This window comes from Panicum virgatum, chromosome 2N (genome assembly GCF_016808335.1).
Source record: "Panicum virgatum strain AP13 chromosome 2N, P.virgatum_v5, whole genome shotgun sequence".
Taxonomy (NCBI): domain Eukaryota; kingdom Viridiplantae; phylum Streptophyta; class Magnoliopsida; order Poales; family Poaceae; genus Panicum; species Panicum virgatum.
In genome coordinates, this window is record NC_053146.1 from 38,261,047 (window position 1) to 38,332,226 (window position 71,180).

The window sequence follows — 71,180 nt, forward strand, 5'->3', positions numbered from 1 at the left end:
TGGTCGATGGTGAGGTGAAGGCCAAGGAGGATGTGCCGTGCTGATGGACCTGGAGCGGTGAAGGGCGGACGTGAGGCTTGGACTGAGGGACCGGAGCACCGGGTGGCCAGCCATGGTGGCTGACACTTGGGACATCGACAAGTGCAAGGACACGTGGAGTGACCGTGTTGATCGAGTCAAGACGGCGAACGTGCAAGTCGAGCGGGCGGCTCAGAAGACTTGGCGCCCGGGCGGTCGAGGACGGCACTGACACGTGTCGAAGTGCGGGGGATGCGTATGGGTTATTCTACTCGCGGCCCGGTTTGGTGGTTTGGGTCTCAAAACCAACGGCGGTGGGTTTCGCCGGTTTGGGCCTCAAAACCCGGGTGGACATTCCGTGGCGGAAGGACGTTATTCTACTCGCGGCCCGGTTTGGTGGTTTGGGTCTCAAAACCAACGGCGGCGGGTTTCGCCGGTTTGGGCCTCAAAACCCGGGTGGACATTCCGTGGCGGAAGGACGGCACATGGTGGCATCGGGGAGTTCGCGTCGAGGCGAAGCTACTGGTGAGAAGGCGCGGTGGTCGTCGGATCAATTTATTCAGAGTCGGACCATATTACCCTTGGTTATGTGGTTTGGCTCACTTAGTAGCTAGGGGTAGTTTGGGGATGTAAAATAGGGACTATATATGGAGATGGCAGCCCCCTCCCTCTCTTCATCTCCTCATTTGCAGTTCTTCATTTTAGGGTTTCCCATTCTCTAGCTGCTTTGCTCTGTGAGAGAGGTCCACAACTGAGCATCTGTAGTTGTGCACTGTGTTTGTGGGAAGAGCAGGCCCTACTCTGCTCGTGCCCTCGGGGCTTTTGGCCGGAAGAATCGATTTGTGCTTTGTTCTTGTGTTCATCGCGTTCTTCTTTTCCCCTCCCCGTTCTTGATCCGATTTCTTCGTTTTGAGATCGATTCTATCCATTTTTCTTGCGTTGATTCGGGCAATGATGTGAGATAAAGCTTTCCACTGAAGGAATCGACCAATTTCTCACGAGCTCATAGATCGGGTCGATTTCGTGCCTAGGGTTCTTGAACTCGCGATTTTCATTCTCTTTTTGATTTCCAAAGTTGTGAGGCATGAAAGGCTATGATTTTCATGGAGTAGCAACCTAGCTACCTTAGGAGCCTGCCCACAAAATTTGGGAGCAATCTGAGTTGATTTGATCGAGTTTTGGTTGAAATCGATCTTTTCCGAGAGCAGCTCGCCAATACCGCACGTGTCCAGTATCAATACCGGACGTGTCCGGTATTTCCAACTTTCGAGTTTGGAGCTGAAATTTGGTGGAGACCTTTCCCTTGGTGTCTAGAAGTTAGGGTTAAAATTTCACGATTTTTTTATTTTTCTCCTATAGTCACACTGTGCTGTTTTTAATACCGGACGTGTCCGGTATTCGTGTTCGGTATTCGTGTCTGGTATCCTATCGGACGTGTCTGGTATTTGCAGTAGCAGTGCTGATTTTTTTGTAGTTTGGTCGTTTGGTCTCCGTTTTGGTTTCCGTCTGTTACGTTGGACTTCTACCATTCCGTAGACCTCATCTAGGTGCTCTTGTCACATGTTGGCTTGAGTATCCAAGATTCGGGACCTTGCTTCTTTTCAATAGAAGTGGAGAGTCTCATTTTCTCGTCTATTGGTTCGGTGCTCTCTTGATCCTTGTTCAGCTTGCCTTGAGGTGACCCGCTGTGTTCCGAGGAAACATCCACCCTTCCCTAGGGTCGTGGTCATCACGGTGTTTGAGTGTGCTTCTTGGGGTTGAATTTGTGACAGCGGCCAAATATTTCGAAAGAAATTTAAGGCTCCCATTCACCTCCATCTGGTCGTCATTTTCGGTCCTTCAATGTGTAATAATAAACTCAAGAAAAAGATTGTCTAAAGAACAAATGATGGATTAATTATTCAAATGAACAACATCTCAACACCTTGGTACAACATGATGATCTCACAATTTTGTGAAAGTAGACATATTACAAACTTAAGGACATCACACTGAAAACCCTTGCTAGATAGTGTGCAGCACCTCTTATTAGTTTATCCTTCTGCAGTTCTTCCTGATCTGCCCATTGGAGCCGGTTAATGGTGTGATGTCACCCATCTTTATCATGCCCGTCACAAAATCCGAGAAGAATGTGCTCTGGCTGTTAATGTATGATTGAACTTGTGCATCAGTGGCTCCGCCATTGAAGATCTCCTGGTCGGAGTGTAGAAGGCCCTTGTTGCAGACAAGGTTCTTGTAGTAGTTGTTCTCAAAGACTGTTGGGGTTTGAAGGTCCAGAGGCGCCAAATTGTTGTCCCCTGAACCTGAGCTTCTAGGGCAGCCTGATTGCCTTGTTCTCGCGAAGGTGCCATCGATGTTAGTGTCATTGTATACATGAGCTCTGAAGTTCGTGCAACGTGCTTGGCCAATGGTGTGAGCTCCTGGCAAAAGAGGCATTACACAAACGAAAATTGCTTAATGACTTAGATTACTGTATAGAGAGAAACATGCATGATCGGAATTAAGTTACAAATGGGGTGGTGGAGAAAATGAATTATTTACCGCTTAAATTAGCACATAAACTTTTGGAAGCATCTTGTTTTTTTAAAAAAACATACAGCCTGTTCTTGATTGTCTAAATTTGTAAAAAAAAAAAGGTATCTGGTTCTAGGAATGAAGCAAAACAAAAGGAACCACATGGTTTGTACCTAACTTGTACCACTCTTGGTATATATGTGTATAATATGCAAGTACTTTAATGCACATCCTTTAGTATTTCGTCAAATTAAGATATTAGGTGGAAGACTGATCTTTCAGCCATCCGAAGTTCACTAAAGTTGCTATCTGGTTAGAGGCAGGATTTTTTTTTAAGTTAAAGCTTTGGACAAAGAATTTTCTTCAAGAAACCCCTTGCCGACAATATGTGTGGCATGTCACCCATTTTTTTTCTTTTGTAATTGCACGGATATAACTGCTTGGCCCAACTTTCATATAATAAAATTTTAAAACATATTTGTCTAGTAGTAGTATGAACACACATGGGCCAACAATTATATATTTGGCTAGTCATACATGTCACAGCTTGATAAGTGACGACGAGGCAACGTATCTAGTGCAAACCAAGGACTTCGTGCAAACCCGTGCAAACCTACTAAACAAAGTTTCAAAAAATTCTGAAAAAAATCATGAATGTGCTTCTCAGCTTACCTCATCTATATATAAAATTTCATGGTAAAATTCGTCTTACTCTAGAAGTTACAAAAAAGACAAATTTTCTGACAACAATAATGGTTCAAATGCATCTCAAATTTGTCTTTTTTGTAACTTCTAGAGTAAGACGAATTTGACCATGAAATTTTATATATAGATGATGTAATCTGAGAAGCACATTTATGATTTTTTTCAGAATTTTTTGAAACTTTGTTTAGTAGGTTTGCACGGGTTTGCACGAGGTCCTTGGTTTGCACTAGATATGTTCCCTAAATTAAAGCTTCCAAGTCAAAACGGAACTATCAAATTCCGGTGGTGATAACATTATATATACCAACTGCATCTTCCACCTAACAAAGCCACATTATTTAGTAAATAGAGTGTACGTGGAAAGCGTGTTGCTATATATTTCTTATATATAACAACTTTCTTATATATATGCCAACTTGGAATATAATTCAATATTGAGGAAGGATATTTTTGAAAAACACGAGAATATATCACAAAACGCACCAGAAAGCGCGACCATGTCCTTTTGGGAGAGGCCTTGCGCGGCGAACAGCGACGTGAGGTTGGCGAGGCCCGACGTCGGCGGCGGGATGTTGTTGTTGGCGCCGCTGAAGCTCGCCGTCGTGGAGTCCCGCCGCCCGACCTTCACGTCCCAGTTTGGCCCACCCAGCTGCATATCACCATCAGCATCCATCAGACACTTCACACAGTATCGATCACAGTTGAGACTTGAAGGATGCAAGCACTACTCACGATGACGACGCTGTCCCTGGCTGCGATGGCGAGGATGTCGGCGCAGGAGACGACGCCGGGGCAGACCTTCTCGACGGCAGTCTTGATGGTGTCGATGACCTCGAAGCCTCTCACGGAGCCGTTGTTTGGTGTCGCCATCTTCTCACCCTGGAAGCTGGCCGTGTCATCCAGCAGCAGCGACGCGTCGCAGCCCTGCAATGCACGGTGACCAAATTAGGTTAGTCATGCATGCATGCATGATATGAACAGATGCATGGCGGTGGTATCGTACTTGGACGAAGCAGTCGTGGAAGAAGAGGCGGACGGTGGAGGCGCCCATGCGCTGCTCAGTGGCGATGGCGGATTTCATCACCGACTTGACGGCGTCGTACACACCGGGGCACGAGGAGGAGTAGAAGCTGGTGGACAACTGCGCCCACGAAGTGCCGGCCGCCATTAGCGCTAGGAGCAAGAGCAGAGCGATGCCGCTGCTGCATTTTGCTGCAGCTGATGCTGGAGCCATGATCGACGATGTCAATCAATGGGTAGTATTCCTATCCCAAGTGCTGCTACTGCTGCAGTGTGTATCCTTGGCTGTAGAATGAGATGGCTAGCTGGGGAGCATGCATGGGTATTTATAGCCCAAGCCGCCCTGGGCAACTGGGTTTTCTGGTTTTTTAGCATCAGCAACTTGTGTGTATAATATTGAAGCTAGCAGCAATCTATGCATAAAAAACTAACATATGATTAGCTAGCTAGGATACATCATGTATGGAGTATGGACTTATGGTACGACGACTTCACCTGCTTTGTTGGACTTCGAGTTGAAAAGCAACTGATGACCCTCCGGCAATCAAGCTGGTTCATTATGCTATCTGCCTGCCGAACAGGAATTCAGGAATCAGGCAGGTGTGTGTAGGTGTGTACATACCTTACCTTGGTGTATGCACGCATTGTGTAACAACGCAAAAACTTAGGATGACGAGGAACGGACGACGCATGCAGAGTTGTTGAAGCCTGCATTGCCAAGCATCTCTGCAAGCTGCATGTAGTTTAGGACAGCATGCATGCACGGAATATGCATGCGTGGGGACATTCTGGGCATGTTGTAATACACGTACACACCTAGCAAAGCGAAAAAGAGCAACACGGTTTGGTAAAGGACTGAAGGTACCCTACCGATGCAGAAGGCATGCTGCCTGCATGTGTATATGTGCCCGGCCCTTTTTTCTAATCTTGTTGTATATAAACTGTTAGTGACGGCTCAGCGAAGCTACCCTTTCTTCAGCCTCTGAGAAGGCTAGTAGTTGGCTGTGTGCAGTGTGGTACCTAGTGACGTTGTGTTGCCCCATAATCCTCCAGGTAAATGTTTTTGCTTAAGATTTTTATCAACAGCTGCAGATATTTGCGTTGCGTGTGATGGGCACAAGGATTCTCTATTCTACCTGCAGCCTGCAGGGAAGAATGACCCGGAAGCATTCAGAGTTGATGCCGGCCGGCAAGGAATGGTCAAACTTGCATATATACATGCTTCTTGCCTACCACTGGACACTATAGCAGTGACGATCACATATAATAGTATTATCATTTTGTTTTAAAGTATCTGGTTCGGAAAATGTTAGAGCAGGAGTGTAGTCAACAGTCTCAGCGACATGCATGACTGACATTTTTGCTTCAAAGTTTTTTTCTCTGTTTGTAATTTTAAGTACTTTGTCTTGCTTTCGATAAATTTCCAGTAGGGGCGTACCCCTTGTTTAACGTAAAAAAAACTCATATATAAGAAGAGGAAATCAGCATCTTACTTGTTACAGTGTGGTGTGGTGTTACATATAAGAAAGGGGCACAGACAGTTTGCTTCAAAAGGTTTAGTTGTTGTGAACAGGACAAAATCTACGCCCTGACGCTCACGGTCAGAGTAGTTGCCTTGACAATGCAAGCAAGCTTGTCATGAATTGTGTACCTACTAGGCTACTACTATTCTAGTACATAGTAGCATATGCATGCATGTTGCCTGGACGAGGACTTCGTTCGAGCGTGGTTTTACCATGGTAATTTCTCTCTAGAATCAATTCCGTGAATTTTGCATTATATATAAGGGAGGCATGCAGTTCATACTTCTAACAACCCACCACTTCACTTGCAATAGCAATTGCTTCATTTCATTTTGCGTTGCATGCAGACAACTATTAAAAAAATTACTATACATTACTTCGCATGTGTTTAGTTTGAATGTATTAAAACTAAATGATAGAACATTTTCTTAATAGTGTAATAGTTTACACTTTATAAATTAATACTCTAGAACAAAAATTAGTAGTCATTTGAGTACCGTGACTGTTGGAAGCAACGATATATATACTTAGAACGGGTGGTAACTTTTTTCTTACAGTCTTTGACAATTCCAAAGCTGTTACATTTGTGCCGGAAGGAGGCAGCTCAGTTTCACGCTAAGATGTTTTTGGGGATCCGAATGGGAGCTGCATGCTTTTGCGTGCACATGCTACTAGAATTGTTGAAACTTGAAAGGGATGTGACATTTTTTTCAAAGTGTGTGTTGGATGATACCAACCTAGCTAGACCAAAAAAAAAAGGTTTGGATGCACATTCGCTCTTAATTAGTTCGTGGGTAGCCATCAGGCCGCAACATGTACACATGTCATTGCAGCAGGTGGCATTATCACAATGCATTACACGGGAAGGAAGAGACTGCAAGCTAATAAGCGTGTTGATGAACTTGCCACTGTCGGCTGCTATCTGCGTCAAGAGAAATAAAGGAAAATTGTGCAAGGAAAAGAACTTGGGAGGGATGGAGTGAGCTACTCCATCCGTAGGCAGATATCTCAATCTAGGCTGAGTGGGTTTGGTTTGGCTAATTACTTGTGTTTGCTTTGTCAAATGCAAAGCAGTTTGCCAGCTAAAAAGCAATGGACAGTCGAACTATATGCTCGGGATGGCCGAGCAAGTTCAAAGTGATGTGAATTTTGACCAAGTTTCTAGGAAACTATATTAGCATCTACATACAAGTTCAAATAATTGAATTATCAATACACGTTTATTAAAATTTTGACAAAACTAATCCAATTATAGACATTGTCGTGTTAATTTTTATATAAACCTGGGTAAAGTTATATTACAGAGGTTTGAGTTAGGACAAATCTAAAATGTACTGCAATTTGGACCGGGAAAGTAGCTAACATGGCGTATTGCTTGCCCTATGTAAACTAAACATAATTTACAGTAGAAGTTCAATTTAGGTACTTCTCAGAGCATTAAGCAAAGTAGGTGGATCGCCACCGAACAACAATACATGAGAAAACACAAGCCTACGAAGGAGCTGTTTCTTTGACAAGCTAGAGATAGCAGGAGCACCTTCATTAAGATGGACAGGAGAAAACACCAAACTCTAGCATTTCAGAGAATTGTATCAGATTGGAGAGATACCGAACCCAAGGACGACAAGGAGATGACCTTTTCACACCCAATTAATCATGACTCCATTGTTGGCTTGTAGCAGCAGAGAAGAATCAACAAACAATAAGTCAACAACAACACAGGGCAGAGGAAAAACAAACATCCCATCTCACATGCCTAGCACTAGACTAACTAGCTGAAGCTAACCTCTGACTGAACCATTCATCCTACTTCTATCTGACTGAAGGAACTAAACGAGCAGCAAGTTAATTATCCAACACTATATATCATAAATAGTCAATAAATTGATTACAAGAAGGGCTATGTGAATTTATTTATTTGTGTAGCCGTCGAACTGGAATGAGAAAGATGCATACTATATAGCTAAGGGCCGGGGCTAACGCTAGCTAGTAGACGAGAGAGTCAACTGATCTAGGTCCTATTAAGGAGCGTGTGGTATTATATATACACAAGCGATCGATGACAGAAGAGAAGACGGATTTATGTTTGACCCTAGCTCAATAGGGTAAAGAGAGCCGTCATCTATCCACCTCTACATTATGATTCCAGGTTCTAGATAGTGTTCACATGTGTGGAAAATTCAAGTAATCTGTGACTACATCTGAAAAATCTTTTTGACTAGTTTGTCTTCGGTCCAAACTTTGGGTAAAAAGTACTCCAGCAGTTTGTCCAAGAGAGGAGAGGCAGACGGGACATACTTTTCGCTGAAGACCTCATTGCATATATGCAAATGATATGTTACCTTACCACACACTGCTGGAAAATTGGACTGGCCGGCGACGGCGGTCGTCGTGTGTGGTTTGCGCCCATACAGACACAGCTGCCTGAATTTAACACACTTCAAATTTCTTTTTAGTTTTCAGCATGAATGTACTCAAACTTGGTTCCTTAAATTTCTCTGACTTCACCTGCCCCATTTTTATCTTCTGAACGAACACATCTCTATAACAACAAACTATTTTTTTTGTAACAGAGAAAAGATAGAGATGATGATAAGAAAACTTGTAGGAGGCGCGTTTTTCCAGATACTATTGACACAAATTTGCGCCAAACACACATGAATGCACTAGAACGTGCGTGATTGTCAAAACGATCGTCACAAATGAACTCCCTGCGCTCGACCGGTCAGACCGGTGTAGCAGACCGGTCAGACCGGTTCTTCTAGAAAGCAAGCAAAGACCTAAAACCTCAAGCTCGGGAGGGACCCTATTGGAGCTCGAAGATCTAGGGTTGCTCTGAGGTCGGCAAGCCACTCAGAACGCCCTTAAACGCCGTGGAGACGAACAAATGCCCCCCTGCTTTTTATTGAGTTTACAAGCTAAAAAGCAAACAACAGAATCCTACTATACAATACATGGGCCTAAAAATACTGCTAAGGGCAATCTCAAAAAACCGGCGGCCATCTTCATCTTCATGCATCTTGCCACACGCTGGGGTAATATTTCTTCAAGTATCTTTCATTGATGGCTCTAGGTAGACGATCTCCTTGCAATGTCTCCAACATATATGAATTCCCGAAGATAACTTTAATAATTTTGTACGGACCTTCCCAACTTGGCGACCACTTACCAAATTTATTGTTTTTCATTCCAAGAGGTAATATTGTCTTCCAAACCAGCTCACCAACCTGAAAAGATTTACCTTTTAACTTTTTGTTGTAAACTCTAGCAACCCGAAACTTTTTTTTATTTCCTTCAAAGCTCTCAAACACTTGTCTGTCACTTCATCAATATTATCCATCATCAAATCATGGTAATCAACAACAGAAAGGTCATTTTGTTTAGCCAATCTATGAATAATATGCTCTGTAATAAACTCAATCACCTCTCTATGTGTCATATTCTTCAAAGGAACCGCTTCACTCCACTTAGTAAAATAATCCGTAGCAACCAACACGAAGCGATGACCCTTTGAAGATGGAGGATTAATTTGTCCAATGAAATCCAACCCCCAACCCCGGAACGGCCATGGTTTAATAATAGGGTGCATCAACGCAGCAGGTACCAATTGCAAATCACTAAACCGCTAACATTCTTCACACCCTTTATAATACTTGAAACAATCAGACATCATGGAAGACCAATAAAAACCGACTCTCCTAAGCGACCACCTCATTTTAGGAGCTGATTGATGAGTACCACAAATGCCTTTATGAACCTCGCCCATAGCAACTCTATCCTGATCCGAGTCTAAACAATTGAGAAGTAAATCTTCGGCAGTTCGACGATAAAGCTCATCGTCAATTAAAACATATTTAAATGCCATATGCCGAATATTTTTTTCTGCACCACGACCAGGATCCTTTAAATAGGATATTAGAGGAACTCCCCAATCCTGACCTTCGGCTTTAACAATTGAATTACGAATCAGAATTTTCAGAAACCTGGGTGGTCAGACCGGTCGGACCGGTTGATCCAGAAACTGCAGCTCGGTTTTTATTTGCATTGGCTTTCGAATACGAAAATATTTTTTTGTAATAGAATAGCCAGATGCTTGCTGAGCCAGAGCATTTTCCTTTCCATTCTCTTCTCTCGGTATATGTTTTATAACGAATTGATCAAAGGAAAAAATAATGTCTAGGCATTTATCAAGATATGTATTTAAATAACCATTATAACATTGGCATACCTTGGACACTTGCTGCATCACTAGAAGTGAATCCCCAAAAGCTTCAACATGTTTTATGCCCATGGATTGCAAAAACTACAAGCCAAATAGAAGTGCTTCATACTCAACTTGATTGTTTGTGCAACATTCTTCCAGTTGGTTTGAGAACTCAAAAATAGCATCATTTGAAGAAATAAGAACGGTACCAATTCCTACTCCATCATTACAAACCGATCCATCAAAATACATCTTTCATGGTGTGCAAGTAATATAGCCGACTTCCAAATCATGCTCATCATTAATCCGATGTTCAACAATGAAATCTGCTATGATTTGGCCTCTCATTGATTTCAAAGGTTCACAAGCCAAATCATATTCTACCAAAGCATACGCCCACTTACCAATTCTTCCACTCAAAATCGGCATTTGCAACATATGTTTGATTACATCGGTTTGATATACTACTATGCAAGTACTAGATAGTAGATAATGCCTCAACTTGGTACAAGCATAATAGAGAGACAAACATAATTTTTTAATAAATGTATACCTTGTTTCCGCATCAATGAGCCGTCGGCTTATATAAGTGACAATATACTCCTTGCCTTCGGTTTCTTGAGTCAAAACAGTCCCAATAACTTTGTCCTCCGCTGCCACATAAAGCCTAAAAGGAACACCCCTCCTAGGTGCTTTGAGTACCGGTGGTGAAGACAAGTATTGCTTGATCTTCTCAAATGCTTCTTGCTGTTTTGCCCCCCAAGTAAATTCGGCTTCATTTCTCAACCGAAGAATAGGAGTAAAAGCATCAATCTTTCCAGACAAGTTACAAATAAACGTCCACAAATAATTTATCTTGCCTAGAAACTTTTGCAAGTCTTTCTTGCAAGTAGAAGCCTCAACTTTTTTCATGGCTTCAATTCTTTTAGAATCAATCTCTATGCCTTTCTCATGAATAATGAAACCAAGAAACTTTCCAGCCGATACACAAAAGCGCATTTGAGTGGATTCATTTTCAAACCATACCGACGCATCCTCTCAAGAGCAAGTCTTAAATAGGCTAAATGATCATATAACCCGGCCGATTTAATCACAATATCATCAATATAAACTTCTAAGATGTCACCAAGCAAATCATGGAAGATCAAATTCATAGCTCTTTGATAAGTTGCACCAACATTTTTCAAACCAAAAGTCATAACAACCCACTCAAATAAACCAACAAAACTTGGACATATAAATGCCATTTTAGATATATCTTCTTCAGCCATGAATATTTGATTATAACTAGCGTTACCATCAAGAAAGCTAATAACACGATGTCCACAAGCTTCATTAGTCAACATATCAGCTATAGGCATAGGATATTCATCTTTGGGAGTAGCTTTATTAAGATCTCTAAAATCAATACAAACTCTAATCTTGCCCGAGTCATTTTTCTCAATAGGCACAATGTTAGAGATCCAATCAGCATAACTCTAATCTTGTTCCTTTGTAATCTTTGTTTGCAAAGAGCAATGAAGTCTCCTTCTCCTTCGCGGAGGGGATGATCGAGGGTGTAAGGGTGGGCACCACCTCTGCAGAGGATTTTGGTCCTCGAATGTATGAAGTTTCCTCCGCAGGGGCGCGTCAGCGCACCCGCGGGTGTAGCCCCCGAGGCCTTGGAGGAGTGTTTGCACTCGTCCAAGGGCTATAAACGTCGCCCTGCTTGGTCGCTTCACTGAGGTGGCCGTCCAGCGTCTTTTTTAGCCGGCCTCGGCGTTTTTTGTGTTGGCACAGCGACCCAGTGTCCAGCTGAACCATCTGGCAGGCGCGCGTCAAGAGTGGGAGTTTTGGTTAAACACGTGGAACTTCATAATCGACGGTCGTCGATCCATTCGAGGGTGCGGCCTGAGCCACAGTGTGCGAGGAGCCCCCGAGCCCTGGCCTGCGTAAAGGCGTTCGGGGAACCCTCGACTTTTATTACGGCCCTCGTCGCACTTCCACAGGGAGGAGGGGTGAAGCGCACCATGCTACCCATGCCCGGGCCGCAAGCTATGGCTGCTTTAGTGAGCTGTTATCGGGTAGTTCAAGTGGACGTCCGTGCCCCGTTCGATAAGGGTTGGCTTGTGGTCCGTGGACACGTCACATAAAGCGCTCGCAAAGGTTCGCTAGGCGGAGCTCGGACCCATTCGATAGGGTCCGAGGGCTCGATGCTCTCCCTCGATGGGATCCCCCTGCTAGGCACCCTCGACTGGCCTTGAACACTGCGTAGGATGTCTCGAACTCCGTGTTTGAGGGTAGCTTGTACGGCACATCCATGCAGTCCTTGACTCTGGTGACCTGGGGCGCCTGTCGAACCCTCGACGGGCTTGGCTTCGAACCCCTGATCAGTAAGGCCTCGGAATGAGGTTCATTCGAGGGTGAAGAGCCCCCTAAAGGAACATTCCGTCATGGTTCGAAAACGGCGCGGGGTCGCAGGTCGTGCGCACAGGTCTTTCGCTGGTCGTGGGCGACGTGGCCCAATACGTGTGGTGCAGTGTGGCTGCGCCTTTTCAGGCGGCTGCTTTAGGTAGGCGAATAGGCGTGGGCGGCGGCTGACGGATAGTACCGTGGTCGTGGGGCTCAGCTGTCAGCGACGGCAAAATCTACCGCATCGAATGCGGCAGATTCGGGCCACGGCGGCGTATCCGCCCGTTTTGATGAATAAAAACAGGGAAGGGGCGATTTGTTTGGGCTCACCTGGCCATTTTGCCTTCGTTTCCCTTGCCTTTTCCGCCTCCCCTGCATCCTGAGCCCAGAGCCGAGAGTGAGAGGAGGAAGAAGGAGAGAGCGAAAGCGCACCTTAGCCGCCGTAAAGCTTGCCTTCCCGCACCCCCAGTGGTTCGAAGCGATGTCAGATGTCCAGAAGCCGTTGTTGTGGGGGAAGTCCACCACCACTGAGGCGGTTTTGGAGCAGCTGGTCGACGACAGGCTGCTGCCGGTGAACATCAACTCAGAGCTACCGGCGTGGATCCCCCCGCGGCCGGAGGAGACCGAACCGAGTCCCCCCGAGGGCTACGTCGTGAGCCTCGTGCGACTCCACGAGCGGGGATTCAGCGTCCCCGTCAGCAGATTCATGCGGGCATTGTGCGAGTACTATGGGGTGGAGCTGCACAACTTCGGCCCCAACTCCATCTCGCAGGCGGCGGTCTTCATCGTTGTCTGCGAGGGGTATCTTGGGATCGAAGTGCACTGGGATCTGTGGATCCATTTGTTCCGCAGAGAGCTCTTCATCGAGAATGTGCGGGCCCAGCCGAAGAGGTTCGCCCGTGCCGGCGGTTTGATGCTCCACTTGCGCCCAACCCGGAGGAGTTTGTACATCCCCAACAGGATGACGACGAACAATGCCGGGTGGACTCGAGGGTGGTTTTACCAGCGCAACTTTGGCAACCGGCTGCCGGCATTCACCAATAAGGTGCTCCGGGAGAGGCCGGAGAAGTGGGACTGGGGGTATCGCCCCCAGCGCATCAGGCCAGGCTCGAAGTGCTCACCGAGGCGTTGCGGCACCTGGCGAGGAAGGGGTTGACGGAGGCAGCCGTCATCGCGAACTTTCACCGGCAGAGGGTGATTCCTCTCACGGAGAGGAGCCTGCCGATTTTCGATCTCACCCCCGAGGCCCGTGCCTCGGGCTCGAGGACGTTGCCCGTGCTGCTCCCCTGGGACATCGCTACCCGGAGGGCGAGGAACGCAGTGGCGGAGTTTCCCGACAACCGCGAGGATCTTTGGAAGATCAAGATGCGCCCCGAGGCGGGGTACCTTTCTGTGGTGAGTTCCAGTTTCAATTCATTGCCGATTTGTGCTCCTCCTCTCCCCACTTCCTGATTCTGGCTTGGTTGCGTTTCGCAGGGGTTGAGCCGCAGGGGCTACACCTCGAGGCCTCCGGTCCCGGAGGAACGTGAAGTCAACCGCCTGCAAGTAGAGGCGGTGAAGAAGCAGAAGGACACGGCAGAGGTGGCCGCCGCCAGGAAGAGGAAGAGGAAGGAAAAGCACGATAAGGCGTGCAGAATTGCGCACGCGGAGGGGAAGCCACGGCCCACTACGCCCGAGTCCACCGAGGAGGAGGAGGGCTCCTCGGATGCCGAGATCAACTTCTCGGACGACGATGAAGCGGCGACAAGCGCGGGTTCCCCGCCGGTCTATTGAGGGGCTGGAGACGAGGATGTGCCCGTGACGCTGGGTGAGGCTAGGCTCACACCAGGGTCGTTGGTGAATCCACCCCTCGTAGGGGCAGACCGGAGATCACCCACGCAAGCGGCGGGACGAAGGTCGCCCACGCCGGCAGCGGGGCAGGAGGTCGTCTACACCCGCGACAGGACAGAGGTCGTCTCTACCGGCGAGGGGTAGGGGGACTCCCACGCCCGCGATGTCGACGAGTGGCGGCGGGTCCGCAGCGAATGCGGAGACGCTCGCGCAGACGGCTTCGAGGCTCCAGGCCGATCCAAGGACGACGCCCTAGGGTCAGTCATCGAGAAGTGTCAGTGTGCTGCGGGCCCGATGGAGCGGCTCGGGCAAGCGCAGCATGAGTGCCCGATCAGGGTGAGTGATTTTGATTTTATCCTTCGCATTCGTTTAATTGCCCCCCCCAATCCTGCTGACTTCAGCGCTTCTTCCCCGATTACCAGCTCCGGGGCCATCGCCAGGGATGCAGCCCCGCTTGCGCCGACCAAGGCCCTCAAGACCGGGGCGCGTGCCACACCGCACACGGCACCGCAGCCCCTGCCCGTCGTGGACATTGTGGCGGAGGCCGCGAAGCTCCAGGATGATGCCGACGCCGCCGCCGAGGAGTTCGCCACCGTCCTTGCCGCGAAGCTAGAAACCGACATCCCCCCATAGCCGAATTCGATGCCGCTGAAGACCCGCAAAGGGGGGATGATAACCTATATGTAGTCTGGGCCTCGGAGCCCATGTAATGAGTTAGTACTTTATTGTAATAGTACTTTTGGATTAAGTAATTCGTACTTATGAATCGATAGTGTGGCCCATCGAGGCCTTGTGCGTTTGAGCCCTTGTTTTCTCTACTCTATTTCCATGTTCTCGCATGCGACTTTGGTAAACTTCTGCGAGGAATTTCACATTCATAACCGACTTATGTGTGAGGTGGTGAGGGGGGTGCCGTATCCCGGAGGCGTAGGCGGCCCCACGACTCGGCCGGCCTCGTACCGTAGTTGCTTATGCCTTGTGTCCGTTTTTCCCAAGTATACGAGAAACTTAGATATGGAAATTTTTCGAAAAAACATTGGAAATTTTTTGGGGACGTTCGGGGGTTCCCCCCGTAGTAGCCCCTGAGGAAGGCTTGGCTTTGCCGAGGGTAAAGCCAGGCGTACCTCAGTGTTCGTGCGCTTCCGAGCCCTCGAGGGTCCGGAAAGTTCCCAAAAAATAAACAAGTAAAGCATACTCCCTTATTGTTTCGGGAAATCATAAATGCGAGTACAAATGATGTATAAATAGCTCGGAACTCTAAGGATAGAAGTGACGTAGCTGCTGTATGTTCCAAGCATTGGTGAGGACTTTGCCGTTTTCGTTCGCCAGCTTGTACGTGCCGGGCTTGATCACCTCGGCGATGATGTATGGGCCTTCCCACGGTGGTGAGAGCTTGTGGCGGCCCTTGTTGTCCTGTCGAAGCCTCAGCACCAAGTCCCCTTTGTTGAGGTCTCAGCGCGGACCTCTCTGCGCTTGATATCTTCGCAAGGACTGCTGATAGCACGCAGAGTGTAGGAGAGCCACATCTCGAGCCTCATCCACTTGATCCAGCGAGTCCTCGCGGGCTTGCTGGTCCTGCTGCTCTTGATAGGCCTTGAGCCTCAGTGACCCGTACTCCAGGTCCGTGGGGAGCATGGCCTCGGCGCCATAGACGAGGAAGAACGGGGTAAAGCCCGTGGCTCTGCTTGGGGTCGCCCTCAGGCTCCAAATAACCAAGGGTAGCTCTGTGAGCCACCTCCGGCCAAATTTGTTCAGCTTGTTGAAGATCCTTGGCTTCAGTCCTTGGAGGATCATGCCATTGGCATGCTTCACTTGCCCGTTCGTCTGTGGGTGCGCCATAGCCGACCAGTCCACGCGTATGTGGTAGCTGTCGCAGAATGCCAAGAATTTCTTGCCTGTGAACTGGGTGCCGTTGTCGGTGATGATCGAGTTCGGGACCCCGAACCTGAAGACAATGTCAGTAAAAAACAGAACGGCTTGCTCGGATGTAATCTTGCCGATGGGTCGAACCTCAATCCACTTGGAGAATTTGTCGATTGCCACCCCCAGGCGCCTTCTGCAGCGGGCCAACGAGGTCCAGCCCCCACACGGCAAACGGCCACGAGATGGGGATGGTCTGCAGAGCGTGGGCCGGGAGGTGCGTCTTTCGAGCATAGAACTGGCAACCCTCGCAGGTCCACATGACGTCGGTGGCGTCAACGACCGCAGTGGGCCAGTAAAAGCCTTGTCGAAACGCGTTACCCACGAGGGTGCGCGGCACGGCGTGATGACCGCAGGTGCCAGCGTGGATGACACGGATCAGCTCCTTGCCCTCGGGGCTGGGGATGCATTGCTGCAAGATGCCCGAGGGACTGCGCTTGTACAGCTCATCGTCGATTAGGACAAAGACCTTGGCCCGCCTAGCGAGGCGCCGCACCTGAGCGCGGTACGAGGGTAGGATCCCTCGAATCATCCAGTCGAGGTACTGAGTGCGCCAATCTTGCGAAGTTGGGGCCTCGTCGATCTCCATTTGCTTCGGCCTCGTCTAGGGAGGAGGTCTCGAAGTCAATGTCCATGGGCTCGACCTCGTCTGCCGTGGGGTTCCCGCCGGAGGGCCCGGCGTTCGAGGGGCTTGGTGATGTCGTGAGCGAAGATGTTCGGGGGGGACGGTGGTCCACCCTGACGCGATCTTGGCTAGTTCGTCGGCATCCTCGTTGTACTTGCGCGGGACATGATTGAGCTCTAGGCCGTCGAACTTGTCTTCGAGGCGGTGTACTGCATTGCAGTATGCCTCCATCTTCGGGTCGTGGCAACTAGACTCCTTCATCACTTGGTCGATGACGAGTTGAGAGTCACTGCGTACGTCGAGGCGTTTGACGCCAAGCTCGATGGCGATGCAGAGGCCAATGAGGAGGCCCTCGTACTCCGCCATATTGTTAGACACAGGGAAGTGCAAGCGTATTACGTATCACATGTGATCTCCGAGGGGTGAGATGAAGAGGAGGCCAGCGCCGGTGCCGGTTTTCATCACCGACCCGTTGAACTACATGGTCCAGCATTCAGCTTGGGTTTGTGGTGGTGGTAGCTGAGTGTCCGTCCACTCAGCGACGAAGTCGGCTAAGACTTGGGACTTGATCGCTTTGCGGGGGACGTAGGTGAGAGTCTCTCCCATCAGCTCCATGGACCACTTGGCAATTCTACCCTCGGCTTCCCTGTTGCGAACTATCTCTCCCAGAGGGAAAGACGTGACCACGGTGACAGGATGGGCCTCGAAGTAGTGGCGCAGCTTGCACCGAGCCAAAACCACTGCATATAGCAGCTTCTGAATCTGCGGATAGTGTGTCTTGGATTCAGACAACACCTCGCTTATGTAGTACACCGGCCATTGGATAGGCAGAGCATGGCCCTCTTCTTGTCTTTCGACAACGACCACCGCGCTGACCACTTGGGTCGTCGCAGCTACGTACAGATAGAGGGGCTCGCCATCTACAGGTAGTGTGAGAATAGGGGCGTGAGTGAGCGATGCCTTCAACCTGTCGAGGGCTTCTTGAGCTTCGGGGGTCCACGCAAAGCGCTCGGTTTTCCTCAGGAGTCGATACAGGGGCAAGCCTTTCTCGCCGAGACGCGAGATGAATCGGCTGAGGGACGCTAGGCATCCCATGACCCTCTGTACCCCCTTTAGGTCTCGGATTGGTCCCATCCGAGTGATGGCCGAGACTTTCTCAGTGTTGGGTTCGATGCCCCGCTGGGATACAATGAAGCCCAAGAGCATGCCTCGAGGGAATCTGAACACACACTTCTCGGGGTTGAGTTTTACCCCTTTGGCCCTTAGGCAATCGAATGCGATCCTGAGATCGGCTACCAGGTCGTCTGCCTTCCTGGATTTTACAACAATGTCGTCGACATATGCTTCTACGTTCCGCCCAAGATGGTCCCCGAATACGTGGAACATACACCGCTGATATGTAGCTCCGGCGTTTCTGAGGCCAAAGGGCATCGTGACGTCGCAGTACATGCCGAAAGGTGTGATAAAAGAAGTCACGAGCTGGTTGGACTCTTTCATCTTGATTTGGTGGTAACCGGAATAAGCATCAAGAAAGGATAAAAGTTCACATCCCGCAGTCGAATCTACGATTTGATCAATACGTGGCAAAGGAAAGGGAACCTTCGGACATGCTTTATTTAAACTAGTGTAGTCTACGCACATCCTCCAACTCCCATTCTTTTTCTTCACTAATACAGGATTAGCTAGCCACTCGGGATGGAATACTTCCTTGATGAATCCGGCAGCCAGAAGTTTCTGCAGCTCCTCGCCGATCGCCCGGCGCTTGAGCTCGTCGAAGCGTCGCAGGCGCTGCTTCACCGGCTTGGAGTTGGGTCGGATATCAAGGGAGTGCTCGGCGACCTCCCTTGGTATGCCAGGCATGTCCGAGGGGCTCCACGCAAAGATGTCTGCGTTGGCACGGAGAAAGTCGACGAGCACCACTTCCTATTTGCTGTCGAGGGTGGCGCTGACCTGCAACGCCTTATCGTCGGGGCGATTCAGGTCGAGGGGCACCTTCTTGATACCTTCGGTGGGTTCGAAGCTGCCAGCGTGTCGGTGCGTGGAGTCCAAGTCCTTGCTTGCCATCTTGTCGAGAGTGGCTGCGAAGGCCTCGTCCTCCGCATGAGCCTCTGCGTGAGCCTCCGCGTGCTCAACACACTCGACGTCGCACTCGTAGGCGTGCTCGAACGAGGAGCCGACGGTGATGACGCCCCTTGGACCCGGCATTTTCAGCTTGAGTTAGGTGTAGTTGGGGACGGCCATGAACTTGGCGTAGAAGGGACGGCCAAGGATGGCGTGGTAGGCTCCCCGAAACCCCACCACCTCGAAGGTGAGCACTTCCTTGCGGAAGTTGGCTGCCTTGCCGAAACAGGAAGGTTGATCTGGCCGAGGGGTTGGACTCACCTCCCCGGCACAACGCCATGGAATGGCGACTTGCTGGGGCGGAGCTGGTTCAATCCGATCCCCATGAGCTCCAAGGTGTGGGCGTACATGATGTTGAGGCTGCTGCCTCCATCCATGAGCACCTTGGAGAAGCGGGTGTTGCCGATGATGGGGTCGACAGCGAACGGGTACCGTCCCGGGTGTGGGACATAGTCGGGGTGGTCCTCACGGCCAAAGGAAATGGTGTCCTCCGACCAGTCGAGGTAGGATGGTGTGGCCTTGGTGACGGAGAAGACTTCCCGGTGCTCACGCTTGCGCTGCCGAGAGGTCATGTTCGTCGTTGGCCCTCCAAAGATGAAGAAGGCGTTCTCCACCGGGGGGAACTCGTCATCTCCACCTTTGTTGCCAGCATCCTTCTTCTTGTCCTCGTCGCGATGCGCGATGCGGTTGTAGTACTTCCTGAGCATTTCGCACTACTCGAGGGTGTGGTTGACCGAGCCCTTGTGGTAAGGGCACGGCTTCTTGAGCATGTCGTCGAATAGGCCGCCACCACCTCTAGGGGGGGCTCGAGGTCCTTTGCGGTCCGGGGCGGCGACGAAGGCCTCGTCGGAGTCTTCCACCTGCCCCGGTCCACGCTGGTTTTGTGGGGCTCGCTTCTTCCCTTTCTTTCCCTGCTTTTGTTTCTTGGCGAGGGCGTTGATCTTGGCGTTGCCGCCCTCTGCGGGCGCATCTTCCTTGTGCTTGTTCGGCTTGTCATCGAAAATGGCACCAAAAGCCTCCTCGCCGGCGGCGTAGTTGGTGGCAACGTCGAACAACTCGTTGGTGTTGGCGGGACGGCTTCGCGCAAGCTCGTGCACCAGGTTCCTGCACGTCGTGCCCTCGATGAAGTAATTGATGACCTCGACATGGGTGATGCTGGGGAGCTCGGTGCACTGCTTGGAGAAGCGCCGCACGTAGTCGCGCAGGGACTCATTGGGCTTCTGCCGACACCCTTTGAGGTCCTAGGAGTTCCCAGAGCGCACGTACGTGCCCTGGAAGTTGCCCACGAAGATTTGGACTAAGTCGGCCCAGTTGTGGATCTGGTCCGCGGGCAAGTGCTCGAGCCACGTTCGTGTGCGTCAGCAAAGTGAAGGGGAAGGTTGCGGATGATGACCGCGTCTTCCGTCGCACCGCCCAGCTGGCATGCTAGGCGGTAGTCGTTGAGCCAAACTACGGGATCGGTCTCGCCCGAGTACTTGACGAGGGTGGTGGGCTGTCGAAAGCGTGGGGGAAAAGGAGCGGTATGAATCTCCCGGCTAAACACACGGGTGCCCGGAGGCTCCGGTGATTCGCCCCTGTCGTGCTCGGGGTCGAAGCATCCACCCCATCGAGGGGTGTACTTCCTGCCATTGATGATGTAGCGGGCGTCGCCGTCGCCGGCATGTCCGCGCGTGTCATGGAGTCGCTCCCTTGTGGGAGTCTTTGCGATGCGGTCGTGCACCGAGGGTGCCTTCGCATCAAGCGCTGCGGCTGCCTTTCCGTTCCCTCCTGGTGGAGTGTGCACCGAAACCTCATGGTCCTGCCGTGCAGTCCCACCGAGCTGCTTCGAGACTATCGAGCGCATGCGAGACGCAGAGCTCTCGGCCTGCTGCACAGCAGCTTGCTCGATGAGCATTTGTGCCTCATGGTGCAAGTTGCGACCCGAAGTCGTCGACGACTCGGGCATTGGTTGGAGTAGGTAGGCCGCAGCGACGAGTTTTTTGCCGGTCGTTTTCAGTTTCGGAAGTTTGTCGATGTTGTCGTCGACTAGGATCCGCTCCCGGACAACGCGTGCCGCCGCCTGGGCATGCGCGCCACGCGCGGTGCGCTGCTGCTCGAGTGCGGTGCGCAGCTCCTGAGTCTGCCGATGCTACTCGTCGAGCTTGTCTTGAAGCTCCTTGAGCTGCGCAAGCTGTGCCTGCCGCGCCGCCGAGCTTGACGAAGAAGAAGGGGCCGCAGCCGGCACCACCAGTTTGACCATGAAGCACTCCCGGGTGGGATCGTAATCCCCCTCGCTGGAGTCCTCGGAGCAGGTGAGGCAGTAAGCCGCTGCGAGCTGGAACAAGCAGAAAGCGTCAGGGTCGCGGACCCCGGAGTAGTCCTCGGCCTCCTCGGCCGTGAAGTTGTCCATGAAGAAGCTGATGTCGTCGGCGATCGAGCTCGCCGTCTCGGGGTAGGAGTCGTTAGGAGACAATGCGATGAGGTTGCGGATCGACAGGAGGTGATGACCCAGCAGATCCTCGTACTCGGCGAAGTTGGCACTGGATGAAGAGGCGTAGGTGGCAGTGTTGCGCATCCCGAAGGGAAAGGGCGACGGCGCAGTCGCGCCCCCTGGGAGGCACTGGGGCTGCAGTCGATGATGGTGCCGGCGTAGGTGACGCTGAGGCGCGTGATGACGATGCGGTGGCCCCGTCGGCTGCGACGCTGAGCTGCGACATGGCAACCTCAACCCACGTGGGGGAGCTGAGGCGTGCCGCCTGGTGCCGCTCCACGCACGCTTGTCGCGGGTGCTGGCCCGAGCGCCTGTTGCGCCGGGCTGGTGAAGTCAGAGTGTCAGGGTTGCGTCTGGGCGAGAAGAGCTCCATGAGGTAACCATTGCCGGTTGCTCTGAACTCAAGACTCCCGAACTAGATCACGTATCCTGCTGGGAGCAGATCCAAGACGCCCATGGGGAATGGGTTGGATCTGCTCGCCATCCCTGGAGATCAAATGGGAACAAAAGAGAAATGTCACGCAACGCTGCCCCTACCTGGCGCGCCAACTGTCGGTGCCCTGACTCGGCGGTCCGGACCCAACCAGTGATGATGCTGCGTGTTCCTCGTCCCAGATGTTGAAGCAAGAGGCAATACAGTAATGCACGGGTTTATCCTAGTTCCGGCCATGGGGTCGTACGTCCAGCAAAGGGGTGTGCAAGAGCACTGTACTATCTTGCCCCGGGGGTGCCTGTAGTAGGGGGTACAGGCGAGGCGAGAGAGGGAGGGAAGCTCCCAAGTCTCTGCTAGAGAAGGAGTTGATTGAGGCGAGTGCCAATATCGGGCTTTAGAGGAGCGTGTGTGCTCTACTAGTAGTGCGAAGCGTTGTGTCCTACCGAATGGGTCGACCCCCCTAAGGGAACTCCCGCCTCCTCCCTTTATAGACACAAGGAGGGACAGTGTACATGCACATGGGGTCATGAAAGTTGTCGTCTTTTCCCCGAATCGTGGGGGTGCAGTGGTCGAGCACTGTGGAAAGTACAATGTGGGGTATGGCGCCGGACGTGGCTGTCATCCTGGGATCGTCCTTGGTCTTGCGGAGATCACGCCGGCGTCCTGGTAGCTCCTGCGGGTGGCGTGGCGGCGTTCCGAAGGTCCTGCAGGCCAGGGTCTTGTCCTGGTCAAGGCCGGAGTCACTTCCGAGAGTCATGCCCATGCTGTTTGGGGGCTCCACGGAAGAGAAAGCACGAAGGAGGCATGGGGAGTTGGCAGCATAGTAGCTGGAGCAGTGCTAAACACGTCTTGCACTGCGTCGCAGGTTCCCACAGCGCCGCCACAGTGCCGGGGAGCAGTGACCGGAGTTGGCGGACAGGACTCCGGTCACTACCACTGTGGGGAGTGGCGGCCTGACGTCGTCTGACCCGGGCGCTGTGGAGGAGTGGTTGGCATTTAATGCCTTCGTATGGCGGGCGGGTGAGCGGAAGGGCCATTTGTCCTTTCTGCCGAGGGGTGCCTTTGCCCGGCGTCAGAAGAGCACACCTCAACCACTTGCACTTAATACGGGTGGGTGAGGGAGCTTCCAGTGGAAGGCTTGTGCCTGCGCCCGTGTCCGCGTGACACATGGCCACTCCGGACCCCTCCCGGGCAGCTAGCTGAGCCGAGAGCTCATGGGGGTCTGGATAGGTACGTGGGGGTCCCGGACCCATCTGTGGGGGTCCGGGTCCTCGGCCACAGGTGCTGGGAATTTCCATCTCTGGGACACATGGTGACACCGGACCCGTCCCCGAGCGGGAAGCGGGTTCGGGACCGTTGGTCCGGTGAGATGGAGTCGGACCCCAGGGGTCCAGCTGCTCAGCTCCTTAGGGCGTAGATGATCCGCTTTCTCGAGGGCAGGCTCACTACCCTCGAGTGAGGCGGAGGCACGGGGTGCGGTCGAGGGCTTCGGCGGGGAGCCCTCGAGCGAGGCGGAGATCACCCCACGGGTTCAAGGGGGGTGCGGACGGGCCGCACTAAGTATGTGGGCCGTGTGTTGGGCTTCTTTGAGTCCTTTCCTTTCTTCCAGATTAGAAGGAGGCTGCAGGCCTTCCTGGGCCCGGTTGCCCAGCATGCGTTTGTTTTTAGGGCGATTTTAGTCCCCTGATTAGGGTGCCCCTAATCATGGTACCCGACAAGACTTGTAGCAGTTTTGCTTCCTTTTCATCTTGTGCTGACTTGAGTCTATTTCTTGAGATTTCAAGATGTGCCTCTGTGGTCTTCTCACGTGCCTGCTTGCGCTCTTGCGTTACTGCAACTATCTTGTCTATATTGCCTCCTAAGATTGCAAAACCTTCAATAATCTCTTCAGTCTTCCGCTTGCCATTACGTCTTGCGCTTTCCTTGGCTGCATCCCTCCCAATTGGACGCTCAGTCCCTAAGTCATCATCAACATGTATGGGAATCTGCGATTGATTCTTTTCTCTCCATTTGGGCAACATATGCACACCATTTAGGTTGATTCCTGAGAGTCCTCCACCAATGGAACAAAGTGAAAGGCTTCTTATAACATTCTGTATACAGTGCAAGTGCCTCATCCATCAACTGATCATCAGATGCCCCACTTTTATTCACTCTAGTCACCTTAGTCCAACATCCATTGAAGTCAGCCGATGGTGGTGGTGGTGGTGACGGAGAGATTTGTGCAAAGTGGAAAATGGTGGTTGTTGGAAGAAATTAACATAACCTCCCCTAAAATATACATAAATGATATGGTCAGAACAGAAACATTGCAGGTTGCACAAGACAGTTTCGAGTCTGAAAACTGATAAAAGTCATACTGTTTTCATATGCAAACAAAGCTTCCTAGACAAGATGTACCAGAGTTACTTTGATGGAGTAATTCATTTACATCGTGATGGATGGCTTAGTGTTAGTCTGCAATCAAAAATATATTTAAAGAAACGACAAGAGCTTGAAAGAACCAGTACTTAATGCAAGAAAATGTCTAATTGCAGATGCATATGAACACTGACTAAAATTATGAAATGCTTGTACTTGTACTAGATCATGCAAACTGTATGGGTGTCCACATCCAGTAAATTCCATGTATTCAGCATCATTATGTAACCTATGTGTCAGTTCATTAGGTTAGTTCCTTCCAAATTGTTTAATCAGAAACTCTCGACAGTACCAAGGATTTGGCATTCGTACTCATCAATTATTAACCTGAATACAAGCATTCATGCTGCTAAAATCAAACATTAGAGGGAGCGTACCAGGGATTTGAGCATTGGTTTGCTTGAGGGGAATGAATCACACCACTCCCACCAGGTACGGCTTGAAATCCTGCAGCAAGAGGTGCCGGCGGCGGTTGCCCAGCAGGACCCGAAGTGAACGGCGGCGGCGGTGCTCCCGCAGGAACCGAAGGAAACGGCGGCGGCGGCGGCGCTCCCGCTGGAACTGGCTGTGGTAGTGGTGCTGGTCGCACACCAAGACACGGTGGTGCTGGTGATGGCGGCGGCGGCACCTTCCGCTTGCTCGCTCCGCTTCTCTTCTCCCTGGTCGGCATCTGGTTCCGTCCGAGAAGCACCGGCGAGAGGAGCCACGATGGGAGCAGGGGTGGTGCGGATTGGGCCTGGATGGAAAAGCCAGGGTGGGAGATATACAAGAGAATGGTGGGAGCGAGGGTCTGGGCGCGGGCGGGAAGAGATCGCCCGGAGGAAATTTTCCCGCCGCCGCACCGGATCTGCGGAAGAAACGCGATGAGCCCCAGTGCAGTTTCGTCCGCGTACCAAGTCCTGGATAACAGTGCCGGCCTCGTTTCATCTGGACAAAACTTGTATCCTCTCTCTCCTCTTCAATTTCTTGCCGCATCACCACAAAATCTGATATGTCATCTAATTAATGTGCATGAAACCCTGATGAAATCCTGCACTGGGAATAGCGTTAGGAAACTTTATTGAATGAGTAGAAAGCCAAACAAATATCTCATTAATCATGTTATGACATCATTTAGAACAAAAAGATGACATGAACAAACTCTGGAGACATCTTCTAACTGTTCATATTTACTTGTTGCATACATACTTCGCACGCTAGTACTTATTGTCTTTTTTCATGCAAAATATATTGGACAAAAAGATGACATGAACAACAACTGATACATATTCATCCTTTAAAAAAACGACATGCGAACACATCAACACAACACAATGATTTCACAATTGTTAAAAAATATAAAGCTACAGAAAGTCACGCTGAGCATGCATAACTGAAGAACAAGCCTCAAAGATAGTTTATTCATTCACAGTACATCATCTTAATGAACTAATTAACTCTTCTGCAGTTCTTCCTGATCTGACCGTTGGAGCCCGTCAATGGTGTAATGTCACCCATCTTAATCATACCCGTCACAAAATTTGTGAAGAACGAGCTTTGGCTACCAACATAGGATTGGATCAGCGCGTCGGTGGCTCCACCATTTAAGAGCTCTTGGTCGGAGTGTAGAAGCCCCTTCTTGCTAAGAAGGTTCTTGTAATAGTTGTTCTCGAAGACGGTAGGGGTTTGAAGGTACAATGGTGCCAGGTTGTTGTCACCTGAACCTGAGGTGCGTGGGCAACCTGATTGCCTTGTTTTTGCAAAGTCAAGGTCGATGTCGGTGTCATTGTATATGTGGGCTCTGAAGTTGGTGCAGCGTGCTAGCCAAATGGTGTGAGCACCTGGCAAAATTAAATTAGTTAAGTAGTATTCAAAAGTATAGAGAAATGGCTGATTGACCTGCACTACCGGATTTCCCCCATTTGCCGTATGCCGAAGACACACGGCGAATGCCAAAATGCACACGCCAAAATGCACACAACGAACGCCGTGTGTCGATGACTGTTTATTTATTTGTTTTTGTGTGTGTGTGTTTTTCACAAGAAGATTGGTCATTCTACTCAAATAAATTAGAGCATAAAACATTTTCTTTTTTAATTAAAAAATAAACAGGTTGTTGTTGATTCTTTGTAAATAAATATATATATAATGACAAAAGAAAAGAGCATTCGATTCTAGTTAGGAAGCGACACAAAAGGAACAATATGTGTGGTTGTAGTTGTAGTTAATTGCAATCTAGCTGGGATAGATGTCGACCGTTCGACTTTATATCGATGTATATGTATGCTTACTGCTTTTCGTATTCCATCGAATTAAAAGATACCGATTTGATCTGGCAAACTGATCTTTCAACTTAGACTAAGAGAGTTGGTTGAAGTTGGCATTATCGTCAGGTCTATAACATGCAAAAACAAAAAGTAAAGCATTTACACGCACAACTTCTCTTTTAGTTTCTTCTGGAAACTCATACCGACAACCTTCAGGTGTCACAGTCACCGTTACCAACTTTTTGTCATTCAATTCAATCTCGATGCCTCATTTTTACCAACTAACATGCCATGTATATATGCATGTCATATGTATGTGACGTGGATTAAAGTAAGTGTCTACCAGCTGTATTTATTTATCAAGTCAAGGAACTAAAACTAAATACCTCAAAAAAAAAGCACTAAAACTAAAGGTCTAAAGCCTGTGTGGAGTGTCGCTTTATTCTCCTTCCTTCTACAGTTGTTCATTTTGGGACATGTCTAAGTAGTTTTCAACGTCTTAGTTACTACAAGTTTGTTATTTAGAGAAGATGGTAAAAAGTAACAATAAGAGAGTTAACTGTTTTAGAAATTTTATTACTCGAAGTTGGTAGGTAATTAAATAATAGTGCAACGTATTTACTACCGAGCGCGACCATGTCCTTCTGGGAGAGTCCCTGGGCGGCGAAGAGCGAGGTGAGGTTGACGAGGCCAGACGTCGGCGGCGGGATGTTGTTATTGGCACCGCTGAAGCTCGCCGTCGTGGAGTCCCTCCTCCCGACCTTGACGTCCCAGCTCGGCCCACCCAGGATGACGACGTTGTCTCTAGTGGCGATGGCAAGGATGTCAGCGCAGGAGACGACGCCGGGGCACACCTTCTCGACGGCCGACTTGACGGCGTCGATGACCTCGAAGCCTCTAACGGAGCCGTTGTTGGGGTTGGCCATCTTCTAGCCCTGGAAACTGGACGTGTCGTCTAGCAGCAGAGACGCGTCGCAGCCCTATACATGCACTACTAGAAAACAGGTCAAAGATCCTGGCCAAAGGTACCAGCTGCTTTTGCAACCGGTATCTTTAGCCAGCGGCGATCAAAGGTAAGGGGTTTGGTACCGGGTTAAAGCATTAACCGGTACCAAAACCCCAGTATAGGCACCGGTTAGTGCCACCAACCGTACCAAAAGAACAAGGAGGAATAGGTACCGGTTGGTGGAACCAACCGGTGCCTAAAGGGCGGACAATAGCACCGGGTTTTGCCTGACCCGGTGCCGCCATGTGCCCACAACAAAGGCACCGGTTGGTAAATTCAACCGGTGCCTATGGCTAATGTTTGGCACCGGTTGTTGAGCACCAACCGGTGTCTTTGAGCCACGCCTATAAATAACCCAACCCCTCCCCCCTCCAAGCTGCTGTGAACTCACTGTTCATGGCAGCTGAGCGAGGGGAGGGGAGGTGAATTTTTGTTTTTTTTTTCAAAAAAGGTTTGTTATTTTTCTCCATAACTTAGCAATTGGTTTTTAGAAGTAGTTATTACTTAATTTAGTTTATACATGTGATAATTATTTTTAGTTGTAGTATTTTATTGTAGTTATATGCGTTATCAATTTATTTGATATGTGAATACTATCAAATTATTGTATTTATATGTTTTATCAATTTATATGCGCCAATTCGAGACCCGCAGCTCAGCTAAGTCAGAAGGCCACATGCGTCGTTTCTTGTACAAAAATATAAAGTTCCATATAGAGAAATAAAGTTCTTACACAGTCATGCAGTCAGAAGGCCATATGCATCGTTATAATTTTGTAGTTCAGTTTTATTAATAGTGTATTCAATATTAGTTATAAATTGGTAGTATGAATGAACAATTTGTACACTACAATGATGTATATAAATATATTCTGGACCCAGATGGGTCGGCAATGGATGTACATGGCCGACCGGCGTTCAAAGGAGTTCATTGATGGCGTGCATGAATTCATAGAAGCGGCCGAGAAACACAAATATGTCGGTTTCGTTCATTGTCCATGCAAAATCTATAAGAATGAGAAGGATTACTCATCATCAAGAACCATCCACAGTCACTTGTTCAATAGTGGTTTCATACCGAACTACTATGTTTGGACCAAGCATGGCGAAAGAGGAATTATGCTAGATAATAATATAGAAGAAGAGGACAGGATTCCTGACTTTGCAGCCAATTATAATGTCTTTTTCAATGACACTGCAATGGGTGAGCCTGAAGAAGATACTGAAGGATACGTTGTAGAAGATGATTTTGGTCAGATGCTGCGTGAAACTGAGGAAGGTTGCGAACAAAAAAGGAATCGAGATATCTGAAGTGTATGTTGGAGGACTACAGAACATTGTTATACCGTGATTGCAAACAAGACCAAAAGAAGTTGGGTACGACATTGGAATTGTTGCAATGGAAGTCATCAAATGGTTTGTCTGACAAGGGATTCGAGAAGTTGCTGAAACTTATAAAAAACTTACTCCCTGAGGGTAATACATTGCCGGCGACAACATAGGAGGCAAAAAATGTTGTTTGCCCTTTAGGATTATAGGCACAGAAGATGCATGCTTGTCCTAATGACTGCATCCTATATTGAGGTGTGTATGAAAATTTGGATTCATGCCATGTATGCAATGCATGCCGGTATAAGATCCCTCGAGATGATCCAGGCAACGTTGAGGGGATGCGTGTCAAGAAGAGGGTGCCTACCAAGGTGATGTGGTATTTCCCTCTAATACCACGTCTGAAACGTTTGTTCATGAACAAAACAAATGCTAAATTGATGTGATGGCACAAAGAAGAATGTAAGCAAGACAATAGAAGAATGTAAGCAAGACAATATGTTGAGACACCCCGCTGATGGGTCGCAGTGGAGAAAAGTGGACAGAACATTCCCAACATTTACAAATGATGCGAGGAATATAAGGTTCGGCTTAAGTACGGATGGCATGAATCCTTTCGGTGAGCAGAGCAGTGGCCATAGTACCTGGCCTGTGACACTCTGTATATACAACCTTCCTCCCTGGTTGTGTATGAAGCGGAAATTCATTATGATGTCGGTGCTTATCCCCGGCCCGAAGCAACCCGGTAACGATATAGATGAGTATCTGAAACCACTGATTGAGGATCTTCTATTGTTGTGGAAAGAGGAGGGTGTTCGTATGTGGGATGCTCACACAGAGGATCATTTTAACCTTCGTGCATTGTTTTTCGTAACCACCAACTATTGGCCAGCACTAAGTAACCTCTCCAGACAATCCAATAAGGGTTATAGGGCATGCACCCATTGTTTAGAAGAAACCGACAGCACGTACCTCAAGCACTGTAGGAAGATCGTGTGTATGGGTCATCGTCAATTTCTTCCGATCAAGCACCCATTAAGGAGGAGGCATGCTCACTACGATGGAAAGGCAGATCATCGTACCAAGCCTAAGCACCGTTGTGGGAAAATGGTGTTTGAAATGGTCAAAAATATAAAAGTAGTATTTGGAAAAGGACTCGGCAGCAGATCAGTGCAGAGTGATGACGGACGTGCACCTATGTGGAAGAAGAAGAGTATTTTTTGGGAGTTACCTTATTGGGAAGTCTTAGATGTCCGCCACGCAATTGATGTGATGCACCTAACAAAAAATCTTTGTGTGAACCTTCGAGGCTTCCTTGGTGTCTACAGTAAGCCAAAGGATACATTGGAAGTGCGGCAAGATCTTCAACGTATGAAACAACGGGCCGCCCTACATCCAGAAAAAAGGGATAAAGGACGTCATTATCTAGGTCCTGCGTGCTACACTCTTAGTAAGGAAGAGAAGCAAAGGATGTTCGACTGTTTGAACAGTATCAAGGTCCCATCAGGCTACTCTTCGAATATAAAGAGGCTACTCTTCGAATATAAAGAGGCTACTGAACTTGAAAGAGAAGAAATTCGCACACGTAAAGTCCCATGACTGTCACGTGTTGATGACGCAATTGATTCCAGTTGCACTTAGAGGTATTCTACAAGCTAATGTTCGAGCAACAATTATAAAGCTATGCACCTTTCTCAACATAATTTCTCAGAAGGCAATCGATCCATCGAGTTTAAGCAGGCTACAAGAGGATGTTGTCCAAAGTTTAGTCAGTCTTGAAATGATATTTCCTCCATCATTCTTCAATATTATGACGCATCTTCTAGTTCACCTGGTCAAAGAGATTAGTATTCTCGGTCCTGTTTTCCTTCATAATATGTTCCCTTTTGAACGATACTTTGCAGACCTAAAGAAATACGTTCGTAATCGGGCTCGTCCAGAAGGAAGCATTGTGAAGGGTTACGTTATAGAGGAGGTCATTGATTTTTGTGTTGACTATGTGGAAGAACTCTGTACAATTGGGATTCCAGTATCACATCATGAGGGGCGGCTGATTGGAAAGGGCACACTTGGAAGAAAATCAGTAAATGCCACAGATCATGCCACGTTGAGCAAAGCACATCTCACAGTTCTGCAACAATCAGCCTTGGTGGCTCCATACATGGAGGAGCACATGCATATTGTGCGAAGCATGTACTCTTTGAAGTCTGAGACATGGATTACAAAACATCATAATGATACATTCGCCACCTGGTTGCAGAAGGAAGTCATGGCCAACGATCAAATTCATGAGCAACTAGCTTGGCCGGCCAGGGGTCCGGCAAATTCAATCCTGATGTACCAAGGATATGAAATTAATGGTTATACATTTTATACAAGAGCAAAAGATAACAAGAGCACCAATCAAAATAGTGGTGTCCGTATAGATGCCACTGACTTTAGTGGCCAAACGAACTCATATTTTGGTTACATTGAAGAGATCTGGGAACTCGACTATGAGCCATTGAAGATCCCTCTATTTCGTTGCCAATGGGTTAAACTCACAGGAAAAGGTGTCGATATCGACGAGTACGGAATGACAACGGTAGACCTCAAAGAGCTTGGCTATCGAGACGAACCATTCGTCCTAACTAAAGATGTCACTCAAGTTTTCTATGTGCAGGACATGTCTAGCAAACCAAAAAAGGACAAGTCCAGAAATAAATCAAGTTTTCTAGGTGCAGGAGATGAGCCAAAGCACCACATAGTTTTGGCAGGCAAAAGGAAAATTGTGGGAGTCAACGATGTCACAGATGAAGAAGAATACAACAAGGTTGAAGATATGACTCCGTTCGTAGTGGAGGTTGACACAAGTATTCTTTTAGCCGAAAAGGAGGCTCCCTACGCACGCCATGATCACAATGAAGGGATGATTGTAAAGTGAACCATTGTTAATATTCGGTTAGTTGAATGATTATGTCTTGTAATATTTTCCGTGAACATGCTCTTAATGATTATCTCTGATTGTTATGGCAATTATCTGATTCTTAAAGGCTTATTATGCAATTAAATGATTTATTATGGACTCTGGTTGCTAACAAGCGGCCATGTACCAATAGAAAGCAAAAGACAAAAAAGTATCTCCGTTCACAGTAGAGGTTGACAATTATCTCTGATTGTTATGTCAATTATCTGATTTGCTAGGTAATTAATAGAATTATTAGGCATTTAACAAATTTATTAGGTAATTATCAGATTTATTATGCGATTAAATAATTTATGAGGCAATTAATAGAATTATTAGGGATTTAACAAATTTATAAAACAATTACTAGATTTTTTATGCAATTATTTAATTTATTAGACAATTAATAGAATTATTGGGCATTTAACAAAATTATTAGGCAATTATCAGACTTTTTATGCAATTATCTTATTTATTTGGCAATTAATGAAATTATTGGGCATTTAACAAATTTATTAGGCAATTATCAGACTTTTGATGCAATTATCTTATTTATTTGGCAATTAATGAAATTATTGGGCATTTAACAAATTTATTAGGCAATTATCAGACTTTTGATGCAATTATCTTATTTATTTGGCAATTAATCAAATTATTGGGCATTTAACAAATTTATTAGGCAATTATCAGACTTTTGATGCAATTATCTTATTTATTTGGCAATTAATGAAATTATTGGGCATTTAACAAATTTATTAGGCAATTATCAGACTTTTGATGCAATTATCTTATTTATTTGGCAATTAATCAAATTATTGGGCATTTAACAAATTTATTAGGCAATTATCAGTTTTTTATGCAATTATCTTATTTATTTGTCAATTAATGAAATTATTGGGCATTTAATAAATCCAATGAACAACCTATTGGTACCGGTTGAAATATTCAACCGGAACCAAAGACCCCTTCAAAAAAAGGGTGGGCGTGGGTGTCAAACCCGGGCTGTGGCGCACAGAATATTTCGGGTTACCACTGGGATACTCGGTGAATTCAATCCTATTGGCGGCAAAATACCTAAAATACAGAGGGTTCAGAAGCCTTAGGTACCGGTTTTTGCTTTTCAACTGGTGCCTTATGCCCTTTTCATTTCCCGCCCGTTGGAGTCTTAAGGTACCGGGTGCGTTTATAACCGGTACCAGTTGAAACTTCAACCGGTGCCTTAGGCCCTCTTAGGCACCGGTTGATTTTATCACCCGGTATTGAAGCCTTGTGTTATATATATTGGCGTAGTCCTTCTCTTCTTCCTCCACACTCTGCCGATCGTCCTCCGCCGCCCCTTCCCGCCCGACCCGCGTCTTCGGTGCGCCGCCGCCGCCCCGTCCCCTTCCCGCCGCCACCTCGGTCCGGCTCTTCCCCGGCCGCCTCGACGCCGGCCCCATCCACCGCGCCGCCGACGTCGACGGCGCCACCTCCTCGTCGACGCCTCCTCGTCGTTGATGCCGCCACCCCGCCCCCTGCACACGGCCTCCTCGTCGACGCCTCCTCCCCTACGCGCCTCCTCGTCGACACCGCCGCCTCGTGCCCTGCACACGATCGCCGCCGCGTCCCCTGCACCCCGCCGCCGAGTCCCTTGCACGCCGGCGCCACCGCCTCGACGCCACGGCCCCCTCCCCTGCGCCTCCGACTCGACCGCCGCCGACCCGTCGCTGCCGTCGACGTAAGTGACATGGTCGCCGACGCCGCGCCCCTTTTTCATTTTTTTATAATTTTATACTATTACAATGTATAATGTATAATGATTTTCATGTATAATTTTATAAACAGTAAATTAATGTTTTTCTTTTATGCAAAATTAGAGAGAATTTAGAGACATACGAGAGAATTTATAGAGAATTTAGAGAATTTAGTGAATTTAGTGAGAATTTAGAGAATTTAGAGAGAATTTAGTGACTTAATATTTTTTTATTACAATGTATAATTTAAGATAATTTTAGAGAATTTTCATGTATAACTTTAGAGAATTTATAGAATTTTCATTTATAATTTAAGAGAATTTAGAGAATTTTAGAGAATTTTCATGTATAATGTATAATGACTACAATGTATAATGTATAATGACAGATAGTCCTTTTATTACTTTTTCTTTACATGTGTAATTTAGATCATCCTCCGCCGCCCCTCCGGTAATGACAACGCATGTCAATTTTATTACTTTTTCTTTACATGTGTAATTTAGATGTACTTATATTCAAAGACTTCAATTTACCAAGTATTTATTATTTTATTTTGTAATTTAGATATAGTGTATTATTTTTTCTTTACATGTGTAATTTACCAAGAATTTAGAGAGAGAATTGTGTCATTCAAAGATTTTATTTAATCTTGTATTTAATGGTTAGACGACGACGATATGTATTTCACTATATAATGTAATGAGACGACGACGAGTAATGACGAGTAACGACGACGAGTAATAATTTTATGTACAATTCTTGATTACATGTTGTAGCGAAAATGGCCTCTCATGCCATATTTTAATATAATATTTTGGCGATTGATGACACACACAACACTTGGACTAATATATGTGTTAAGATGATCATTATCAGGCTTATAGGTCCAAGGGATGAAAAGATACAAAACCCCGAAGAAATTAGGTCGAAAGGACCAAGACAGAGGTAATTTGCACTCACCGGTTAAACCGGCGTGAGGCAAATTACACTCACCGGTGCAATGGGCTCAGAGAAGACTCAGTTAGCAGAGTGCACCGGATGAACCGACGAGGAGCAGAGTGAAGGCGTCGGTGCAATAAACCCAGAAGCTGAGGCTAGGGTTTTGCGTCTGAACCGATGATGCCTGAAGACAAGCGTCGGTGCAGTTGTCTAGAGACTCCGTTTTTGGGGGTTTCTGAGTTTACATACACCGGTTAAACCGACGATGAATTCAAGAGCGTCAGTGCAATTGATCAAGTAGCCGTTGGAGCAGTAACGGCTAGTCGGCTGGGAAAATGCACTCACCGGTTAAACCGGCGATGACGATTTTCCTGAGCCTCGGATTAACCGGTGCTAAGGAAATCTGTCAGCTTTTCTTAACGGCTAGTTTTGGAGGGTTGGGCTATATATATATCCCACCCCACGCCTCATTTGGTGTGTGCTGGAGTTGCTGAAGAGATAGAGAAGTCTACTACACTTGAAGAACACCTCCAACCACCATAAAGCTTCATTGTACATCATATAAGCTCAAGCACACTTGTAAGAGTGCTTAGTGCTTGATTAGGCTTAGCTCTTGAGAGAGCAAGCTTGAGAGAAGACTTGCTGTGGCAAACAATCATTGTAATCGTCGTGTGACCCTCCGACTTGGTGTGGAGCGGCAACGACACTTTGTGCGGGGAAGGAGACCCCTCTTGGTGAGAAGCTCTGATAGTGAAGACGGTGCCGTTGGTGACGCTTTGAGAGAGACGATGGCGGTGACCTTGTCTTTGTGACTTGGCGTCACTTAGCCTTTGCTTGTCGAAAGCCTTGGTTGCGAACACAGGACGTGGTCAAGCGAAGAGACTCGGCATCACACTTGTTCTTGTTGGACAAGTGACCGTGGACGTAGGGAGGGACTTGGTGTCCTAACCGAACCACGTTAAATCGTGTGTCTTGGTGTCTTCACGGGAGTTTGCATATTCTCTCCCTTACCTCTTTACTTACCGTATTACGTTTCCGCATTTACTCTATCTTGCGTGCCTTCACTTTCCTAGTTAATTTGATTAGGATTGGCTATAGGTTGCAAGTCTTTTGGGGTAAGTAGAGAGTAGTATAGATAAACCTTAGTCATAACTAGCATGTATAGGACATGTTAGGTTCATCTTATGCAAGTAGTTTGAGCCCTAGGTTAGAAAGCAAATTAGCGACCCTATTCACCCCCTCCCCCTCTAGGGTCGGACACCCCGGTGATCCTTACACATGTATTGCATTTGTAATTTAGATTGATTTAAATTAATTCTCGAGCTCGAACCCATTCGTATTCGCTCTCTATCTCACTCACGCATTCGCCGTCCCTCGACTCTCGACCTCGACCCTCAACCCTAGACCTCGACCTCAACCCTCAACCCCGTTCCTCGACCCGGTTCCTCGACCCCGTTCCACAACACACACACACACACACTCCGACTAACACACACAGACACACACACCCACACACACTGACTCACACACACACACACACACACACACTCACTAACTCTCTCTCTTTCTCTGTCCCTCTAACATACACACACACACACTCTCTCTCAAACACGCAAATTCGTTCAAAGAATTGAATTCTCCTACTTCATTTAAGAATGGACACATACTCTAACACATTTTTACGGTTTCAGTTAAGGATGGACCCCATCGGTGATGACAAGGTCGCCAAGCAATACATGTTGGACGCAATAAACGAAGATACGAGGGCCAACACCACCCAGCCAATCACTGAAGAAGAAGCTCGGACAGCTGATTCATTCCTGAATATGTCTGGAGATGCCGATGAAGAAGATGATGACTTTGCGCTGCCGCCCAATCAACTGCAGCATGTTCCACCGAGCCACCCAGCCACCCCACGCGCGGCACGTGCCTGCCCCGCCCGCGCGCCCCACCGAGCATCCCTGGGCCGTGTGTACGCTCGCGCGCACGCACGCGCTCACCGCGCGCGGCACACCGCGCCACACCACGGCCGCCTGCCATGCGCTGTACGTGTTCCACGCGGTCCCAAAGCCCGCCGCGCCGCCTACTGTCAGCACCATCACCGCCTTCCTGTGCCCGCCCTCGCCGCCGGCCATGCACACGCGCGCACTGCTCGCACAGCGCCGCTGCCTCGCCGCTCGAGCCGCGCAACGCGACGCCAAGCCAAGCAACCGGTCCATCCACGTGCTCGTCCTCCCCAGCGCGTTAACCAAACCTGAGCCGTCGTGTCGCCACCGCGAATCGCGCGCCGCTCCGCTCCGCGACGCCGAGCACCATTAAAGCCACCCCGCACCGCTCGCCGGCCTCCCCACTGGCCACCACCGCTCCACCGCCTCTCGCGGCCTATAAATAGGCCCCTACGCCGCTTCCTCGCCACCATGACGCCAACCGCCACCTATAGCCTCCTCCTAGAGCTATCCAGCGCTGCCACCACCTCCATAACCGCTGAACTCCGCCTGCCGCCGTGGGGAGCTGTCCACGGGCCGCCATCGCCCAAGGTGAGCGGGGGAATCTAGTCCCCAGGACTCCCTCGTGCTTTTCCCCTAGCTCCGGGCCGCCGCTAAGCTCCCCAATGGCGCCACCACCATCGCTGCCGCCTGCCACCGTGGCCAAGCTCCCACGGGCCACCTCCGCTCTAGACGCGGCTGGGAATCAACTCCCCGTGCCGCCCCCTCCCTTTTTCCCCGCTCCCCGAGCACCGACGAGCCCCCAGGTCGCCGGCCCAGGGCCGTCGCCGGCGCGCCAGCCTCCTCCCCTGTTCTGCGGGGAGAGAGAGAGAAGAAGAAAGGGAAATTTTCCCATAACCCCCTCCCCTTTCTTTTATTTGTTTAAGAACCCTTCGACCCTTTGGCCCTTTTGCAAATTAAGCCCTTCCTTTTATTATATTCCTAAATAAACCCTCCACCATATAAACATATTTATAAACAAAACCCTACCCTTTCCTAGAATAACCCAAACATTCCCCAGATTTCTAATCAGGTCCTTTCACTATTTACAAACAAGTCCCTGGACCCTTGTTTAGACCCTAAACACGCCGTTAACTTATCATTTCATGCGCAAAACAATCTCCAATCGACCTGAAACTTTACCACGCAATTACTAACATAGTTTTGGCCATGCCATTAGGAAACCGCCCAAAAATATTACTTCTATCTCCATATCTTAATTGTTTCTGAATTGAGCTCAGCGATAAAACTTTTATTTCTTTTTCTTGATTGTGTGTTTGTTTGTATGCGTCGTAGATCACAATGTGAACGAGGGAGAACCCGTCGACGAGTAGTACTGCGAGCAAGCGAACGATGACCAGTTCTGCGACCCCGAGCCTGAAGGACAGTACTTCGACCAGGACCTCCCGGAAGGCTTTGAAGACGGCAAGTTCAATCCCGCCCTTTGATGCATGTTTTGTCCTAGTTTTTATAAACACAACATATTGGCCTGTTTTATAAAACTGCATATGTTTTGCCTGCTAAAAATATGGTTGGATAGCCTCCCCTTGATTTGTTATAACCATTCCTTGACCACCTAGATTAATATCTGAATGTGTTTGGACGTTAATCGCCGCTAGAACGCTTAGGATCTTAAACACAATACAACTTATTTTATAAAAGGAAAATGTGTGAGTGTGTGGGAAGGGAAAAATGTGGGATTTCGAAAGATGAGATTAGACGAGATGGGTGGCACTTCTATGTGAATTGCCGAATGGTGTGCTCGTGCCTGTGTGGCAGAGCAAGGAAGGGAGATATCCATCTTGTTACAACTAAGGACCGAGTTGGTGTGTCATCTCACCTAACTCCACTATCGTGCAAACCACTCGACCGTTGAATGAGCAACGGCTTAGCATAAACCCCACTAGTTAGTTTGATAGCATTAGGAGAGCTGAGAGCAACGTGTGATCAAGGAGAAGGGATTAGCTCTGTGTGACTTATACCCCAGTTAAAACCTCTGTGATAGGTCAATGACCCCTTGGTGGATCCCGTGATGGCTAGTCAGGTCTAGCTAAGATGGGTAATGGCTTTGTTGGAATCTGCACCGACACTACGGTGATGGAGCTATGGTACCCCGCTTGTGGGTAAAGTTACACACATCTGTAGAGTAAAAATCTATTCGAATAGCCGTGCCCACGGTACTGGGTGAGTTACGGTGTGGTCACATAACTAGTGTTTCTTCTGGGAATGGACGGGTTGGCGTGAGTTGTTTTGGGAAAAGTGTCCGGCAGTTGTGCCGTGTGCTACGGCGGATGAGGAGTCCGATAGCAACTTAAAACTTGGATTCTGTGTGGATCAACACTACGTGTTACTTGGTACAAGAAAACTTGCTTTGAAAATCCTTTCTTTTAAATGAACCCCTGCATCAAAATTTGCTTTCCGCAAATAAAACCCTAGCCTCATCCTTGATTTACCCTGTGCATTATATTCTGTTTATACCCCCTCCGTGGGTGTGGTTGGACTTGCTGAGTACGTTTGTACTCACCCCATTCTTAATTTTTATAGAGGAAGATCCAGACTTCATTCCCAAAGACGTTGAGTAGAGGTTCCGTCCTGCACCCAACCTTGCATGTGGATAGGGTCACCCGCAAGAAGTTCCGTATGGCGCAAGACTCTGATGACCCCCCTCTTCGTAGTTAATATCATTGTGTGGGTGTTAGTTGTTATTCTCGCGATAGTGGCGCTTCACTGCCCACTTCCGCGTAGAGTTGTACGGTGATGTACCATCTGATGTAATAAAAGTGTTATCAGCCTTCTAGGAATGATATTGTATCACTTTTAAGTCTTCTATCATGAGGGGACGCTTCACATAGATGGTACCTGCGAATGTCGAATGACGAAGGGAAAATGTTTGGAGTCAAGTATCGTGACCATGATTTCTTCCGCGGGTGGACGACTTCTGGGTGTACTTCGAAAATTTATATCGCATTTACCATCGACAAGCCCTCGACGCCTCTATCATCACCATTTGGGTTTTGTAAGTATCACTTACCTCTATATTAATATTTTTTGTTAACAAGAATATAATTATATTTGTGCATTATAAAATTTCTATTGTATCGTTTAGACAGGAGACCCAAAGAAGCCGAAAACATGGATGGCACCATCAGATCGGCTTCGTGTCTCCTTTGCTAGTCAACCAGAAAGTGCTCAACGAAAATTACAAGGAAACGTGCCAAAACATGTATGATTCGTTGACTAGGCAAAATTACAAATCATATATATTCATACCATATAATTTTGGATAAGCCTTGGTCGACTCAATCCTCTATTATATTACTAAATAAATACTAAGTTGTCTAATGCATGTATGTATATATCCTATCTATATCTGCAGTTATCATTGGATTTTACTCATACTTTTCGTAGAGACCGGCAATCTTATAGTCTTTGACTCAATGAGAAATCCAAAGTCCGCAATCTAACATATCCTAGACTCCTTGAACAGGTAAGTTCAGTTTGCACAATCAAATCTTTTTTCTGTTAATAACAATTCCTGAATATCAAACTTAACTTTGAGCGCAGGGTTTGGAAAAAATTTGTGAAAAATAACAAAGGACGTGGTCAATGGAGGCCCGAACTGAACGTTAACATGGATTATCTGGTATGTTGATTCATAAAGATTTGTCTAGTTAAGTATATAATCCCAAATTGTTCTAAATTGAGTAATTTATTTGTTTCTCCTTAAGTGTGCGAGACAACAACAAGGAACTGATTGGTGCGGGTACTACGTATGCGACTACTTGCACATCATGACTCTATGCGGGAAGGCTACTGATGAAGACACGAGAGTACGTCCAAACCGTTCACTAGTATATTTTCATAATTGTACTAGCGCACATGATGTTAATCCTTTTTTCCTAAATGATAGATGTCTCAAATGGGGGATGAATGTTACTCTACTGATCGGATCAACGCCGTGTGCGAGTAGCTCGCCGGATTCATTTTGAACGAGATCTTGGATCCTAGAGGCGAGTTCTACCACGACGGTCACATCCATAGAGGACTTCCATTGACCTCCTGAGGGGACTAGTAGTTGGACTACAAACATGACTTGTACATTTGTAAATATTTTTAAACGTTATGCATTGATGTTTGTAAATTTGTAAATATATTAGTTCATCTAATTAGCTTAATTATATGCTCGCATTTCACTTTTAGTTAGTTTCAAATATTCTCTGAAAACGAACACGAACGACCAATGAACGTATAGTACTGTAGAGCTTGAGTGCGTTTAGCAATTATAAATGAATAAATGTAATAAATATAACAAACAAAACTGGATTTGGAAAAAAATGGAAAAAGTCATTGGTACCGGTTGGAAAGACCAACCGGTACCAAAGGGGCTGCCACCTTGCGTCGGCTTGGCAGCCTCTTTGGTACCAGTTGGTCTTTCCAACCGGTACCATGGAAGCCTAAGGCACCGGTTGAAAAACCCGGTGTCCAAAGACGAGGTCATTGGTCTCGGTTTGCGGGAACCGGTTGGAAAACCGGTGCCTAATAGTGTTTCCAACGAGTTCCCATGGCGTGTTTTCTAGTAGTGATGCATGCACGTGTGATCGATCCATGCATCGATTTCATCTGCTAGGTAGCTGTAGTGATTTCGAGTAAGTACTTGGACGAAGCAGTCGTGGAACAAGAGGCGGAGGATGGAGGCGCCCATGCACTTCTCCTTGGCGATGGCGGCCTGCATCACCGACTTGACGGCGCCGTAGACGCCGGGGCACGAGTAGGAGTAGAAGCCCGTGGACAGCTGTGCCGACGAGGTGCCGGCGAGCGCGAGGAGCAAGAGGAGAGCCACGACGCAGCTGCACCTCTTATTTCCCACACTACTGATGCACGAGTGGTGGCCATGGTCGTCCTCCGGCGGTAAGCACACAAGACAAGTGCAGAGCGTGCTTTGCTTGTTGCCTTATTGTTGCCTGGAGCTAGGTAGCAGGACGGTATTTATAGCAGAAACACCTTGGCCTGGTTTGTGTGTACGAGGACTACAGTGTGTATCATATCCTGCACCACACGTATGCATCAAACATGATTGCATGCATTACATCACGATTATATATATATATATATATATATATATATATATATATATATATATATATATATATATATATATATATATAGTATTGCTATATGGTACCCAAGGTCCAAATAACTATTCGGTCCCCAGCTTCCTTTTACCGAGGAGCCGAACGAGCCGAACAAGCTGGTTCCGAGCCGATGGCTTCCCCTCCGCTCCCACCTCGCTCCCACAGCCGGCGCCCGGCGGTTTTACGCTCGCCGTTCTTTCCACTCCCCACCCCCACTACCTCCCCCACCTCCCAGCGGTTCCCAGCTCCCCGGGTGTCATGCCGCTCCGAAGCTCCCCCACCGACACACGCAGCGCCATTTGCTTTCTGAGGCCGGGAGCAGAAGGTCGAGTCGCCGCTCCCGTGTTCAGCGCCAGCGTCGCTGCAGGCTCTTCCGCCGGCGTCGCCCCAAGCTCTTCACCCGGCGCCGCACTAGATTCTGGACCCGCCGGCACCGCCCCTTTCGGAGTTCTCCGTCGGCGTGCCTTATCTCCCCTCCCGCACTCAGGTACGGAGGCGTGGGTGCGGCGTACGTAGGCGCTGCCGCTTCCTTCACCTGCACCAGCGGCGGATCCGGCCTCGCCTGAGCCAGACGCCGCGCCGCCGAGGGCCGTCCCCACCACCGACGCTAGCGGCATCCATCCACTAGCGGTGTCTCGCAGGGTAGGAGGAGGCTCCCCAACCGGTGTCTCGCGGAGGCTCCTCCTTCCCCGACCGACGGCGGCGCTATCTCCTTCCCCGAGCAGCGGCAGCTCGTCTTCGGTTTGATCCAGCGGCAGCTCGTCTTCAGTTTACTGGTATGGCCTCAACATTCGTGGTGCTTTTTTGTATGTACTATGATACAAATTATCTTCCTTGTCCTTTCCTGTATTGTCAATTTCTTTTTTGAACTGTGAATCTGTATGCCGAGAAGGTTGGTTTCGGTCTGAACTACGGAAACATAAAAACATATTCATATATAATTCGGTGCCCTCATCTGGCTTGATAAATGTTGCATGATGTTCATATAAACATGAAATTAATCTGTAGTATCATATACAGGATTAATCTGTAGTATCATATACATGATGCCCATTTTTCTCTCAATATACTTTGATCCCACTCATAATCTGGCATGTTTAAATTCAACAATAGGAGTTGTTTTTGTTGGCAATTTCTCTGCTTCACATCAGATCAGATCACATTACATGGTGCGAGGCACAGCTCTTCCCCAACCTCCACGTCATCCAGCTGACGAGATGGACTAATGCTCCAATGATACCAAATTTATGCATTGTGTTAAAAAAAAGTATTCAGAGAGTTACCTAATTCTCTCCTCTAGAGGATTGCAAGATGTGTGTGGTTGTTGAAACAAAAATCATCCATGCATCTAGACTTAATCCTCAATATGTTCAGGTTAAAAAACTAGCAATTCAAAATCAGCTTAAAAAAGCCAAAAGGCATGCTCCGTCGGTAATTACCCAGCCTTCGGCAAGGTATTTCAACGAAGAAGCACCCTGCAAATTCTGAGATTACGTATGAAATTACTACTACCTAATTTGCTTCTAAGATTACGTATGAAATCTAGGCAGTAGGATCGGCATCTGGTTATATTTGTTCTTTTGTTGTGATCTTGATTTTTACATTAGTGTTTCTTAACGTGCCTACATAATGACAGCTGTCAGTATGATACTTTTGAAATTTGTGAAGCAAGATGTGCATTATTTTTGGGATGGAGGGATTACTATTTTTACTAGCTAGGTCACCCACTTGATATGTAATGCACCTCATCTCTGAAAGAAGAATTACATTTTCGTGCCACTTGTATATTTGTATACTTGCTGCTGTTGTGTGTATGGACTTACCATATATTTTTGCAGGAAGTGCTTCTATGGATTATTAAATCTGTAATTGAAGAAACTGGGAGTGATGTTAGAACAGATCAACTCAGACTGTCTGGAAGACACTAAAGAGTGGAAAGGTATATCAGTTCACTGAGGTCTAGTGTTTGTGATCATGCTTGAACACAGTTCTGTTTCCCTAAGTATCACCGATACGCGATACGCCGATACGGGTACGGGTACGGCGATACGGCGATACGGCGATTTTCAAAAAACAAGGATACGCCGATACGGCAAGTATATATATTTTAAAAAACATAAATTGCCAAATAATTTTTGAGAACGAAATAGATAATAAATATTACATTTTCAAAGGGCCAACACACATAGCAAATGTTCAAGTTCAACCAGAAATAGCTAAATGATTAGTTCAACCTGGATTGGCCTACGTTGATGGGCTCCCGATGCTCTTTCAAATGAGGTGTTATTGGTCCAAAAGTATCGGATGGAGTATCGGGAAGTATCGGACGGAGTATCGAGAATTAAATCTTTTATTTTTAAATCATAATTTCTCGATACTTCCCGATACGCGTATCGGGCCGTATCGGGGCGTATCGGCGTATCGGGCCGTATCGGATACGGGTACGGCACCCATTTTGAAGTATCGGTGATTCCTAGCTGTTTCCCATAGGAAAGGCTATATCAATTCACTGAGTTTTGAATTATGTGCAGTAGGTCTGATAGAGTTGACTGTTTATGAAAGTGACATCTCTCTCATGGTCTGTGCACTGTTGCTGGGCAAGGCAATGTTGTACCAGATTGTGCTCCCACTCCTTTAGTTTCAGCTTACTGGTTATGAACACCATTCTTTGCCCATGTTTTCTCAGGTCAAGAACCCCTGGCCGAATGCTGATGTTCACAGGACTTTTGCTGAACCACTTTGGACTATTTGAAGCACGGTATGTTTATGTTTGTCATTTAGATACCAGTTTAGTCTCTCTTTTCGTTTACTCAGCAAACCTAGTTCTGAGTGAGCTCTCATGTCTGGAACACTATCTATGCATGTATCACACTGTCTTGTATGGTGTTTCGAGAAGCATGGGCATAGGATTCTCAGGTCTGCCTTGTACCTTCTCTTTATTGGTTTTCTTCTAGTAATTCTGCCGGCTAATTTTCTTTGATTATCAATGATGCAGCTCATCTGGGACCCTGCCCTTGGCCTGCCACTTGAGAGGCCGAAGAGTGTTACCATGGAGTGGCTGGAGAACTACTGCAAGAACAAGGCTACTTGAAGCTTGTCACAAATGCTGGCTTTTCCCAACCTTATGGTGTTAATAATTAAACATGGGTTATAGAAGTAGTCATTTCCGGATTTCCCCCTTGGCTGTTGAATAACGCAAGAGCACGATGCCCTCAGGCGGTAGAATTTTCTAATCTTCCTTCACTCGTGGACATCGAGATAGTTGATTTGCGGCAACACTGGCATAAGAGATTAGGACATGCTAATTAATCTTTACATGTCAGCATTGCAGAAGTGATTGGGTTGACTAGCATGAGGACGAGAGGTACGACTTGACAAAATCTATATAAGGGAGGAGATTTATTTACATAGCTAGCAATACCGCTACTGCCGTACACTGTACCCTCCAGATGCACAGGAGCTTAATTGCATCTTTAGCAGATCTGTAGGGAAAATATTTTCACAATAAACTTTGTAAAGGAAGCGTATCGAGATTCAAGAGGAATGAATCAGAAGGTGTTTTCCTAGCTAGCAGGATACCCTACAGATTGCCGTTTGGTAGAGGTGTCCCTGAAATCCACTAGCTCTACCAAGCTACTTAACTCCCTTCACACTTCAACTCTGGAAAGCAACGCAATTATATGAACCAAACAACATGCAACTCATACATCTGATCACTAAACAAGCCTACCATGCCATGGAGCCATTGATTTTCAGTTTTCCCAGGTCTACCATGCACCCATTCATTTTTCAGTTTGGCCTGATCTACCAGCGCCTCTAGAAGCTCGTCTCTGTACACTACGCCAAAAAATCACCAACAAGTCTACCATGCAGCCATACATTTTTTGGTTGCACTTGACCGACATCCTGCATCCATGCAACTGCTCATAGCATTCAACAGCATTCGTGTTCAACAGATGGCTCAGAGGCGCCCAACCATGGCCGGTGCCGATTTCATTGTGCAAGGGTTGCAAGAACACCACCAGGCATATGGTGTCACCTCGGTCATGTGTTTCAACCATAATTAGCCACACTAACAAAATCAGTACCTTTGCGAGCAACCATGCGCAGCAGATGGGTGACTATGCTTTCATGACAAGCGTTTGTGATCTGCAAAAAAAAACATATCGAGAGAAGAGGATATACAACATTGATGAAAGGGAACTATTAACTTGATACAGGAAGAACAACTTATAAATATTCAGACCAAAGTAAAGCGGTGACTCTGAGAATGGGATTGAGATCTCTGGGGATCTGTAAAACATCACAGGCAAATATAAAATTATCCTCTTTGTTGAACCAAACTAATGCTGATTGCAAATGCACAAATATTGTCCTAAAATATTAGCACTTCAATGTACATGGAATCCTAGGGAAGGCTGACACTGATTGAAGACTTTAGTTCTAACATTCAACTAATACTTTCCAAGCATACAGGAGTACACTACTGATTAGGAGTTTTAAGACTGCATTCAATACAATATTTAGCTTTTATAGTGATGCAACACTAAATCCTGCATCACTTCTATTACTCACTCCCGCCACTGATGGCTTGTTCCTCCTGCCGGTCATCATCTACATATTCATCATCATCCTCGGAATTACTAGGGATTCCTATGTAAGAGTTGTCTTCCAAAAGCCTCCTCCTTTGCAGCGGCCTTTCCTCCAGTTCCTTCCTATTGTTTCCATGATCATACATGTTCTGCTTGTTCTTTGCACCCGCAGGTCTGCCCCTCCTTTTATTCTTCATCGCTTCAAGGCGGTCTTTATTCTTTTGCAACGTTGGGCATGTCGCTGAGTTATGGGTTGACTTCAATTTACACACGCTGCATCTTCTGGTTCCCTTCTTTTCTCCTTGTGCTCCAAGAGTGACTTCATTCATTTCGGCTAATGTCTTGCTACGTCCCTTAGTCTTTGCACAAGGTGGTCGTTCCATTGAAATCCCGCTTTCCTGGGTTACGCCAACCTGTACATGTTTGTTCCATTTAAATTTGCTCAACCATAAATTGTTAATTCTATATACACTGCAAAGATTATCTCACATTGAGTGCTACTGTAGTGTCCTGATCGCTGGACTCCCCTTTATTTCCCTCACCCACTGCCTGCAGTTGGATGCTCATTTATCCATTTTCATATAAGAATTCACACCTACAGCTATCATATGCACTTCAATTTCATTCAATGTTCATGCAATTTCAATTTACCTCTCCTGATGCCATGTTCAAGTGGTCATGACATGGATTATTTTCCGTGACAACTGCATTACTTGTTTGCCCGATTTCCTGCATTAGAAGAAGAAGAAAATATCCTATTATCACCATCGATATGGTCACATTGCCAGCTTGTTGAATTTCACAAATTGAAATCAATTACCTGTGTACCTTCATTGTGCCCGCACATGTCTTCGTCACTGTCTCCTTGCCTATATGTTTCCTGTGTTTCAGCAACAAAATCACTGTTTTAGTATAAACTTTTCTACTTTTAACCATTTCCATCCATTCTCGATTCATCATTCAAATACCTGTCCTGTTGTATTTCTTCATGTCGTGTTTTTTTTTGGCCCAATATCATGCGGGATGTCCTTTATTTCGTTGAACACGCTATCCATCCCTTCAATTGCTCTTTCAAACGCAGCCTTCGACATGCTACCTGCTTGAACAACTTTTGTGCTCTTTTTCAGTAGCAATTTTGTTCTATAGTTTTTCGTGTTTCCATCGTCTCCTGTTAAAATCTTGTCTTCCCTGCTAAATGCCACATCTCTCCTTGCTGACTTGGTGTACCTCTTGAAAATGTATTTCACAGGTATTTTATCAATTTGTATGTGAATGAAGGTCCGCAGCAAATGAACGCAGAATAGGCCTGCATGTTTGGATTTGAGCATGCTTATGACTCAGCAGAGAACATCAGTACGAAATTATGATATGGCAAATTATATTTTACACTTTTATAGCTTCTAACTTTTTTGTACCTGTGTGCTCCCACTCCCTGCACTCGCAGCCGAAATCATCCTTCTCTTTGTCTGCTCGTACTTTAAATTTGTGTTGCCCCCAACATATCTTCGTAGTCTTGTGTGTATGACATATTAGATAGTAATTCCTACCTGCATCTGTATCGTCCTCAATCTTATATGCAGTGCATTCAAACAGTTTTGTCTCGAAGTCTTTAAACACATTTCTACTGTAAATTCTTCCCATTTGTATCTCGAATTCCCATTTGGTCTTTGTAAGGGTCTTGCTCTGAATCATAAAACAACACACCCCGATTATATTTCACTTCGAACAGTAATGCAATATTTACATGAAAGCAATAATGATTTCATATATCATGGGAACATATTTTCTATACCGTTCCATGGTAAGTCTCCGCACCTTCCTTCATCCTCCTTGTATGCAAAAAATTAAGTACTTGCTTCGCAAACCTGTGCAATGCTGTTTTCTTTCCCACAAAACACTTCTTCATAATAAAATTAGTGCTCTCGCTGCGTTGTGTGGATGCCATTCTTCCACAGTAATCACCTTTGAAATAGACTGGGATATACCTTTTGCGCTGATCATAAAGGCTTTGAAGTGCAGTATTTTCTTCTAGTTTAAATTCTGCTATTAGATTATTCCATGCTGCCTCAAACTCCCAAGGTGTTAGTGGATGGTTTAGCACCGAATTAAATTTTTGCTTGAAGTCTCGTTTCTTGTACCTGCCACGCAAAACGATCAGTTCCGGACATAGCTTGCTGAATACATGCCACCTAAATAATTTTTTTCCTTATATAGTCTTTGTGGAGGGTTTACCAACTAAGTATATTTCTACTTGCAGTTTGGTTTCTTGTACCTTTCATACAATTTGTTCAGCTCCGAAGATAGCCTGTTTACTACATGCCACCTGCATATTTTGTGAGTTATCCCTGGAAACTCCTTCTTGATTGCTGCTTCCATAGCTGTATCTTCATCTGCAAATTATTTTTTTGTCACAAGCATCCATTAATCCCTTGCAAACTATTAGTATAGCACGAAATCTCAATATCCTTGTGCAAAATAAACTCAAGAAAGAAATTACTGCATACCTGTCAGAATACATTTTGTTCGGTTCTTGACCATGCATTTTTTAAATGCTTTGAAAACCCACTCGAATGTTTCCTGTTTTTCATCTCCGAGCAGTGCACACCCGAAAACGGTGTTATGTAGGTGATGGTCAGAGCCAACAAACATAGCTAGTGGTTTATCATAAATATTTGTTTTATATGTTGTATCAAATGTCATTGCATCACCAAAATCTATATAGTCCCCTTGCATGCTTGCATGGCTCCAAAATATGCTGTGTATGCATCCATTCGTGTCAAGCTTTGCCTCCCACCGGAATTGGGGGTTCTCTGCCTCACAGTCTTTGAAGAATTCCATCAGCTTGTTCACGTCATTAGCATGCTCCGCCCTCATATTCGCTGCCCTTCTGCAGATTAGCGATACGTAAGCTCATTATATTTCGACAATAAATGCAAAAAAAATGTATATATTCAGCTTTGCCACACACCTATTTTCCAGATCTTTGTCGGTCATTGCTATGTTCTCCTCACCCCCATGCATACCTCTTATTATGTTTCTAACGCAATGGTTAGGAACGTCATTTGCTTGTAGGTCATCAACATAGTCTAGAAGCAGAGGATCTTTGTTCTTGTGCGCCCTCATATGTTTTGTCTCTGTAGGCTTTGGGAGCAACACATGGTTATGATCTAGTCTGACCTGCTCTATCTCCGCTACTTTTTCATTACTTTCTTCATCACGTCTAAACTTTAGCTTTATCATCGCCAGGCACGATGTCTTCTTTGATGTCTTGCCCGTTTTTCGTTCTGCCTCGTCTTTCTTGTAGTACTCTCCTTTTCCAAAACGATTGCACCTAAAGTACCTAGTATTCCCTGACTTGTTAGCCTTTTTTGGCTCGAAACCTGCCTTTTCAGCATATGTACAGTAGAATTCATGTGCTTCTTCCTCTGATTTGAAGCACCTACCCACTCTTGGAATCCAAGCTTCGTCCATGTCGTCTCTCTATTACCAAAAAAAAAATCAGAATCTTTTACATCTTACCTATGTTTTAATGATCTACTCAACTTTAATTACAGGCAAGGACATTAAACACTTACATGTGTGTATATATGTCCAGGATTCGGTGTCTGAATATCAAATGGGTCAACAGTTGCAGGCGGTGTGATTATATTTCTGCTACATCCTTCTTCACCTGAACTTTTGCGAATTAGATTTCTGATGTATTAAGCTATACAATGGTTCACATGAATAATCAATCACTAACCCTCGGTCATGCTCGATGCATGTGGTGTGTGTATTCCTTCGTCTATATTCATCCTCCTTTCATTTGAAACACCCCCCTGTATTCCTTGATTCTCTGATACATCCTGCTGCATCCCTAGATTGCACCTTGTTGCCTCTTCGACAATGACTTCCTGTTCTTTTCTCACCGGAACATCTCCCTGCTCTCCTACTTCACCAAACTGGAGCCTTCTCGTTGCCATGCTGCTTCACAAAGTAAATGCCAAAACCATCAGCACATTATCCAGTCTGCATCCAGAGATGACAACTTAATTGATTAGCGTGGCATAGGATAGAATATCAGATGAGCAAATGGATAGTGGGGGGAAATCCCTTACTAGCTTCGCTAAATCATTAAGCTACATCATGAAAGCATTAAGCTATTGAATCCTCTCAGTGACATTTAATCGAACACGTGACCTCCATCGTTGGAAAGGGAGCAGATCACGCCATTATGAGCGGACAAACACAATCAAACACTCCAATACCTTGTGGGGCTGCATGCTGGTTTGGAGGCAGAGTAGTCCCCGTTGAGCGCGAGGCAGAGTAGACCACGGCGAGCGTGTGGCAGAGCAGTCCAAGGTGCTTCCTGCGACACCACGCCGTGCGCGCGAGGTCAGCTCCCACGGCCTCCGCCTCCTCGACCAGACACTGGTGCTGGAGAGGACCGCCGCGGCGCGAAGTCCGGAGAGGTCCGTCGCGGCCCGAATTCTGGAGCAGTCCGCCGCGGCGCGCGCTCCGATGTTCTCCGCCTCGAGCGAGAAACGGCTTCCTGCTGTGCGTCTCGATTTCTTGCACGAGCGTGACGCCATTGGGAACCGCCGGGACGTGGGGGTGGTGGGGGGGGCGGCGGGGCGTGGCCGGGTCGGCGGACTGCGAAGGACGAACTGCCGCCGCGAATCATGGCCGGAGGGAGCGCGGACTGAGGAGCCTTTTCGGCTCGGGGCGGGGGAGAGGGGGTCGGGACCGGCTCCATGTGGACGGCTCGGGGGCTCGTTCTCCTCGGTGGAGATTGGAAGCTAGGGACCAAATGCCTATTTGGAACCCGGGGACCAAATAGTGCTGCTATATATATATATATATATATATATATATATATATATATATATATATATATATATATATATATATATATATATATATATATATATATATATATATATATATATATATAGCCGGCTACAGAATATCCAACGGTTCCACCACACCGCACCCACCCCAATGGCATCAATCCACGCCCGCCACCTGCGGCTGACCGGCTGCATCCGACTCGATCAGCTCGGCTCCGTTTCAGCACCGGCGCACGCAGGCACGCAGCTAGCAGGAGCGAGCCAAGCGGTTCCCCAAATTACGCCTCCCAAATAGGAACTTCCTAGATCCGCCTTCGGTCGTTGACTGCTTTGGCCGCCGCCCCCCGACGGAAGCGGGATCGATCTGGCAGGCTCCAAAGTTGCGCCGCCGTAGACGCTCCCATCAGTAGGCTTCGCCTCACCCTGAGCACCCCGTGGAGGCTGGAGCTGGTCGCCCTGGCGTGGCCGGTGGGTAGAGGCAGTAATGGCGCCCCCGTCCGTGGGAGCAACGGTGACCCGGCAAGCGGCGTTGCGGCGTCATGGTGGCGATCCCAATTTATTTTTTCAGTGCAGATCGCTGGTCTAGTTTGCCGAATTGATATCCCCTTCAGAGCACGTCATCCTGGCGTGCCTGCTGGAGATGCAGATTTGGCGGTGGCAGAGGCAGCGGCGGAGACCCCCGGTGGTGGGAACAGCGGTGATCCTGGCGGCAGCGCGGCGGCCTCTCCGAGAGGCACGGTGGCTCTCCGACGCCTCGGCAATTACCTTCCACCCTCGTCGCGACGGTCGCCATGTTGCGGAGCCAGAGCTTCCCAGCCGGTGAGTGGTGCAGCTCGAGCGGTGGTTCCCAGCGAGCAGCGGACCACGCGGCTGGTTACCACTTACCAGAGTTGACTTGTCACGACCCTGGTTACCAGCTTACTGCTGCCCCCTACCACGCGGCTGCTAGCCTGCTATCCATCGCGCACTGTGCGGACGGGAAGATATACGAATGGGACAGCAGCCTCGCCGCGGCTGCAGGTCGTCCAGGCACGGTGAGCCGCTAGCTGCCTGTGTTTGCTTCGTCCGTCGCTGTGGCTTGTAATCTCATCGTGATATTGGATCTCACCGTGAAGGAGGTATTTGTTCTTGCGTGTGTCAATGGTGCTGCCAGCAAGTTGTCAGCTCTGTTTTCCCTGTTTCTGTTGCGGAGCCTTATTAAATTCATTTGATTTTTCAGATTTGTTGGACAAATGAGCTGATATATGGTCAATAGGAGCATATAGTTATATACAAGCGCCAGTTAGCTAGTGATAGCCTGATAGGTTTGCTTTGCTTTGAGAGTTACTGCTTTATAGATTTTGAAGTATTAAGAAAACTCTGTAAATTTTCTCATATTATTTAATGTTATTCCTTTTCATGATGATTTTTTTAGAAGAAACATGATGATCTTTTTACCAGTATGGGTTGGAGACCAATATAATTATGTGATTCTCGTTAAAAAAGCTTTATATGATTCTCATTCTATATTTTGTGTTTAAGCAGTGCTTGATGGAATGGACAAGTAAAGCAAATAATATTGTATCATGTTCATCCTATATTTTTTTCTCATATTGCTTGCAGTACTTTTTAGGATGGCACATTATAGTTTTACAATACGGACTAGTGGCATCTTATATTGATGTACTGTCATTTGTAGTCTGGCCAATTTGGCAAAGTGAGGTAAATTGCTTTTGTTTCACTTTGAACTATATAAGAGACTAAGTTCTGAAGTATTATTTTCCTCTATTATAGACCCTGCTTGTGAACGAAAGAACCGGTAAATTGATGATGTTTGATGATGTTATTATTCTAGTAACTATCCTTTGTCGTAAGTTAATGATGCTATTCTGCTAAACACCATTGTGGTATATTGCTAATGCTATTCCGGTAAATTGATGATGTTATTCTAGTAACTATCCTTTGTCGTAAGTCTAATGACGCTATTCTGGTAAACACCATTGTGGTATATTGCTAACGCTATTCCGGTAAATTGATGATATGTTATTCTGGTAACTATCTTTTGTCGTAAATCAATGATGTTATTCTGGTAAACACCATTGTGGTATATTGCTAACGCTATTCCGATAATAAATACTTTGTGGTAAATTGATGACTCTATCCCAGAAAATATTTTTAGATTGTCGTAACAATTTAATGGTAAATTTGTCCATCTATAGTACTTGATTCATGGGAACCATTTGATGCTAAATTGTGCATTCCTCTCGTCAAAATCAATATATATATATATATATATAGTAAATGATTTCTTGAAACATCATGACGTCTAATTGTGATGTAACTTGCACAAAACTATGGTTTATTGTCGTAACCATTGGATACTGGCATGTGCACAATATGGTCCATGCATCCTCGTAACCCTGTTGGGAACCTGCATGCAGATGTATAAAAAAATCAATACAATAGTCAACAGGCATGTTTTGATCAGTATAGTAAAAATGCAGCGGTAATCACGGACAGGAATCATGGAAGCCCAGCTCATACGAAGCAGCATCGCGTTCGGCTCTCGTATGGCTTGATGGCTTGCTAGCTTCCTGGCTCGGTCACACTAGTAATTAAAGCAGAACGGACCGGGGAGGACGCGCCAATGAAGCTGGATCCTGGGTGGTTCGGTGGGTTGGCCTGGCTACAAAAATAACCTATTCTATACCCGGGGACCAAATAGTGCTGCTATATATATATATATATATATATATATATATATATATATATATATATAGCAGCACTATTTGGTCCCCGGGTTCCAAATAGACATTTGGTCCCTAGTTTCCAATCTCCACCGAGGAGAACGAGCCCCCGAGCCGTCCACATGGAGCCGGTCCCGACCCCCTCTCCCCCGCCCCGAGCCGAAAAGGCTCCTCAGTCCGCGCTCCCTCCGGCCACGATTCGCGGCGGCAGTTCGTCCTTCGCAGTCCGCCGACCCGGCCACGCCCCGCCGCCCCCCCACCACCCCCACGTCCCGGCGGTTCCCAATGGCGTCACGCTCGTGCAAGAAATCGAGACGCACAGCAGGAAGCCGTTTCTCGCTCGAGGCGGAGAACATCGGAGCGCGCGCCGCGGCGGACTGCTCCAGAATTCGGGCCGCGACGGACCTCTCCGGACTTCGCGCCGCGGCGGTCCTCTCCAGCACCAGTGTCTGGTCGAGGAGGCGGAGGCCGTGGGAGCTGACCTCGCGCGCACGGCGTGGTGTCGCAGGAAGCACCTTGGACTGCTCTGCCACACGCTCGCCGTGGTCTACTCTGCCTCGCGCTCAACGGGGACTACTCTGCCTCCAAACCAGCGTGCAGCCCCACAAGGTATTGGAGTGTTTGATTGTGTTTGTCCGCTCATAATGGCGTGATCTGCTCCCTTTCCAACGATGGAGGTCACGTGTTCGATTAAATGTCACTGAGAGGATTCAATAGCTTAATGCTTTCATGATGTAGCTTAATGATTTAGCGAAGCTAGTAAGGGATTTCCCCCCACTATCCATTTGCTCATCTGATATTCTATCCTATGCCACGCTAATCAATTAAGTTGTCATCTCTGGATGCAGACTGGATAATGTGCTGATGGTTTTGGCATTTACTTTGTGAAGCAGCATGGCAACGAGAAGGCTCCAGTTTGGTGAAGTAGGAGAGCAGGGAGATGTTCCGGTGAGAAAAGAACAGGAAGTCATTGTCGAAGAGGCAACAAGGTGCAATCTAGGGATGCAGCAGGATGTATCAGAGAATCAAGGAATACAGGGGGGTGTTTCAAATGAAAGGAGGATGAATATAGACGAAGGAATACACACACCACATGCATCGAGCATGACCGAGGGTTAGTGATTGATTATTCATGTGAACCATTGTATATCTTAATACATCAGAAATCTAATTCGCAAAAGTTCAGGTGAAGAAGGATGTAGCAGAAATATAATCACACCGCCTGCAACTGTTGACCCATTTGATATTCAGACACCGAATCCTGGACATATATACACACATGTAAGTGTTTAATGTCCTTGCCTGTAATTAAAGTTGAGTAGATCATTAAAACATAGGTAAGATGTAAAAGATTCTGATTTTTTTTTGGTAATAGAGAGACGACATGGACGAAGCTTGGATTCCAAGAGTGGGTAGGTGCTTCAAATCAGAGGAAGAAGCACATGAATTCTACTGTACATATGCTGAAAAGGCAGGTTTCGAGCCAAAAAAGGCTAACAAGTCAGGGAATACTAGGTACTTTAGGTGCAATCGTTTTGGAAAAGGAGAGTACTACAAGAAAGACGAGGCAGAACGAAAAACGGGCAAGACATCAAAGAAGACATCGTGCCTGGCGATGATAAAGCTAAAGTTTAGACGTGATGAAGAAAGTAATGAAAAAGTAGCGGAGATAGAGCAGGTCAGACTAGATCATAACCATGTGTTGCTCCCAAAGCCTACAGAGACAAAACATATGAGGGCGCACAAGAACAAAGATCCTCTGCTTCTAGACTATGTTGATGACCTACAAGCAAATGACGTTCCTAACCATTGCGTTAGAAACATAATAAGAGGTATGCATGGGGGTGAGGAGAACATAGCAATGACCGACAAAGATCTGGAAAATAGGTGTGTGGCAAAGCTGAATATATACATTTTTTTTGCATTTATTGTCGAAATATAATGAGCTTACGTATCGCTAATCTGCAGAAGGGCAGCGAATATGAGGGCGGAGCATGCTAATGACGTGAACAAGCTGATGGAATTCTTCAAAGACTGTGAGGCAGAGAACCCCCAATTCCGGTGGGAGGCAAAGCTTGACACGAATGGATGCATACACAGCATATTTTGGAGCCATGCAAGCATGCAAGGGGACTATATAGATTTTGGTGATGCAATGACATTTGATACAACATATAAAACAAATATTTATGATAAACCACTAGCTATGTTTGTTGGCTCTGACCATCACCTACATAACACCGTTTTCGGGTGTGCACTGCTCGGAGATGAAAAACAGGAAACATTCGAGTGGGTTTTCAAAGCATTTAAAAAATGCATGGTCAAGAACCGAACAAAATGTATTCTGACAGGTATGCAGTAATTTCTTTCTTGAGTTTATTTTGCACAAGGATATTGAGATTTCGTGCTATACTAATAGTTTGCAAGGGATTAATGGATGCTTGTGACAAAAAAATAATTTGCAGATGAAGATACAGCTATGGAAGCAGCAATCAAGAAGGAGATTCCAGGGATAACTCACAAAATATGCAGGTGGCATGTAGTAAACAGGCTATCTTCGGAGCTGAACAAATTGTATGAAAGGTACAAGAAACCAAACTGCAAGTAGAAATATACTTAGTTGTTAAACCCTCCACAAAGACTATATAAGGAAAAAAATTATTTAGGTGGCATGTATTCAGCAAGCTATGTCCGGAACTGATCGTTTTGCGTGGCAGGTACAAGAAACGAGACTTCAAGCAAAAATTTAATTCGGTGCTAAACCATCCACTAACACCTTGGGAGTTTGAGGCAGCATGGAATAATCTAATAGCAGAATTTAAACTAGAAGAAAATACTGCACTTCAAAGCCTTTATGATCAGCGCAAAAGGTATATCCCAGTCTATTTCAAAGGTGATTACTGTGGAAGAATGGCATCCACACAACGCAGCAAGAGCACTAATTTTATTATGAAGAAGTGTTTTGTGGGAAAGAAAACAGCATTGCACAGGTTTGCGAAGCAAGTACTTAATTTTTTGCATACAAGGAGGATGAAGGAAGGTGCGGAGACTTACCATGGAACGGTATAGAAAATATGTTCCCATGATATATGAAATCATTATTGCTTTCATGTAAATATTGCATTACTGTTCGAAGTGAAATATAATCGGGGTGTGTTGTTTTATGATTCAGAGCAAGACCCTTACAAAGACCAAATGGGAATTCGAGATACAAATGGGAAGAATTTACAGTAGAAATGTGTTTAAAGACTTCGAGACAAAACTGTTTGAATGCACTGCATATAAGATTGAGGACGATACAGATGCAGGTAGGAATTACTATCTAATATGTCATACACACAAGACTACGAAGATATGTTGGGGGCAACACAAATTTAAAGTACGAGCAGACAAAGAGAAGGATGATTTCGGCTGCGAGTGCAGGGAGTGGGAGCACACAGGTACAAAAAAGTTAGAAGCTATAAAAGTGTAAAATATAATTTGCCATATCATAATTTCGTACTGATGTTCTCTGCTGAGTCATAAGCATGCTCAAATCCAAACATGCAGGCCTATTCTGCGTTCATTTGCTGCGGACCTTCATTCACATACAAATTGATAAAATACCTGCGAAATACATTTACAAGAGCTACACCAAGTCAGCAAGGAGAGATGTGGCATTTAGCAGGGAAGACAAGATTTTAACAGGAGACGATGGAAACACGAAAAACTATAGAACAAAATTGCTACTGAAAAAGAGCACAAAAATTGTCCAAGCAGGTAGCATGTCGAAGGCTGCGTTTGAAAGAGCAAATGGCGCTGCGTGTGTCGGTGGGGGAGCTTCGGAGCGGCATGACACCCGGGGAGCTGGGAACCGCTGGGAGGTGGGGGAGGTAGTGGGGGTGGGGAGTGGAAAGAACGGCGAGCGTAAAACCGCCGGGCGCCGGCTGTGGGAGCTCGGTGGGAGCGGAGGGGAAGCCATCGGCTCGGAACCAGCTTGTTCGGCTCGTTCGGCTCCTCGGTAAAAGGAAGCTGGGGACCGAATAGTTATTTGGACCTTGGGTACCATATAGCAATACTATATATATATATATATATATATATATATATATATATATATATATATATATATATATATAGAGGAGCCTAGGGTTTTCTGAGCATTAGTAGTGTGAGAAATAAGAGGGTCCTAAGACCTTTAAGGTCGACTCTATAAATAGCAGCATCAGTCTTAGCAGGTGGTCCTAAGAAAAAAAAGGTTGAGGTCCGACCTCAAGCTTACGACCCAGCCTTAAGCAATAAAAAATTCAGCAAAGAGGAGGTGGAATCACAGCTCTTGCACGGACAACGCGGCCAACTTGTCTGCAGTCAAATTGCTCACTTTTTTTTTATCACGAGCAGGACCCATATATGGGACCCAGTCTTAAGGCCGGTTCGGCCTTATACACAACAGGACAGACCTTATATCAACGTGGGACTCAGCCTTAAGATTGGTTGGACCTTATACACTACAGATGCCCTAACAATTGGAAGCCCCGGCCAACCCAACTTGCCACTCGACCCATCCCAACCAGCAAGCCTCCAATCCCCCCCTTCTCCCACCTCCCACCTGACGCATGCATGCAAACTCACCTTTTTCTTTTAGTTTTTCGCTATAATTTTTCACTCGAATATTGAACTCACAAACGGTTTCCACTATAAGATTCGTGATATTTTTATGCACAATTTGAGATCCATTGTGAATATATTTTCGAATTTTTTTAATTCAAAATTTATGCGAGCATAGAAACATAGGTACAGGAGCATAGACAATATTTCAAGCATAGAAACATAAGAGTACGAGCATAAAAATATAGGGACACAAGCATAGATTATGTTGGAGCATAAAAATATAAGGGCACCTGCATTAAAACACACGGAGGACACAAGCATAGAATATGTTCAAGCATAGAAACATATGGACAAAACATATAAACACAGGGATGCGGGCACAGAATCTGTTTAAGCATAGAAATATATGGGCACGTGCATAGAAACATAAAAACATGGGAATCAAAAATATTTTGAGCATAGAAACATACTGGCACGAGCATAGAAACGTAGAGACACGGGCATCAAATATGTTCGAGCATAGAAATAGACGGACGTAAGCATACATACAGTAGTTTCTTCACCCGAGGATCCAACTCACAAATGGTTTTTGTCACAAGATTTGTGAGATTAAAATTTTTTTAATTCGTAAATTTACACTTTTAAAGTGACAGCCCTATGATTCAATATGATGATGTTTTTGAGCATAGAAACATACGAACGCAAGTATAGAAATGTATGAACACGAGCATAGAAATGTTGAGCCACTATTGTTTTTTTTTTCAAATTTGAACATTGGATATGATTGATTTGTGGGCTGTAGGATCAAGAACACCGACTAGACGGGGGGTGAATATGCGGTTTAAAATCTAAAACCAACAACACTAGAGAAATTTAATTAGTTACAAAAAAAGTCCTATGCCATGCTACTACTAACTCTAGTTGGGTTTGCAACCTAGGGTGACAAGATACAAATCAAGCTCTAGTAAAGTAAATTTCTCAAAGTAAATGAACTAAACAAGATGAGCAAGAGATGTAACCGAGATAGACACATGAATTTATCCCGTGGTGTCGATGACTTGCTGGTCACCCCTAATCCACGTTGAGGTGGATTCCAAGAGTCCACCGCTCCTCTATCAAGAACTCTCTTGATCTTGAGCCGGCTTGAATTAAGGAACCGCTCCACACCTCGATTCCACTAGAGTTGCTCTTCACCACTCCGGTGAGGTGAGCACAAAACCTCTCACAACCGAAATTAGGGCTCCTCAACAATCTCCTTGGAGGTGCTCCACGATATCCACTTCTCCAAGCCATCTAGGGAGCGGCAACACCCAAGAGTAACAAGTCGTTGACGCTTGCTTGAAATTTCCCTAGTGCCACAAAGCTCAAACTCTTGATTCAATGCACTAGGATGCTCTCACACTCTCAAGAATGCAATCTCTAAGCAAGTGTGTGTGTGAGAGGGATGCCTTAGCTCTATAGTGTCAAGTATGCAGTCCAAATGGCCAAGAGAGCCTCCCAATGGCCGGGCATTGGGTATATATAGACATCCCCTCAAAAACTAGCCGTTACACTCTTTTCGGCGAAGTCGCGGACCGTCCGCGGTTCAAAAACCGGAACGTCCGCCGTTATAAGCCAGTGAGTCATAGTGCATTTAATGTGTGTCAGAACTAGCCGTTACAGTCCTTGCGGACCGTCCGCGCCCTAAGGGCAGACCGTCCGCAGTTATGTCTTCCACACCACCAGAGACGAACATCGTCTTTGGTACAACTTTGAAATTAGCCGGCGGACCGTCCGCGCCCCAGGGGAGGACCGTCCGCCATTCATCCTTGAAATCCACCAGAGACAGCAATGTCTCTGGTACAAATTGTCAAAATAGCCTATGGACCGTCCGCACCCCAGGAGCGGACCGTCCGCCGCACAAATCATCGCCCCAACCAGAGAAAACACCCTCTCTGGTACATTTTGAGTTAGAGCGGCGGACCGTCCACCCACCTGGGCCAGACTATCCGCCAGCCAATTTAAATTCCCACTCGAGTTCAACAGGCTCTCTGGTACGGGTGCGGACCGTCCGCGCCACAGAGGCGGACTGTCTGCACTTGTGCAGTCAGCTCTCAAACTTGATTTTTTTCAAATCTTTTCAAAACGTCGTTAGCCCTCATGCATGCATCTAGACATTTTGAGCAAAATGGCACTAAAGACCCGTCAAGCATGAGTACACGACCCCTCTTGATAGTACGGCTATCTATCCAACAAATCCGGTCACTTTTCATCCACTAAACACCTTGTGACCGGTAAAATACAAAAGCCCTATTTTATACCTTTGCCTTGAGCTCGAGCTTTGCATATCATCTCCAAACTCCACACGTTCACAACCAAATCCCTTTCATTCGTGGATCAATCTATGGTCATTATCTCAAATAAAATTGTTAATCCACAAATCATTGTCATTAATTACCAAAACTCGAATTAGGGGCTTAGATGCTTTCAATCTCCCCCTTTTTGGTAATTGATGACAACACTAAATTTTGGAGTGATAAAAATGTTCAAGTCAACTTTACACATAAGGCATAAGGTGGACTTGGAATTGAACTTTGGAAGAACTTACTCATTTTTCTTCAAAATTTCAGAATATGGTATGAATAAATTTTCCTAAGTTCGATGAGTAGAAAGAACTCCCCCTTGATATGTGCTTATAAATTTGAATGAATACCAAGAGCACATATATATATTTGAAAATTTTGACGGAGTTCCCCCTACAAGTGGAAATCGAGGCATACAAGATACAAGATATATATATGATATGAATTTTAGCTTGGTTAGCACAACCTCACAACCATAAGATGAACATAAGTAGATAAGAGTAACACAAACCAACATAGTTCATCACACATCACAAACCAAATGTTCAAATCCAACCACAAATCACAAACTGAGTTCATGCAAGACACAAATCATAAACATGTAATGCAATAGAGTTCAACACAAATGGAACAAGAGTAGCAAGCGGAAGCCGAAAGCGAATGATCTCAATGTGAAATCCATGAGCTCCCCCTAGATTCAAGCACTCCAAAGCTCCTTCTCCCCCTTTGGCAGCAATTGCCAAGAAGGTCAATCCATCGGCGGTGGAGGAGGTGGTGGTGGGTAGAATGGCTGGTGCGGGTAGAACTCTGGAGGCGGCACTGGAGCCGGGAACACTGAGTAGAAGTGATCAGAAAAACCGGTGAAGGTTGTGCTGAAAGTGTCAAAGCGCTGCTCTAGCTGCTGCTGCCTCTGCTCAAGCTGCTCAGAAGAAGGCAAATCCTCAAAGCGTGAGTCAAGGGCTGCTATGTCTAAGTGTAAACTCTCCTGAACCCCCTGCATCTGAGCCATCATGGGCTGGAACAACTGCTGCTGCATGTTCTGGATGTTGAGGTTCATGTGACTCTGCATCTGACTAGCCAACCCCTCAATCTGAGAGGACATGTTCTGCTGCATGGATGCAAAGTAAGGGTCAAAGTAGCCAGCTGGAGGAGCCCACTGCTGTTGTACTGGAGGATGTGGTGGTGGCATGGCATGCTGAGCTGCAGCTGCTCCCATGTGAGCATCATCATCACTATCATCATCACCATCCTGCCCATGTGCTTCAACATTCATATCATCTCCAGGGAAAAGAGTCAAAGACCTCAAAAGAAAAGCATTGTCATTCTTGAATGACCTGAAAGGAGTGTGCTTGCTCTCACATATCCCTCCGAAGCTAGACTTGACCTTGATGATGAACATAATATATGGAGCAAAATACAAATTCATCTCCATGTTAAACCTTAAATCTGCAAGCTGATCCATAATAAGACCAATGACATTTATTCTATTTCCGTTCATGACATGAGATATCACATTCCAATAGAGTCCTCTAATCTTGTCCTTGTTGCCACTCTTAGGCATGAATGTAACTCTGATAATCTTATTAATCACAGCAGGATGATGCCTCAGACTTTGAATGCCCCCAAAGCTTCTAGCAATACCAAGATGTGCATGCTCATAGTACATGGGGTGGTCATTCTCATCTAGAGTGTTTTCTAACACAACATTCACACTTTGCTCACTAGTGATGAAATCATAATCCAACTGATTAGCTGCATCAAACTGAGCAAAGGTGGCATAGTAAGTCCTCTTTCCAGTCATCCACCATATCTTTTCTTCTAGCATGTTGATTTCTAGTGTGGCATAAAACTGGCAAATAACAGTCTCATTCCAATCACATCTATGTTGGAGGAAATTTGCTAGACCCATTTGCTCAAATCTATCCACTAGATTAGACGTGACAGGCTGTGACCTCATGTACCCTAGGTCTATGGTTTGGTGCTTGAACACTTTCTTCTTAACCAAATGACCAAAATAAGCATCTTGCTGAACCATAATGCTAAAGTAGAGAATATTGGTGTCACTAGATTCATTTAGCTGATTAACTGACCTTGCATTAGCATATGACTCTGTGGTCCATTGCCTGCTCTCAAGATCAAGCCCCATCAAGACAGTAACATCATCCTCAAGATCCTCAACATCCTCCTCTGAAGATTCTCCACCAACATCACCCACTGAAGATGCTGCAGCCATCTCACTGAGATTAGGATCATAGTCCACATCATCGGAATCTTCACTATCTCTTTGCCTCTTTGATGCTTCAGCTTTCTTGATTTTTGATGTGGTTGCTTTGAGAACCTTTCGGGTGGCCTGAGATCAATAATCAATCATAAGATTCAAGTATAATATCCAAGCCAAGCAAGGTCATCACAAGAGAACAAGAATCAGCCATTCTGTGCACTGGCGGACCGTCCGCATGAAGGCCGCGGACTGTCCGCGTCCATGTGCTGATTCTGCCTAACGGCGGACTGTCTGCCAGCCAGGCGCGGACCGTCGCGATGCATCTGTTCATGCGCAGAGAACCCAAATTCGCCCCAAAACTTGATTCAACTATTTGAGTTCTAGATTCAATCCACCAACCAAATTTTAACCAAAGTATCTCCTCATCACTAGAAACAAGATCTCCAACTAGTTTCATGAATCCATGGCCCAAAAATAGATCGGAGCACCCCAAACCCTAACCTCTTTCATGATGAAATCCACAAATATAATGAGAGGAATCAATGGAATACCGAGAGGACATGATGTTGAATCTTGAGAAGAGTCTGGGAATGTGCTTGGACTGTCCGGAAACCACGCCAAAAAGCCTTGACCTTGTTGTCTCCCCCACATGCTTGAGAGAGAAAGAGAGAGTTTTTTGGAGGTTTGGTGCGGGTTGGTGGGGGAAAAGGAAAGGGACACTCCCATATAAGTCAGATCTGGCCGACCCCACCATTCTGTCCAGGCGCGGACTGTCCGCGCTACCTTTGCGGACCGTCCGCCACAGAAAAAATTTGATCCAACAGCCAACTAGAACTGCCTCTGGTGAACTTTTCCCAACACAGGCGGACCGTCCGCGCCCTACTCAGTAGCAAACCACCGGTGTATCTGAAGCTTGCTGGATGAACCGATGATAAGCGGACCGTCCGCGGTCCTTTGGCGGACCGTCCGCATTGTAATTTTGCGGTTGAGAACTTCTCTGTAGAGTCTTTGGTGAACAAGTCTCATGAACGGCGGACTGTCCGCCTCTTACCCGCGGACCGTCCGCGGTACCAAATTTCAGACAGCTCAGAATTTTGCCAACTTTCTCAATTCCAACTTCAATTTGGGATCATTGCTCATATAAAATTTCTAAAATCTCAAAACTTGCATGAACACCATCCAAAGACTTATATGAGTGAGTAAGAATGAAAAATCAAAAATTAAACGAGTAAAATCATGAAAACTCATAAATGGCTCAAAAATCTGAAAAAATGCAACAAGAGATGCATAGAAGAATCACATGCCATATGTACTAGTTTTCAAACCACATTTGAGAAATCAATGATATTTAACTCATTTTTTAACTTGCAAAACCGAGATTCATACAATGGCTTGGTAAATATATCGGCTAATTGATCATCCGTGCCAATTCCATCAATCTTGATATCACCCTTGTTTACATGATCTCTGAAAAAATGATGGCGGATATCAATATGCTTGGTTCTTGAATGTTGAACCAGATTAGTAGCAATCTTCACGGCACTTTCATTATGGGTCATTTTGATCCATGCCACTCCAATTTCTTGAAGTTGGATCTCATTATCACACAATAAGAGAATTTCATCAAATTTCACACCATAGTCAAGAAGAGTTTGATTCATCCATAACAATTGTGCACAACAACTTCTGGCCGAAATATATTTTGCTTCGGCGGTTGAAAGAGCCACGAAATTTTGCTTCTTTGATGACCAAGATACAAGAGATCTTCCAAGAAATTGACAACCACCGGAAGTGCTTTTCCTATCAACCTTGCACCCGGCATAATCCGAATCCGAAAATCCAACCAAGTCAAAATGAGCACCCTTGGGATACCACAATCAAATATTATGAGTATATTTCAAGTATCTCAAGATCCTTTTGACGGCGGTCAAATGACATTCTCTAGGTGCGGCTTGAAATCGTGCACACATGCAAACACTAAACATGATGTCGGGACTAGATACGGTCAAATAAAGCAAACTAACAATCATAGAGCGGTAAAGTTTTTGGTCAACTGGGTTACCTCCCTCATCTAGGTCAAGATGCCCATTGGTGGCCATAGGAGTCTTGATCGGCTTTGCATCATCCATACCAAATTTCTTCAAGATATCCTTCACATATTTTGATTGACACACAAAGGTGCCTTCCTTGAGTTGTTTGATTTGAAGTCCAAGAAAGAAACTCAATTCACCAATCATGGACATCTCAAACTCCCTAGACATCATTTCACCAAATTCCTCATAAAAACTTGGGTTAGTGGAACCAAAGATAATATCATCAACATAAATTTGACAAACAAATAAATCTTTACCAATTGCTTTAGTGAACAAGATAGTGTCAACCTTACCAATTTTTAAACCCTTAGAAATAAGAAAGTCTCTCAACCTTTCATACCAAGCTCGTGGGGCTTGCTTAAGACCATAGAGAGCTTTAGAGAGCTTGTATACATGATTAGGCTTCTTGGGATTTTCAAAACCGGGAGGTTGCTCAACAAAAATAAATTCACTAATCTTGCCATTCAAGAAAGCACTTTTCACATCCATTTGAAAAAGTTTTATGTTGTGAGAGCAAGCATAAGCTAATAAGATTCTAATAGCTCCTAGTCTAACTACGGGGCAAAAGTTTCATCGAAATCCAAACCTTCGACTTGAGTGAAGTCTTGAGCCACCAATCTTGTCTTGTTTCTCACAACCATTACATCCTCATATTGCTTGTTTCTAAAGACCCATTTAGTGCCAATGACATTATAATTCTTGGGCCTTTCAACTAGATCCCAAACTTGATTCCGGGTGAAATTATTCAATTCTTCATGCATAGCATTCACCCAATCCAGATCTCTCAATGCTTCATCTACACGGTTAGGTTCAAGAAAAGATATAAAAAAATAATGTTCATAAAATGAAGCAATGTGAGATCGAGTTTGGACACCCTTACTAATATCACCCATGATTTGATCCACCGGGTGATCCTTTGCAAGAACATGATGAATTCTTTGAGGAGAAATGGGTTCTTGAGTTGATGGAAAAGGTGCACTAGATGAACCAACTTGATCTTGTACTTGAGAATCATCATTACTTGAATCTTGTACAATTGATTGTGCTTGATCATTTGAGATAGAAGTCGAAGGATTAACTCTAATAGAGATAGAAGGACTATCTTCATCTTCATCTTCTTCTCTTGGTCTAACATCACCAATTGACATATTTTTCATTGCATTTCTCAAACCATCACTTCTTACATCATCAAGATTTTCTTGTTCATTATGAGACCCATTGGTTTCATCAAACTCAACATCATATGCTTCTTCAACAATGCTATGTGTTTCGTTGTAGACCCGATAAGCCTTGCTACAAGATGAATACCCAAGAAGAAAACCCTCATCACATTTGTTTTGGAACTTTAATAACCGAGTTCCCTTCTTGAGAATATAGCATTTGCAACCAAACACTCTAAAATATGAGATATTTGGTTTCCTTCCAATGAGCAACTCATATGGGGTCTTGTTATGAAATCTATGGCAACACAATCTATTAGAAGTATGACAAGCCGTGTTGATTGCTTCAACCCAAAAGCTATCCAAAACATTATACTCGGAGAGCATTGATCTTGCCATATCAATTAAAGTTCTATTTTTCCTCTTAACAAGACCATTTTGTTCCGGAGTGTACTTGGTTGAGAATTCATGCTTGATTCCTTTCTCATCACACAATTCATCAACTCTTGTGTTTCTAAACTCACTTCCATTGTCACTCCTCACTTTCTTCACCTTGAGCTCAAATTCATTTTCGGCCCTTGTCATGAATTTCTTGAATATGTCGTATGTATCGGCCTTGTCATGAAGAAAGAAAATCCATGTTTATCTTGAGTAATCATCCACTACCACAAGACAATAGCAATTTCCACCAATACTTCTATATGTCTCTCGATTGACATGACACTCTTAGTGGGATGAGCATTTGCAACTTGCTTTCCGGCTTGACATGCGCTACATAATTTATCTTTTTGAAATTTCACATTCTTCAAGCCCAATACTAAATCATGCTTTATGAGTCAGTTGAGTTGTTTCATGCCAACATGATTAAGTCATCTATGCCATAACTAACCTAAAGATGATTGAGTGAATAAGCAAGTAGACAAGTTTGCCTCTTTAGTAGCAAAATACACAAGATATACATCCTCATGTCTAAATCCCGTAAAGATGTGATCTTTTCCATCCAAGCTAGTCACTACAACATCATCTTTAGTGAAACTACACTTATATCCAAAATCACAAAGTTGAGTAACCGCTAAGAGATTAAACTTGAGAGAATCAACCAACAATACTTTTGAAAGAGAATGATCACTTGAGATAGGAATTGTACCAACTCCTTTGACTTTGCCCCGACTATTATCACCAAAGATGATGTCACTATAGCCAACCACATTCTCATCTAGAGAGGAAACCATCATTGTATCTCCGGTCATGTGTTGAGTGCATCCACTATCAAGCACCCAATGCCTTCCTCCGGACTTGTAATTCACCTACAAAAGAGAAGTTACTCTTTTACGTACCCAAATTTTCTTGGGTCCTTGGATGTTAGTGATCAAGGTTTTAGGCACCCAAATGACATTCTTTTTAGCACCATATATAGGTAGCCCAACATATTTTGCACTAACACAAACCTTAGAATCTTTTATGAGAACATAGCTAGAATCAAAGGATACAACTTTATTGTTGGTGCAATTCTTCTCATTATGGCCCAACTTTTTACACTTTTCACAATATGGCCGTCCATCTTTCTTCACAAATACGGTCTTGGTTTCATAGAAGGCCTTCTTGCCTTTCTTTGAGATATATCCAAGACCTTGCCTATTCAAGGTGAACTTTTGGCTTGACCAACAATGGTTGAATTTGACTCTACTATCATAGCCCTTGCTTAAATCATTAGTCAAACAAATCACCTCCTTCTTCAATTTTTTATTCTCCAAGACAAGTGATTCATCACAAGAAGAATTTTTACTTGTGCTACATGAGGGGTTAGTAGAACTAGATATATGACAAGATTTGCAAGTTTCACTACTAGCCCTCATGCTCAACATAGCCTTGTCCTTGTGATCAAGCAAGGTGTTGTGAGCTTCCTTAAGCTTCTCATGAGTTTCTTTGAGATTCTCATGAGAGGTCTTTATCCCCTCATAGGAAGCTTGGAGTGAACTACACTTCAACTCCAAATCCTTCAACTTTTCTTTTCTTAATCACAAGATTACCGGCATCATTGAGCATGTCTACAAGATCATTATATGAAAATTCCTCAAGTTCATCATCATCTTGTAATACCTTTGCACCACCTTTTGCCATAAGACAATCTGGTGTGGAGAAGAGTGATGGAGCCTCCTTAATGGCGATCCTAGCAACTCCCTTGGATGGCTTGTCATCATCATCATCATCATTATCATCGGAGCTTGCATCGGAATTCCACTCAACAAAATAAGCTTGACCATTCTTTTTCTTCTTGATGAACTTCTTTCTCTTCTTTTCATCATTTTTCTTGTCATTCTTGTTCTTGTCTTATTTTTTGTTAGGACAATTGATGATGATATGACCCACTTCTCCACATTGGAAGGAAGTCTTGTCAACAAAAGGATTTTTTCTTGATGATTGTCCTCTTTTGCCAAAGTTCTTCTTGCTCATCATTCTATTGAACCTCTTGATAAAGAGAGACATCTCCTCATCCGATTCTTCTTTTTGGCACCCACTTTCTTCTTCATTTTTGCTATCTTGAGTTTTGAAAGCCACACTTTTCTTTTTCACATCAATTTCTCCTCCATGAGCTTCATCTTGAGATTTCTTGAACATGTCATGGGTGAGAACTTCTCCCAATATTTGTGTGGGAGTAGCGGTCTTCACATTTGACCTCACAAGCAAGGTCACAATGGTGTCATATCTTTCCGGAAGACATCTAAGGAACTTGTGGTTGAAATCCGCATCCGGTACCTCAAATCCAAGCACATTGAGTTCGTTCACAATATCATTTAGCCGGTTGAACATCTCAGCTACACCCTCATCCTTCTTCATTGCAAATTCATTAAATTTGCCCTTGAGCACATATAGCTTTGCCTCCTTTACACTTGATGTGCCTTCATTAATTTCCATGAGCTTCTTCCATATGTCATCTGCATTTGTGAGGCTATTGACTCTATTGAACTCATTTACATCAAGAGCACTAAATAACTCATTTACCCCTTGATCATTTAGTATCTCATTTTCCTCATCTAGGGGTGTCAAATTTTTTGAGTCTAAAATGACATATCCATCACTTACAACTCTCCATAGCTTTCTACTCATGGCCTTGAGATGAACCAACATTCTAGTATTCCAATAATCATAATTATTTCCATGAAAGAACGGTGGCTTCCCAACTTGAATCCCATTATCACTAGTCATTGTTCTACTCCAAGATGGTTAAATCCGCAATTAATGGAGTACTTAGCTCTAGTACCACTTGTAGGATCAAGAACACCGACTAGAGGGGGGGTGAATAGGCGGTTTAAAATCTAAAACCAACAACACTAGAGAAATTTAATTAGTTACAAAAGAAAGCCCTATGTCATGCTACTACTAACTCTAGTTGGGTTTGTAACAAAGGGTGACAAGATACAAATCAAGTTCTAGTAAAGTAAATTTCTCAAAGTAAATGAACTAAACAATATGAGCAAGAGATGTCTTGCCGGTCACCCCTAATCAACGTTGAGGTGGATTCCAAGAGTCAACCGCTCCTCTATCAAGAACTCTCTTGATCTTGAGCCAGCTTTAATCAAGGAACCGCTCCACACCTCGATTCCACTAGAGTTGCTCTTCACCACTCCAGTGAGGTGAGCACAAAACCTCTCACAACCGAAATCGAGGCTCCTCAACAATCTCCTTGGAGGTGCTCCACGAAATCTACTTCTCCAAGCCGTCTAGGGAGCGGCAACTCCCAAGAGTAACAAGTCGTTGACGCTTGCTTGAAGTTTGCCTAGTGCTACAAAACTCAAACTCTTGATGCAATGCACTAGCATGCTCTCACACTCTCAAGAATGCAATCTCTAAGCAAGTGTATGTGAGAGAGGGATGTCTTAGCTCTATAGTGTCAAGTATGCAATCCAAATGGCCAAGAGAGCCTCTCAATGGCCGGGCATTGAATATATATAGACATCCCCTCAAAAACTAGCAGTTACACTCTTTTCTGCGAAGTCGCGGACCGTCCGCGGTTCAAAAACCGGACCGTCCGCCGTTATAAGTCAGAGTGCATTTAATGCGTATTAGAACTAGCCGTTACAGCCCTTGCGGACCGTCCGCGCCCCAGGGGCGGACCGTCCGCAGTTATGTATTTCACACCACCAGAGACGAACATCGTCTCTGGTACAACTTTAAAATTAGCCGGCGGACCGTCCGCGCCCCAGGGGAGGACCGTCCGCCGTTCATCCTTGAAATCTACCAGAGACAACAATGTCTCTAGTACAAATTGTCAAAATAGCCTGCGGACCGTCCGCACCCAAGGAGCGGACCGTCCGCCGCACAGATCATCGCCCCAACCAGAGAAAACACCCTCTCTGGTACATTTTGAGTTAGAGCGGCGGACCGTCCGCTCACCTGGGCCGGACTGTCCGCCAGCCAATTTAAATTCCCACTCGAGTTCAACAGGTTCTCTGGTACGGGTGCGGACTGTCCGCGCCACAGAGGTGGACTGTTCGCACTTGTGCAGTCAGCTCTCAAACTTGATCTTTTTCAAATCTTTTCAAAACATCGTTAGCCCTCATGCATGCATCTAGACATTTTGAGCAAAATGGCACAAAAGACCTGTCAAGCACGAGTAGACGACCCCTCTTGATAGTACGGCTATCTATCCAACAAATCTGATCACTTTTCATCCACTAAACGCCTTGTGACCGGTAAAATACAAAAGCCCTATTTTATACCTTTGCCTTGAGCCCGAGCTTTGCATATCATCTCCAAACTCCACACGTTCACAACCAAATCCCTTTCATCCGTGGATCAACCTATGCTCATTATCTCGAATGAAATTGTTAATCCACAAATCATTGTCATTAATTACCAAAACTCGAATTAGGGGCCTAGATGCTTTCATGGGCCAAGTTTCATCGTGCATAGAAACCTATGAATGTAAGCATAGAAACCAATTTGTGTATAGAAACACATGAACACAAGCATGAAATTATTCAGTTGCTCTTGTTTTCTTTTGAAGTCTTGAAATTTGAATACAATCGATTTGTGTGATCTAGTTTGGCCGGTCCATATGTTTCTATATGCTCGTGCCCTTATATTTCTATGCTCGTGTCCCTGTATTTCTATGCTC

At 45.9% G+C, this 71,180-nt stretch overlaps 3 protein-coding genes, 2 long non-coding RNA genes and 1 pseudogene across 7 annotated transcripts; 2 read left to right on the top strand and 4 right to left on the bottom strand.

The window, feature by feature from the left end:
* Positions 1–1,888: 1,888 nt before the first annotated feature.
* Positions 1,889–5,160, bottom strand: LOC120660371 (peroxidase 4-like). Of its 3 annotated transcripts, none has more exons than XM_039938882.1 (5): positions 4,753–5,160; positions 4,241–4,378; positions 3,970–4,161; positions 3,721–3,886; positions 1,889–2,438 (listed from the first exon to the last, which is right to left on the bottom strand). In XM_039938882.1, the coding sequence occupies exons 1-5, from the start codon at positions 4,813–4,815 to the stop codon at positions 2,047–2,049; spliced, it is 951 nt and encodes a 316-aa protein (XP_039794816.1). In that variant the 5' UTR covers positions 4,816–5,160; the 3' UTR covers positions 1,889–2,046. The 3 variants fall into 3 exon arrangements, with proteins under 3 accessions (XP_039794816.1, XP_039794817.1, XP_039794815.1); XM_039938883.1 differs by having other exon boundaries at positions 4,241–4,461; XM_039938881.1 differs by having other exon boundaries at positions 4,241–4,670.
* A 20,276-nt stretch (positions 5,161–25,436) lies between these two features.
* LOC120662579 lies at positions 25,437–41,108 on the bottom strand (annotated as a pseudogene).
* A 501-nt stretch (positions 41,109–41,609) lies between these two features.
* On the top strand, positions 41,610–45,074 carry LOC120660374. The gene is made up of 5 exons (XR_005669559.1): positions 41,610–42,284; positions 43,347–43,447; positions 44,195–44,266; positions 44,405–44,424; positions 44,504–45,074. It is a non-coding gene; the product is annotated as an uncharacterized LOC120660374 (long non-coding RNA).
* A 745-nt stretch (positions 45,075–45,819) lies between these two features.
* Positions 45,820–47,203, bottom strand: LOC120660373. The gene is made up of 5 exons (XM_039938884.1): positions 47,069–47,203; positions 46,921–46,980; positions 46,752–46,829; positions 46,590–46,649; positions 45,820–46,513 (listed from the first exon to the last, which is right to left on the bottom strand). Exons 2-5 carry the CDS (start codon positions 46,945–46,947, stop codon positions 46,076–46,078), a joined length of 603 nt encoding a protein of 200 aa, XP_039794818.1. The 5' UTR covers positions 46,948–46,980; positions 47,069–47,203; the 3' UTR covers positions 45,820–46,075.
* A 280-nt stretch (positions 47,204–47,483) lies between these two features.
* Positions 47,484–50,355, bottom strand: LOC120662580 (protein FAR1-RELATED SEQUENCE 5-like). The gene is made up of 8 exons (XM_039941697.1): positions 50,348–50,355; positions 49,843–50,063; positions 49,676–49,770; positions 49,069–49,580; positions 48,605–48,987; positions 48,373–48,490; positions 47,893–48,238; positions 47,484–47,783 (listed from the first exon to the last, which is right to left on the bottom strand). The coding sequence occupies exons 2-8, from the start codon at positions 50,060–50,062 to the stop codon at positions 47,484–47,486; spliced, it is 1,974 nt and encodes a 657-aa protein (XP_039797631.1). The 5' UTR covers position 50,063; positions 50,348–50,355.
* A 3,407-nt stretch (positions 50,356–53,762) lies between these two features.
* LOC120660375 lies at positions 53,763–55,379 on the top strand. Its single transcript, XR_005669560.1, has 4 exons — positions 53,763–54,264; positions 54,549–54,769; positions 54,842–54,936; positions 55,031–55,379. It is a non-coding gene; the product is annotated as an uncharacterized LOC120660375 (long non-coding RNA).
* Positions 55,380–71,180: the final 15,801 nt, after the last annotated feature.

What these genes read in the sequence shown, in the direction of transcription:
- LOC120662580 (XM_039941697.1), bottom strand. Translation starts at nt 50,062, where the DNA reads ATGGCAACGAGAAGGCTCCAGTTTGGTGAAGTAGGAGAGCAGGGAGAT. An exon ending in CTGGACATATATACACACAT is followed by an intron (nt 49,581 to 49,675) that starts GTAAGTGTTTAA and finishes TTTTGGTAATAG; the next exon opens with AGAGACGACATGGACGAAGC. An exon ending in CTGAACAAATTGTATGAAAG is followed by an intron (nt 48,239 to 48,372) that starts GTACAAGAAACC and finishes TTTGCGTGGCAG; the next exon opens with GTACAAGAAACGAGACTTCA.
- LOC120660373 (XM_039938884.1), bottom strand. Translation starts at nt 46,947, where the DNA reads ATGTGCGGGCACAATGAAGGTACACAG. An exon ending in GGCACAATGAAGGTACACAG is followed by an intron (nt 46,830 to 46,920) that starts GTAATTGATTTC and finishes CTTCTAATGCAG; the next exon opens with GAAATCGGGCAAACAAGTAA. An exon ending in TGAACATGGCATCAGGAGAG is followed by an intron (nt 46,650 to 46,751) that starts GTAAATTGAAAT and finishes ATCCAACTGCAG; the next exon opens with GCAGTGGGTGAGGGAAATAA.
- LOC120660371 (XM_039938881.1), bottom strand. Translation starts at nt 4,471, where the DNA reads ATGGCTCCAGCATCAGCTGCAGCAAAATGCAGCAGCGGCATCGCTCTG. An exon ending in TCCACGACTGCTTCGTCCAA is followed by an intron (nt 4,162 to 4,240) that starts GTACGATACCAC and finishes CGTGCATTGCAG; the next exon opens with GGCTGCGACGCGTCGCTGCT. An exon ending in GGACATGGTCGCGCTTTCTG is followed by an intron (nt 2,439 to 3,720) that starts GTGCGTTTTGTG and finishes CTCTTTTGCCAG; the next exon opens with GAGCTCACACCATTGGCCAA.